The sequence below is a fragment of the Ochotona curzoniae genome, unplaced genomic scaffold (genome assembly GCF_017591425.1).
Source record: "Ochotona curzoniae isolate NIBS_2020 unplaced genomic scaffold, NIBS_Ocur_1.0 contig_430, whole genome shotgun sequence".
NCBI lineage: Eukaryota > Metazoa > Chordata > Mammalia > Lagomorpha > Ochotonidae > Ochotona > Ochotona curzoniae.
In genome coordinates, this window is record NW_024466219.1 from 1,163,273 (window position 1) to 1,229,723 (window position 66,451).

Genomic DNA, 66,451 nt, shown 5'->3' on the forward strand with positions numbered 1-66,451 from the left:
CCGGTGCGGAGAAAGGTGCATGATGCTTGAGTGAAGGGAAAATCTGTGAGTTTCCATTCTTTTTGAGAGCGTTTTATTGGGGATGGGCTGTGGAGGACCAGAGGATGAAGTAATGCCCTGTGGTCAGCAAGGGAGGACGACGAGGATGTATGTGTGAGACGCAGCTCGACCGGGGGCCAGGTGTGGAGGGAGAGGAGGCGGTGCTGCCGTGGCCACGGGTGGAACCGTGCGGCGCCCAGCTGGCTCAGTCCAGGACGGCCTCACGTTCATGAATGTGTGTTGCCAGCTAGTCCCCTGGTCGCCCCTCCCCGTCCTGGGTGGCTTGGGGGGCCGGCTGCCTTGAGTGCCCGAGTGAGGTCCCCCGTCTACTATTTTTCCTCAGAGCTGAGCCCTTTCTGGAGCTCTGCCGTTGGCCCTTGGTCGTTTTCCATGTCTGGTGGAGGAAAGCATAAAGAACTCCCACGTGATGTCTCGGGATGGGGTGAGGGTGCCGGGAGCCCTGGGCAGGTGCCCGGCTGAGCTCGGATCTCAGTCACACCAGGAGCCCCGTCCAGCAGGAAGCAGCTTGGGGCCTGCTGGGTGTGTGGGTGTGGGAGGAGTCCATCCCATTGTCCCTTTTTGTTAACTTGGCCCTGGCTTGGACACTGCGGATAGAGATGGAGCAGCTGCACGATCAATAATTCAGTGGCTTCCCCAGGTCGGCAGCTGCAGACAGGACACGTCACAGACGGAGCTGGGCAGCAGGCTGGCAGCCCTGCACTTGGCACACCGAGGGTCTGCTCGTGTAGAACGGGCACGGGGGTGGGGCTGGCGTGTGGGTCACGGTGGGCAGTGAGCCCCACAGGGGCTGGCTGGTCCCCGGGGCCCGGCTTCTGCTCTGCCACGAGGACTGGCCCTCGCGAGGAGCAAGCCACGCCCAGCAGCAATCGGGGGCGGGGTGTGAAAGCCTCAGGCATGTGCCACGTGAGGGGGGATCAGCCGTGCTCGTGGAGAGCAGCGGGCAGAGAGTACAAGTCAGGAAAATAGATGGCCTTGCATTTTAAAGTAATATCCAGTAAACAGATGGTGAGGTTCCTCCGAAGGATTTACTGTTCTGGTCAGTGGAAGCAGAAGAAGAATGCGTATGCGCTGGTGTCCGAAGAGGAGGCAGTGTCTCAGGATTAAGCCAGTGTCCCCGTGGCTGCCCTGGACTTGGGGAGTGGACCCTAACTTCCGAATGACCTGTACGTCCAGTTCGACCTTGGCTCGGTGGGCGCCGCTGGTCTGTCTCTAGGAGGATGGCGAGGGCTGCCGTGAAGTTCGGCTGGTGAGGGTTACCGATGGCATGTGATGTTATGGGACCAGAACTCACAGTCGAAATCTCTGTGTGTCAGATGGAGTTGTTTGACTCAGATGGTTTTAAAGTCGTACAGGAATAGTGCAGTTGAAATATCTCCAGTGTGGACAGAACGGCTCTGTGTTTAATGCCTTGTTATGTATTTATTTGTCTTTTGTTTTTGCCAAAGATGAATGGAACTTTGTGGGTCATGTGATCAAATGCAAGGATCTCTGAGGCTCCATCTGGGAGCTTGGAAGACTGCTGACAGTTCCAGACTGTTCTACAGGAGGACTGGGGCCTTGGCTGTCTCGCGGGCCGCCTGGCTGCTGGTCAGCTTTGCCAGCTAGTGTCAAGACAGGGCATGGCATGCTGGGGTGACCCCGAGGGGCTGCTCCGTGCAGCCTTGGCCTCATAGGGTGGACGTGGGGCCTGCAGGAGTCCCCTGGGTAGAGCAGCCGTGGTTCTGTGGTGTCTGAATGGGAGCCTGGGGTCATGTGGCCCCTCCTGCCCCATGATGCTCCGGGCTGGTGTTGGCAACTCCCGCGTCGCCACGTACTCCGAGCTCCAAGTCGAGCGGAGGGACTAGGGTTATGAGACAGACAAGACAGACAACACACAACACACAGTGGGTCATTCCTGTGAGGAGAATGCCGATTTATTTGAAGTCAAGCTGCATCTTTTATAGTCTGCTTGGCCCCTCCCAGGATCCTCCCAATGGTTAAGCCACACCTAAGCTCCCCCAAGGACATGCAACAAGGGGAAACAAGAAGGAGGGAACTTGCCAGACAAGCCGGGGGGCTGAGTGCATCAGGCCAAGATTGCCCATTCTGTTACACCTTGATAAAGAAGTTAAGCTGTGGTGTTAACCTTGGGAGACCGGGGCCTACAGGCTGGCATTTGTGCCACCTTTAGAGGCTGCCAGAGGCTGGGCTGTGACCGCCAGGGCCATGACCCTAGCCCTCCTCTGGTGGCAGCTGGCCGTCAGGGATGGTTCAAGCAGTTCTGCGCTGTGGTCACCTTCAGCTAGGCCCAGCCAGGTCACAGTCGGACAACTGCAGCATTTTATGTGCCTGCCAGGCCAAACCCAGGAGCCAGGGTCTCTGTTGTGGCTCCCATGGGAGTAGAGGCCAAGCCTTTGGGCCGTTGTGTGCTTTGCAAGTGCGTCGCGGGGGGCTGGATGCGACAGGCCTGCTTCCTGCCTGTCTTCTGTGTCCTGTGGGGCTCCGCGGGCGAGTTCTTCATTTCCTCCAGCAAGGGATGGTTGGCTGGGGCTTGGTGTGTGCTGTGGTGTGTGTTTTCCTACAGTGCGTGTGTGGGGAGGAGGTGTGTTAGGGAGACTCTCCATGTTTGCTGGAGTTGGAGCAGGTGTCCATGGGGTCCATGGGGTCTCAGGCTGACGGAGCGTCAGTGCCCAGTTCTGCTTCACAAGGCCTGGCAGTGTGTGGGCATCTGCAGGGCTGTCCTCTCTTGTGGCCAGGGAAAGGGTGAGTCCCCAGGGGCGGCACAAGCCACACCTGTGCAGGGAAGCTTGTTTGTGCTCAGTCCGGGGATGGCCATAGTGCTGTGGGGTTCTGGCGGGCAGAGGCAGTGGTACAGTTGGTCAGCTCCACCCTGCCAACCCCAGAGGTTGGAGATAGATGGAGGCCTTGCCGGTGGGGGTGCCATCAGGTGGCCCCCTGCTGGGGTCCAGGAGAGGCCCTGAGGTCATGTTGCACAGCTCAGCATCAGCATGCTGGAATGGTGGCCGTGGCTCAGCGCTGCCCGTTCCCTGGGAGCTGTCTCTCGGCACACAGTTCAGTTCCGTCTCCACCTCCTGGGTATGCCTGTTCCCCAACACGTGTGCTCTTACATGATGTGTGATAGAGTGGTCCTCCTGTGTGCCCAGCTTTGCAGCAGGATGGCACGAGCTGCAGAGTGAGCTCCAGAGCCCAGTGCTGTGCTGGTCAGCCTGCCACAGCCCGTCTTCTGGAACTTTGGCTTTGACAGTGACGAGCAGCACTGTGGTGCCCTGCCTGCCCTTGCCCAGACGTGCTCTGATGGAGCCGAGTGGGGCGGGTGTGTGTGTGTGTGTGTGAGACTCAGTTCCTGTGCCTTGGGGGGGTGTAGCCGTGAGGATGCTCCTTTGAGCACCCATGTCCCACATGGCAGTTCTGGAGCATGAGTTCCACCCTGCCCCTCGCTCTGGATTCCTGCTGCTGCAGACCCCCGGTGGCTCAGGTGGCAGGTCTTCCCTGGGTTGGGTTCCATGCTGTCAGGTGTGCCCTGGCTGTTGTGGCTCTCTGGGGTGTGAACCACCAGAAGGGGACCCTGAGTGCCTCCCCCTGTCTCTCCACCTCTCTAGGACATTTAAAAAGAAAGTGCATGCAGGTGCCAGGGCCCAAGGCCTTGGACCATCTGCCTCTGTTTCCCCAGGCAGGGAGCTGGGTTGGAGCTGCAGAAGCCAGCTGAAATCAGTATCCATATGGGATGCAGGAGCTGCAACTGGACGCGTAACCTGCGCAGGTCCCGTGCAGTGGGGCTTTTAGTTTGGCAGAATTGTATGTGTGTGCGTGCTACTGCTGTGGGGACACCTCAGGGTCTGATGTGGAGCAAGGCCTTCCCATGAGTGCCTTTGGGGTGCACTGTCCCTCTCGCAGCTTTACGCGCCACACCCCAGCAATGCGAGTGAAGACTTTCAGAGGTCATTTGGAAGTTTCATGTTGTTTGTTGTTTCAAGTGGCATACAGCTGTATTCCTTTATACACATGTCCACGTTGAGCACGCTGCCCTCCTGATCACCATGCCGTGGCTGGCTGGGTTCTTGTCACCTGGCATGGTGTTGTGGGACCACTGTCGTAGTTGCTGAAACTGCCTGGGGTGACAAAAAGTGCCATTTGCGGGCATAGAGATGGTGGCACAAGACGGGTGCCCGGGCATAACCTCCGTCATCATGTAGGTGATCCCGGCAGCAGTGGGATGGTTCCCACCAGGTGCTCATCCGTCTCTGCCCCTGTGGCTCAGGACAGGCCAACGGGGTCTTACAGCTACTTACACATGCTAAGATGTCTGCTTCACTCATTTCACTTGTTGTTGCAAGGAACTATGTATCTTAGTATTTGTTTTCAGTGGGTAATTTAAAAAAAAGATTTATTTTTATTGCAAAGTCAGATATACAGAGAGGAGGAGAGACAGAGAGGAAGATCTTCTGCCTGATGATTCACTCCCCAAGTGACCCCAGTGGCTGGAGCTGCACCGATCCAAAGCCAGCAGTCAACAACTTCCTCCTGGTCTCCCACGTGGGTGCAGGGTCGCAAGGCTTTGGGCCATCCTCGACTGCTTTCCCAGGCCACAAGCAGGGAGCTGGATGGGAAGTGGGGCTTCCAGGATTAGAACTGGCACCCAAATCGGATTCTAGTGCGTTCAAGGCAAGGACTTTAGCCACTAGGCCACCACACTGGGCACTACAGTGGGTAATTTTAACGTAAGAAACTGCAGGAGAGAAAGCTCAAAGTGTTGTGAGAATTAAAAAGATGAAAAGTTGGTTACTGCATTAAATAGCTACGTGCACACTCGTGTAGGGGCTCATTGCAGTATGGTACAGATGTGGTCACATGTCAGCTCACCATTGTGAGGATGACTTATGTGCACACTCGTATGCATTCATTGCATTTATGTGAGCACATGTGTGGCAACTCGTCCCTGTGGTGGACGTGCACACTCGTGTGTGTGTCAGCTCGTCCCTGTGATGGACGTGCACACTCGTGTGTGTGAGCTCGTCCCTGTGATGGACGTGCACACTCGTGTGTGTGTCAGCTCGTCCCTTTGATGGACGTGCACACTCGTGTGTGTGAGCTCGTCCCTGTGTGATGGACGTGCACACTCGTGTGTGTGAGCTCGTCCCTTTGATGGATGTGCACACTCGTGTGTGTGAGCTCGTCCCTGTGATGGACGTGCACACTCGTGTGTGTGAGCTCGTTGCTGTGTGATGGACGTGCACACTCGTGTGTGTGAGCTCGTTGCTGTGTGATGGATGTGCACACTCGTGTGTCAGCTCGTCCCTGTGATGGACGTGCACACTCGTGTGTGAGCTCGTCGCTGTGTGATGGATGTGCACACTCGTGTGTCAGCTCGTCCCTGTGATGGACGTGCACACTCGTGTGTCAGCTCGTCCCTGTGATGGACGTGCACACTCGTGTGTGTGAGCTCGTTGCTGTGTGATGGACGTGCACACTCGTGTGTGTGAGCTCGTCCCTGTGATGGACGTGCACACTCGTGTGTGTGAGCTCGTTGCTGTGTGATGGACGTGCACACTCGTGTGTGTGAGCTCGTTGCTGTGTGATGGATGTGCACACTCGTGTGTCAGCTCGTCCCTGTGATGGACGTGCACACTCGTGTGTGAGCTCGTTGCTGTGTGATGGACGTGCACACTTGTGTGTGAGCTCGTCCCTGTGTGATGGATGTGCACACTCGTGTGTGTGAGCTCGTCCCTGTGATGGACGTGCACACTCGTGTGTGTGAGCTCGTCCCTGTGATGGACGTGCACACTCGTGTGTGTGAGCTCGTCCCTGTGATGGATGTGCACACTCGTGTGTGTGAGCTCGTTGCTGTGTGATGGATGTGCACACTCGTGTGTGTGTCTGTGGGAATTCTGGCTTCAATTATGGAGCTTGCTGTCTTTGCCCATGATCCTGTTGTTGCTGTGAAGTGAGCCAGAAGCCTGAGCCACTGCCTGCAGACACTGGGGCACCTGGGCCCTACCCAGTCAGGTTACAGTCCAGAGAGAAAACCAGTTTCCTGGCTTGCTGGTCACAGCTCACTGTTAGCAAGATCAGTGCGTGCCACTCAGCACGGCTGCTCACCCCCTTGGGTCTCACACTCCAGCAGACGCAGTGGCTCTCTCCCTGGCTGCCATGTGGGCAGCAAGGAAGACAAGCCCCACAGAGCTGCACCAGGCTCGTCTCCTGTCCCTGGGACTGTGCTCAGGCCTAATGGTGACACAGGCTGGGTGGCCTCCTCCGGGGTGGACGAGCCATCGGCAGGAGGTCTGGGAAGGGGAGCTTGAGGCCTGATGGGGACTGGAGTGACCCATGTGGGTGGGTGAGTGAGTGTGGCCATACGTGTATGAGAGAGAGGGGATGGAGCCGTGGGTGTGTGTGTGTGAGAGGGAGAGAGAGAGACAGGGGGTTGGGCGGGGAGAGAATGAGAATGAATATAGGCCATGTGTATGTGAGAGAGGGAGAGAGAGTGGATCCTGTGTGTATGTGAGAGAGGGAGAGAGTGGATCCTGTGTGTATGTGAGAGAGAGATCTTCCGTCTGCCTGCCCACCTCCTGATGCCCCAGTTGGCTGCAACAGCCAGGGCTGGGCCAGGCAGAAGCCGGGAGCCTGAAACCCCACCCAGGCCTCCCCTGTGGATGCAGGGGTCCATGCTGCTGGGCCGTCCTCTGCTGCTGCCTCCCCAGGTGTGTGAGCAGGGTGCTGGATGAGAAGTGGAACAGCCGAGACATGCCTCAAATCTTTAGGTGGCACCTGCCGGTCTTTGCCATTGAAGAGCTGAGTCCAATGGGAGTAATGGCAGGCCAGCTCAGTGATGCGGTGTGGTCTGTGTGCAGTCCCTGTGCCCTTGGGGTAGAAATGGGGCAAATGCATCTCACTTGCTCTTGGCGGGGTCTCATGCTGGTGGTGGCACCCAGCACACAGTCAGCTGACTTTGCTGTCTTTGCATGCTGAGCAGCACGCAGGCGCGAGGGTGACTCACTGAAGGAGGAGACTGGGAGACCAGGCTGCAGTGGAGAGGGCCCGGGGCTGCGCCATGTGCTGAGTGTCTGCACCAGACTTGGCAGTCCTCTCGCTTTTCACAACCCGGCCTGGGTGGCCTGGGCCTTCCTGTGAGAGTGGGGCTCACTCCTACAGAGCGGGCGCTCGGCCCCTCCTCAGGCCCAGCTGCCGGTGCCGGACCAGCCATAGGCAGGCAGACCCGAGTGCATCTGCTCGCTGGCGATGGGCAAGCGGCCAGTGTGCTGAGCAGCAGTAGGTTTAGGGGGCAACGAATCTTGGAAAGGACCTGCCTATATGGCTTCACTGTGGGGGAAGCGCCGATGCAGACAGCAGCAGGAGCAGAGGTTGGCGTGGCCGGAGGGGTCCTGAGGGCACTGCTCCGAGATGCCAGGTGGGGAAGGGCAGAGTCACAGCCGATGTGGGTTCTCCCCTGGATCTGGGACACGGGACCTGGCAGGACAGGCAGAGCGAGCAGATTCCATTTGTTCTCCTCCAGGTCTTTGGGGCCAGAAGCTGGTATTTTTATGGTCCAGGTCACCTGTGGTCAGTAGTCCCTGTGGCCTGGGGTTGTGTGACCTTTGGGGCTCAAGGCCCCCCAGGCCCGGTCAGCTTCCTTCAGGGACGACAGCCTGACACCTGGACTGCTGGAGGAGACAGGCGTGGCAGAGAGCCCGTGGGGAGATGACCCAGTGTGGCAGCCTGGTCATATCACGGGCCTTTTCATTTGTAAACTAAATATCTGTTTGTTTATTTGAAGGCAGAGCTGCAGAGAGAAGGAGAGACAGGTCTTCCATCCGTTGGTTTTCCCCTAAATGGCATAGCCGTTGGGGCTCGGTGAGTCCAAAGCCAGGATTTTTCCCAGGTTCCTCATGTGGGTACAAGGATCCAAGCACCTGGGCCTCCTCCTCTGCTTTCCCAGGTGAATTAGCAGGGAGCTGGACGGGAAGTAGAGCTGCCAGGACTCAAAATGGGGCCAACGTGTGCCATAGTGCCGGCCACCAGCTTTCTGTTTGTAGTCAATGGTCAGTGCTTGAAGCCACAGGCTTTCCAGTGCCCTCTGCTCTGAAGAGGCCCCTGGAATGGCTCTTGGTATGAGAACTAAGTTGTAGCCTCCTGGTTGCTGTCACCTCCCGCTCCACCACAGGTGGCCCTGCCACAGGGAAGTCGCTGCTAAGGCTCAGAGATGCACCACTGCCATGCCATCGTCCCTGACCGCTGACCGGCATTGTCGATGACTTGCCCTCGCTCTAGCCTCTACTTCCTTGTTTAGTTAAGTAAGACAATAGCGTTACTGTGAAGAGCCTAGGAGATGAGGCATGTCGGGTTTAATAGAAGGCTTGGTTTACGACAAGCGATAAACACTTCCTCTTATTGTTACTAATGTTCCTGAATGGCCACGGCAGCCCAGGCCTCTGCTCTCGTCCCGGGTATGGGAATAAAGGTTGCTGCCTCAGGCAGCCCCCGCACCGAGGTGTGTGTCCTGTGACCCAGCTGAGATGCCCTGCGGGAGACACGCTGTCAGTGAGCTGGGTGTACACGGTCAGCTTCCGCCTACAGGCCAGGCCCACAGTGGGATCTGAAGAGTGCGTGAGGGTTGTCCTCTGGCAGATGCATGGTACCTAGGGCTGGCCGTGAGAAAGGATGGCGGGCAGATGGGGGCATGCAGGATAGAGGACGGTGGAAGGAAGATGGGGCGGACAGGAAGGGGCCCCGAGGAGGCTAGGACGTGGCCTCTGGCTATGCTCAGGCTGCAGCTTGAGCACCCCTTAGAAGGTGCTGCGGTGGATTTCTCCCCGCTAACTCGTCCTGCGTGACCCTGATCGACCTTCCCAAAGGTGTCACCAACCCACTGCCTGCTGTTAGGACAGGTCCGTCCATCCATCTGCCCATACTTCATCTGTCCATCCTCCTCCACACTGATCCATCCACCCCCTCCCTCCTACAGTCCCACTCCCCTCAGGGTCTGCTTTGCAGGTCTGCGGAGCCTCAGGGGGCGAGAAGCCACATCCAGGCCGTTGGGGACCAGACCCAGGCGGCATGCCTGCAGGGGTGGTGCCAGCTTCCCCACTGGGAACCCCCGGCTCCCTGGTCTTGGCAGACCCACACATCCTTCCTGTGCGTGGAGTGAGCTGCTCTCCACACTCGAGTTTCTGAAACCCCCATGGCGTTTGTCACTTGGTTTCTGTCAAAGGCACTGTTGGTTTTATCCTGTAGTTGGGAGTGGAGTGGTGCTTGGCATGACCTGGTCAAGCCCATGTGGTTGAGAGACTGTCACTGTCCTTAGATGCCAGCCAAGATGACCCAAGCTGACCTTAGCATACATGTGACGCTGAGTAAGACAGTGGGAGGGGGTGCTGCCAGCCATGCCCAGAGCCCTAGCAGCTCCACCCACCCTTGCTGTGCCCATTCCGTTCCATTGCTGTCCCCGTACCTTGCCGTTACCATGCCCACACCGTACCCTTGCCATATCCACACTGTGCCTTTGCCATGCCTGTGCCATTTCTTGGCCATGCCCACACAGTGCCCTTGCCATGCCCATGCCATGTCCTGGCCATATCCTTGCTGTGCCCATGCCATGCCTTTGCTGTCCCCATCTGTGCCCTGGCCATGCCCATACCATGGCCATGCCTTTGCCATGCCCATGCTCTGCCCTGGCCATGCCCACGATGTACCCACACTGTGCCCACACTCTCTTGCACTAGAGTTGCTCCCATCTCTCCCACTGCTCTGCATGCCCGTTAGAGCGGGCAAGGTCACAGCCCAACTTTGAAAGGCTGGCCTATGCATGTCAGCTTGTCTGCCTTGGACACCCCTTCCTCCGGCCCTGTGGGGTCCATCCTTCTCGGGCCCTGGCACTCCACAGCTTTACTGGGTTCCCTCCTGCGCAATCCCCGCCGAGACAAAGCTGGAGATTAGGACAGAGGAAGATTGGGCTGTGTCAGGAAGCTTGTCCCTGTGTCGGGAGACTCTGGGCTCCGTTCCCCTGCATAGATGGGTGTGAGTTCTCACTGGGGTCTTCTGCTATCCGCTCTGCCTGGTTCCATTCCATGTGGCCTCTGACACCCTCATTCCTGCCCTGGGCTGCAGGAGTCCGGGAACCCATGTGCTCCCTGCCTCGGGCTCCTGACCTGATCCTGGGCTGCCGTGTCATTTGCTCACCCAAGTCCTCTCTGTGCCCACTCTCCTAGCATTCACAATCTTCCTCCCTGATGACTGGTACCGCTGCCCGAGACAGGCAGGAGCCTCGGGTAAAGAGGGGATGTGTGATGGGTGCCACCAGCTGGAGTGGCTTTGGGGGAGTACTTGTGTGTGCAGGACAGTGCCTCCCTGCCACATCCCGCTCCTGTAGCCCACAGAACCTGCAGGAGAGCCGCCCAGGGTGGTCCCTTTGACCCCGTCCTCTGTGAGAAGACCCCTTCAGAGTCCTCTTTCCTCTCTGGGCCTTCCGGTCCTCAGAGGCTGAGTCCTTGGGGGACCGACCTGCCTTGGCGGCTTTGCATTTCTGCACCAGCAAGCCAGGGAAACGGGTAGGTCTTTGGATTAGGGTGGGTGATGGGAACCCCCCTTTGCTCTGGGCCCCATCTGGGGGATGGTGGGGCTGAAAGGGGTGTCTCCTCCAGCTCTGGGCCCTGGCTCCAGGGTGGTGGAGGGGCTCCCTGCTCAGTCCTGGGATGGATGGGTCCTGCAGGTGAGCCTGGGGATGCCCATCTGGTTAGGAGAGATGGGCAGGTTAGAGATGAGGCTGTCTGCCCTTGGTCTTGTTGACTCCTGATGCATGGTCTGCCCTCTGCTTCCTGGTTTGGGGGTGTGGTAAGTCACTGTGAGCCAGTGGAGCCAGTGGAGCCAGTCCCCCTTTCCTGCTGCCCTGCAGGCAACCCCAAGCTTTGGGTGGTGTTTGTGTTCAGTGCCTGCCCAGTGCCTGGGCTGCCTGCTGGACACTCACTGATGATGTCATGGTTTTCTTTTTTAAAGACGTGGGGGAGGGGTGCATGTCTGCCTCGCGAGTCTCCAGTCTCGGAATTCTGAGACTGTAGGAAGTCGACTTAATTTAGGAAAGTGGGTGGACGGCGTTTTGAGTGCGTTTCCATGGGCACTGAACGCAGCATTTGGGGGTGCAAAGGAACACAGTCCTAGGGAGGGACCTGGTTTCGGGGTAAGACCTGCTGGAAGTCAGGGCTTTGCACTGCGTGGAGATCCCAGAAACACGCAAACGTCTTTGTCCAGTGACTTCTGGTGCTCACAGCTCCTGCGTGTGGTCAGTACCCCTCGGGGCATCCTCACGTCGAGATGTGAGGTGTCATTCATCAGCAGGTCCTGCACCCACAGTGCCCCGGTGACTGTCTGGGAGTACGGACAGGCCTGGCCCCTGGCCGCCCGTCTGAGGGCTCACCGGCCCGGGTGTCAGCGTCAGCGTGTGAGGCCTGAAGGGAGAGAAGCTCCAAGCACCCGGAGAGGAATCAATGCCTTCTTCCAGCTCCGGAATTCCCTGCCAGGATGCCTCCATTCTGAAAACCAGGCGGCCAGCCCCCAGAGCCCCCTGCTGAGAGCCGGATCTGCCCTGCTGGGCCCTGCTGGGCCTGTGGTGCTCTGGCCTCCTTCTTACCTGACATCCCGGCTCCCGAATGAGCTGGGTTTGCCACCTGTTTGCCGACATCCATCCCCCTCCATCTGGAACCTTCCTGCTCATCGGCTCTGGTTCTCATTAGCCTGGGGATATTTATAATTAGTGGGAGTCTGTCCTTCCTGCTCATGAGGTGTCCTGCTTCTGTGAGAGGGAGAGAGTTTGCTTCTGGCTGCTGGTTCACTCCCCCCTTGCGCCGTCTTCTCTTGTCCCCCAGGAGCGTCAGCGGGCACCTGACCCCCGGCCTGCGCAGTGTGGGGTCCGAGTGTCACAGCTTTGCCCCGCCACCATGCAACAGCCCCCACCCTGGGCTGCGATTTGGTTAGGATGGCAGGGGCCGCTCTAGGGCTGACACAGATAAATGGCCTGGGTCAGGGTTGGAGCAGGGGAGAGGAGGGAGCTGGTTGGATTTAAGATGTTTTTATTGGTAAGGGTTGTGTGTGTGTGCATAGTATATGTGCGTATAAGTGTATATATGTGTGATTATGTGCGTATGTGACTATGGGTGTATATGTGCATATGTTAAAATGTGTCTATGTGAATGTATGCAGAAGTTGCCTCTGGTAGGACACGGTGAGGTAACGTGGACCCCTCCCCTCTTCCCAGCATGCCTTTCTTGCCTCCCACCCCAATTCCTGCTCCCATGGACCCTCCATCCCAGGAGCGGGGCCGGGGCGGCAGCCACCGCTTAAGAAACTGCTAGGCTGAGGTGTCGGGAAGCTGGGACCCTGGACGGCTGTGTGTAGGGGTGCTTTTGAAGTCATTTGGAGGACATGACCTTTGGACTCAGACTGAAGGTCGTTGACCCTGTAGCCCCAGTGGGTGACGGGAGCCCGTGGGTGCCGTGACGCTCTTGTTTCTGCTCAGGAGCTGAAAGGGCCTGAGTCTTGCTGTGGCATCGTCTGTCTCTCACTTCCCCCTTCCTGTCTCAGCACCGGGCCTTTCTGGAAGCCAGCTGGTTCTGCAGGCACAGTGAGGCGGAGGTGGGTGGGTGTGTCTTCCCGCCCAGAGCACCCCGTGAGCTGACCCCACACAGGGCCAAGGCTCTGGTTTCCAGAGAGTCAGCAGTGGCCAAGAGCAAGCAGCCCTGTTGGGTCCCATGGAGCCTGGTGTCATGTCTTGGGTCACAGAGTGAGTGGCGGGGGACCAAGGATGTTCGGTCCTGTGCTTGGCTGGCAGCACAGGCCCGTCCCCTCCTGATGACCAAGCGGACGGCTCCTGCCCATGCTGCTGAACTCGCTGTGGCCTGCAGCCTGGGCAGGAGCTGTGAGCCCGTTGTGCTTCCTCCCCTGAGTTTAATGCCGTAGGCTGAGTAGCAGCCCCACCCTCGCCATGCAGCCCCCATTGCCACAGAAGGGCTTGCAGATGCCCCAGGGTACCGTGACCCTGGGAAGACACATTGGGGAGTTGGGCTGCGAGTACTGACCACAGTCCGGGGCCTGGGTACAGTGTCCTAGGGTGATAGGGGATTTGTGGCCACTCCAAGGCCTGGCCAGCTGTGCCAGCAATCGCCCTGCTGCCCTGGAGGGGCCAGGCTGTGTCTGCGAGGCCCTGGAGAATTCTCAATGGCAGGGATGGAGGCGGCTGTGTAAGCAGGGTGGGTCATGGAGGATGTGCTTGGGGGCAGCGGGAAGAGCTGTGTCTGGCCTGCGTTGGTGCTGCTTTCGGTCCCGGCCCTGTCCCATGGACTGTTTCTGGCCTGCAGTTTGGTCATCGCTGGGCGTGTGGTGTTGCAGGCCTGGTCAGACCCGAAGGTTTGGAAGGCAGCACAGAGTCCACCCCAAGCGTTCCTTGAGGTTTTGTGGAAATACACAGGACAGAAACAGAATCGGGACTCAGCAGCTGGCTGGTGGCCAAGACTGGTGGGTCGGCTGTGGGGTCCGGGAGAGGCTGTGACGAGGTGGTGGGGGAGTGACGGACGGGAGTGGTGGCTGCGCTGCGCTTGAGTGGCAAGCTAACCTGTCGGTTTCTTTTTTGCCACTGGAGGAGCCTGTCTAAATATTGGCCTTGTTGAAGTCTCATGGTTCCGAATGCTTTGCAAGAAGGTTGAGCAGGTTCTCATGCTGGAGAGGGCGAGTTCTCTGTCAGGTGTGTCAAGTGTGGGTTCCGCGCCCAGCAGCTGTGCTGAACGTGTGGGGAGCCTGGCACCTTTGCTGGCTACAGCCACCTGGCAGGATGCCCAGCCGCTGCTGCGGATTCCAGGAAAGCACTGTCACCCCCGGGTGCCGATGCCACGTGGGTGGCGTGCCCCTCCAGCTTAAAGTGCAGGTCCCCTGTGACGTGTCCTCTCGCCCCCGACACCCCAGCCGACTGAAGTCCCGGGGAGGCCACCACTGGTGCTGTGCGCACAGCACTTCCTCTGTGGCTGCTGGAAATTTCCATCCCGGGAACTGCTGGCGTCCTGCGGGTTCCGTGCCGATTATTTTTAGCGAGCTGCCGCTCCTGTCCCGTCCCTCCCTAACGGTGCTTCTCTTCCTGCGGTAATTAATCCTCATGGCGCTTCTCCTGGCTGAAGAGTACTTCACAGGTTTTGGGGTTTTTAAACATTCCTGAGAAAGTGAGAGGAGCCGTCTGACACGCCTGGTCAACGTGACTCAGCAGATCCATCCCAGCGTGCTTCATTCACCAGTCTGTCCCTTCCGGGGGAGGGGGCGGTGGTGGAGTTGTGTGGTTGTCGTCACCGTGAGTGGTGGGCCTGTGCGCTGGGCCACAGGTGATGCCGTGTCGTCATGGCACACAGCAGTGCTGCAGGCTGGTCATTGCCGTCTCGTGCTGTGAGCAGGCTGGCCAGGCTGGCATGCCTCCCTGTCCTCCATCATGCTGCCCGCAGTGGCTGCACGGGGAGGGATGTGTGCGTGGCGCAGGGCAGTAGGGAGCTGGCTGGGAACAGGGCCGTCTCACGCTGCTGTAATCCCAGGGTGCTCCCAGGTGTGGGGTCGGCCCCTGAGGAGTGTGCGGCCAGCAGCACTGTCCTAGCAGCTGCGTCCTCCTGGGCTTGCTGCCCTCCTGCCGTGAGCAGCCAGTGGCCACGCAGAGCAGAGCTCCCGTCCTGCCCCTTCCCCAACCCGTGGCTGACCTGGCCGGCTGCCCTGTCCCGCACACCTGTGGCGTGACATCACGGTGGGTCAGAGGCGTGTCTGGGTTGCCTGGAGCCTTACACGCTGGGACTGCTTGGTAAACCCGTGGTCACTGGTGGGCACCTGAGCAGGGAAGGCTCTTGAGGGCTCGACTGACTCGGAGTGTGGCAGGAGCCTGGTTCAGTCCTCCGACCCCAGCGTTTCCATGTCCCCCCTCGTGTGCATGAGGGAGACAGTGTGGAACGTGGGATTGCAGAGAGGCTTCTGTGGGATGTCATGTCCGCACTGAGTGACCGCCCTCACTGCTTGGTTGACCTCGTGTGGGGACAGCAGCTCTGGGGACCCCAGGTGTTAAGGACCTTGCGTGACTGAGCCGTCTCCAGTCTGGCCGTGGTCTATGACAGGGAGATGTGCTGCCTCCTCGAGGGGCCCGGCTCTGCTGCTTCTCGGGGTGCAGCTCTGTCCTGCTGGGCGGAGCTCTGTCTCAGTCTTTTGGAGGTGGTCTGGGAGGGGCCTGAGTGATGGTTCTGCATCGCGGGCCATGCGGGCCGGGGGCTGTGTGCATCGCTGTGCGGGTGGATGGGATGGGGCTCCTGCCAGCGCTGCCAGACGCAGCCCCGAGAGCCTCTGCGTTTATGTATGCTGATGCTGCTGACGCCTCAGACGTCTGCTTCGTCCTGCCTTCCTTCCTGTTTGCTGGTTATTTATTTGAAAGAAAGAAAGACAGAGCCATCTGCTAAACAGCTGTGGGTGCCAGGGCTGGGCCAGACCGAAGCCAGGGGCCAGGCGCCCTCTTGGCATCCCACGTGGGTGCAGGGACCCAAGGACGTGGGCCATCCTCTGCAGCCTTCCCAGGTGAGTTAGTAGGGAGCTGCCAGGACTTGAACTGACTCTCAAGGGGGATGCTGGCTCCCTGTCCCATGTGAACTCCGGCACCGCCATCTGTAGCTGCCATCTGGGTGGTCGTGGGCGGGAATGCTGAGTAGGCAGCAACATCCAGGGTCTCAGCATGCCCTGTTGCAACAGGAGCCAGGTCACCCCCAGGCTCCTCCCCAAGCCAGGGTCAGGGGGTGCTGCCTTCCTCCTGTGGCCGTCCAGACACAGGTGGCTTGTGCTCCATGGCGGCTGCTGGAGTCATCACCATGAAACTCCATGAACACAGCCCAGCCCAGCCCCTGGGGACCCGCGAGGACAGGTCCTGGTGGAAAGTGTCCCTATGGTGGTACTTCCCAGAGTGGGCAGGGAATGAAAGGGTAAATTTCTCATGGGAAAAAAAAATTTGGAACATAGGGTTTTTTGTGTGTGAATGTACCTTTCCCATGAACCTTCCAGAGACCTCTCGTATATGCAATGTCAATATTTTTGCAACCAAAGTAATCTTTTAATTCCATTTTCCAGGAACTTCCTTGTACAAGAAACACATTTCCTGTAGGTGGCTAGCATGCTGTGCCCTGTGAATGCAGGTGGCTTGGGGAGCAGTGGCAGGGGTGTGCAGCTGCAGGCACTCGTTATTTAAGCCCTGTTGGTCTCCGTGCAGGTGACCGCGGCCAGGGCTCACAGCAGGTGCAGCTTGTCCACCTGGGCTGTGCGCTGTTCTGCGCTCCAGGTTTCCCTGGCAACCACTTGCTTGGCTTGTTTCTCTGGAGCTGAGCTTAGCCCCTTCCCCGAGCCCTGAGGTCTCCACAGCATTCCTTCACTCCCCAACAGCTCTCCTTCCAGAGCCGTGGCGGTGATGAGACGGGGCTAGCATTGTGGTGTAGTGCGCACATGTAATTCACACGCGTGTGCATACACACATGTTCTGTGAGGGTCGTTAGAATAAGTGTTTTCCCAAGTTAGCCACTTTGCCTCCGCTCTCCCGTCCTTTACCTGTGCGCATTAGTGTTCTTGGTGGTATCTGTGTCAATCAAAGCCTTTATAAAGGTCAGGACACAGCCTACCCACCCCCTCTTAGTGACTGGGCTATTCACTAAGAATAACCAAGGATGAGAAAAAAGTGAATTTCCTGCTAGTACACAGCATACTGAAGCATGGGCCCATCAATTAGCTTCATGTCTGCTCTCCACCTGGCACGGTTGGCCTTGGCCTCTTTTGTCCATCAGCAGGGGTCATAGTTACTGCCTGTGGCTGCCAAAAGCCAGGCATGTGTGCGTGCACACCACTGTGCACAGCACACACAGCACATGTGAGCAGACACACATGCGTGTGGCACACTGAGCACACACGTGTGTACCGTGTCCTCTGGAGGAAGGTGTGCACAGCACACACAGCACATGTGAACATGACACATGCGTGTGACACACCAACCACACATGTGTGTACCATGTCCTCTGGAGGTAGGTGTGCACAGCACACACAGCACACGTGAGCAGACACATGTGTGTGGCACACCGAGCACACACGTGCATACTGTGCCCTCTGGAGGAAGGTGTGCACAGCACACACAGCACACGTGAGCAGACACATGCGTGTGGCACACCGAGCACACACGTGCGTACCATGTCCTCTGGAGGAAGGTGTGCACAGCACACGCAGCACACATGAGCAGACACACATGTGTGGCACACAGAGCACACACGTGTGTACCGTGTCCTCTGGAGATGTGCATGGCACACAGCACACGTGAGCAGACACATGTGTGTGGCACACAGAGCTCACACGTGTGTACCGTGTCCTCTGGAGGTGTGCACGGCTGCACGGGACGTTCATAGGACAAATGACATCACTGACTGCAGTCCCACCCTGAGTTCCCAAAGAGGCCGTGTGTGTTTATAAGCCCCACGAGCGAGCGCTCCGAGTGCGAGGGCCTCTGTAAGCAGTGCCGTCCAGGTGGCATCCGCGTTGGCTTGCTGTGGGGGGCGCAGCAGTGCATCCCCACAAGGCTTGGCGCTGGTGTCCCGAGGTCAGGAGCGCTGCCTCCGGGTCCCCTTGACCCCTTGGTCTGCACCTCCTGGCCGGGGCTCTCCGGAGCTCTTAGGGAGCTCAGCCTGCTTTGTCAGGTGCACCGTCTCCCTCTTGCTGACCCTGACTGTGGGCTGAAGGAGCCCTTCTCGGCTGTGCTGTGGTCCCTCCAGGGGTGGGCCCTGCTGCAGGCCTCTCGCTGCTCTGGGTGTCAGGGATATGGTGAGCAGGGGACTTCCAGCCTGCTCCATGTACTCCCAGCTGGCTGGCATGGCCTCTTCTCGCTGCCATGGGGTCTCCCTTCAGCCACTAGCTTCCTGGTTGGTCCCAGCTCTTTGGGGAGGGGTGGGCTCTCTCTGCCACCCCCTGGGTTTTACCGCAGGCCGTGCTGGGTGGCAAGTTTGCAGGCTTTGCCTAAGTTTGCTGTTTGTACTTTTAGCAGCTCTTCTGGTCCTGGCGAGTGGAAGGCTCTCGGCTAGCAGGTGGCCAGCGCTGTGGGCCAGAGGCCCTGCACAGCATTGACCGGCCAGCTCTCAGGAGAGCCAGCAGGTGTGTGGCGACTGTGCCGCTGGCTTCCTTAATGTTTGCTTATTTTGGCTTTGTTTTCATCTATGTGGAGGGCAGAGCCAGAGAGAGAAATGTTCCAGCTGCTGGTCACTCCTGAGATGTGTGTACAATGGCTCAGCTTGGGCCAGGAGGAAGCCCGGAGCCCAGAACGCTCTCTGGGTCCTTCTCTGTGGGCACAGGGGCCCAAGCAAGTGGGCCATCCTCTGCTGCCCCATCAGCAGGGGTCCATCAGCAGGGGACAGCTGATAAGATGTGTGGGAAGGGAGCTAGGTGGGAAGTGGGAGAGCTGGGGCGTGCACACCGCCTCACCTGCCCTGGTAGCACTCGGTCTTCGAGGGCAGAACCCCGCTGGCCACCAGGGGAGCCCGGGCTCCCCGTGTCTCCTGATCTCCACCCTCAGCCTGTGCTGCCGCAGGGCAGGCATGTGCTGGCCGCCTGCGCCCGGCTTTTGTTCCACAGTTCTTACTTGGCTTCTGGAGAGATGTTAGTTTCTCATGCCGGGCAGTCATGGTCATCTTCCTACGTGTGGCTCTGTCCTGGCTAAGCTTGGCCTCGGCTCCCTGGCATGCCCAGGGCCCCTCCGTGCCCGTGAAGCTCCTGTCACTGCCAGTGTGAGGCAGGGACTCTGAGAGCAGGCAGCACACGGAGGCCTTCCCCGCAGCTGCTGGGGAGATGGGTCGGCATTCGCTAACAACTTGAGAAGAAATGAGGTGGTCGGTCACGCAGACGATTCAGCTCCTGCGGGGACCTGAGCACGTGATGGAATGAGGGCCACAGGTGGTGGGTCCAAATGACATGTGGAGGGCAGCTGGAGTGGGGAATTCTGTAGTGCTTGCCCGAGAGCGGGCACCGGGAGTCAGGAAGGGGAGGCATGGGGCAGTCTCCTGTGCTTGGGGTGGCCAAGGGGCTGTTTGCTGTGTGTGGGGAGCCATGATCTGGGTGTGTGGCAGCAGAATCGACTGACCGGAAGGACCCGATGCCCATGCAGAGCCGTGCCCAGACATGCACACTTTGCAGGATTCGGGGAACTGGCAGTGTCTGTCGCATGCTTGGGCCATGCCCAGGTTATCACACTCTGCTTTCACATGCCGGTCAGGCTTTTCCTGGCAGAAGCCAGAGCTTCCTAGAGTTGGGTGTGACATGAGCCTGTGATCACACGGGTCTTCTGATACCAGAACCTGCCCTGGGGACACTTACTGCTCTGTCCCCTTGTCCCCGACTTTCCTGATGGCATGGTAGGAGCCTCGTGTGGACCCAGGGTGGCGCCTCAGTCCCCCGAGTGGCTCTGGACTTTGTGGAGTCCTGCTTAGCCGAGGGTCAGCCGGGACCCGTTCCATCCTGAGGGAGCACACAGCTGGAGCTGTCCAGAGCCGCGGAGTCCTCCCAGGCCGGGGCCAGCCTGCTCTGCGGGCCTCCCGGATGCCAGGAGGGGCTGAGAAGGGCTCGGACACTCCAAGCACACTGTGAACATTCAGCATGCTGGCTTGCAAGCGGAACATACTAGATGGCACTTTGAACCTCGGGCACTCTCGCTGAGGTGGCAGAGGCTGAGCCCAGATGTTCCTTCCTGGAGGTGTGTCTAGTGCCCTCCCCTAGACCTGCCTGGCCTGTGGAAGCTGCCTGCTGTGCCAGTCAGCACCTCTCCTCTCTCACCCCAAGGCATGGCCAGTCGGCCAGCAGCGTTTTCCCTTTGGGGACAGCAATGGGAACGCTCCACCATGGTATGGGGTTGGCACTGTGGTGTAGTGGGTAAAGCTGCTGCCTGGGGCACCGGCTTCCCATATGGACACCAGTTCGTGTTCTGGCTGCTCCACTTGCCATCCAGCTCCCTGCTAATGACCTGGGAAAGCAGCAGAGGGTAACCCAAGTCCCTGGGCTCCTGAGTCCACGCGGGAGACCGGGGAGAAGTTCCTGGCTTCTGACTGGCTCAGCTCCGGCCATTGCTGCCATGTAGGGAGTGAACCAGCCGATGGAGGATCTGTGTGTCTCCCTGGTTTTTTTGTTTTTTTTTTCTCTGTGACTCTGCCTTTCAAACAAAAATAAATCTTTAGAAATAGATTCATGCTATGCCTTTTCAGACAGCCCACAGCCCATGGTGCAGAGTGAATCCTGGCCCATGTGAGCCCTGATGGCGTGCATGTGGCGTTCAGAGCCGGGGTCTCGGAGAACCACGCAGGTTTGGTTTTCACAGCCGGTGTCAGGTGTTCATCCCCAGGAGCACGGGGAGAGGCCCTGCCGTCCTCGCTTGCTGTGCTCATGTATGTGTGTGGCAGCTGGTCCTGTGTAGATTCTTCTCTCTGTGCTTGGCTTGGTGGAGGTGTCTTCATTATGGCTTGGGGCCTGGAGGAGCAGGGGTGGGGCCTGGAGGAGCAGGGGTGGGGCCTGGAGGAGCAGGGGTAGGGCTTGGGGACAAGCCTGATGACCTCAAGCTCTCCCTAACTGGCATGGTTGCATCCCCGGCTTGTCTCCAGGGGCAGCCGTGTCAGTCCCGGTCCTGCCCCGCGCTGCTCTGTTCCCAGGTTCTCTGCCATTTCCTTGCCTTCGCACCGGAGAACCTGTGTCCCCTGCTGTCGCTCACCTCTCGTCATCTCCCCTCTGACAGCTTCCTGTGTCTGTGTGCCGGAGCCCAGGTGACATGTTGGTACCCAGCAGCAGCTGGTGTCGCTGCATGGATTGAGTGCGAGGGACATAGAGCGACAAAGCACAAATGGGGTGGCAGCTTCCAGAAGGCACAGCTGACCCGTCGGCTCGGTGTTAAAATGGCCACGCTGCCTTTGGGTTAAGGTCCTAAATGCTCTGCGAGTCTTAAGTGGTCACTTGACAAGATAATGTGCGGAATGTTCTGTCTTCTTTATTTTAGATTTATTTATTTGGAAGATAGAGTTACAGAGAGGGAGAGTCAGAGAAGGAATCTTCCATCCTCTGGCTTACTGCCCAGATGGCTAGAGACCAGGCTGGGCCAGGCCACTGCCAGGAGCCTGGAGCTTCTTCTGGGCCTCCCACAGGGGTCCAGGGTCCCAAGCACTTGTGGCTTCCTTCACAGCTTTCCCAGGTACGTTAGCAGGGAGCTGGGTCGAAGGTGGACAGCTGGGATATGAACCTGTTTCCATGTATGACGCTGGTGTCACAGGTGGCGGCTTTACAAGCTATGATGCCAGTTCCTGCTGTTTCCTAAATTTAAAAAAACAATTGTTTATTTTTATTGGAGAGTCAGATAGACAGAGAGGAGGAAAGACAGGATGATTCACTCCCCCAGTGACCACAACAGCTGGAGCTGCACTGATCCGAAGCCAGAAGCCAGAAGCCTGCTCTGGGTCTCCCATGTGGGTGCAGGGTCCCAAGGCTTTGGGCCATCCTCGACCACTTTCCCTGGCCACAGCAGGGAGCTGGATGGGAAGTAGGACTGCTGGGATTAGAACCGGCAACAATATGGGATCCCAGTGCATTCAAAGTGAGGACTTTAGCCTAGTCCACCGCGCCGGGTCCATCCTGTTGTCTCTTGAAGGAAGGAGCTTGTTGGGGACATGGAGATACATGGAGTGGCCTCTGTCATCCTGGAAGTCATTTAACAAGGACAGAGTGACCTGTCCTGGTGGCAGCCCCACAGGCTGTGAAAGGCTCACCGGAGCCGAATGGAGGGTAGACAGCTGTATGGAGGGGACTATATCCTGCACATATCCCATCTCTGGCCACACTGGTGCTGACCCCTGCCTGTTCTCAGGACCCCCTGGTGGACGCGACATGGGGGGTCTACTGTCCTCTAGGGCCATTGCCCGGGCCCTGCACCTCCCCTTGCTGGCTGCCTCCATCTCTCCAGGGCAGGCTGGGTGACGTGTGATCCACGGGAGCCCTGCAATGCTGTGTGTGTTTGGGTCATTTCCGGGCAGCTCTGGTGTGACAGAGACCTTGCCCAGGCACTGGACTTTCTGTGCCAGCCCCACCAGCTCCAGGAAGTGACGAGCTTCTGGAGAGCAATTTGTGAATTACTAGGTCATCAATGGGTGGTACTTTGTAGATTGAATAGCCTGATGTTTCAAGCCACCCTTCACGGCATGGCCACTGGCTTAGCTGCGTCTCTCCTCTCTCCAGCAGCTAAGCTGGGCTTGGGGGGTGTGTACCAGCGGCCTCCAGCTACATGTTGGGGCTAATGCCTGGACAGAAGTGAGGCGTCAGGAGAGAGGCTGCGGGCACTGTCCCCCCTGCGTCCTGGGATAACCTGACCCTCCCCTCTGACCGTGCTGTGACCAGGGTAGAGGTCCAGGGCTGCTGGGATCGCCGTGGGCGGCGGCCGGTACAGCTCTGTTTAGGGCATTGTCTGTCACAGAGATGGGTGTGGCAGGTGGGCCAGTGGAGCCCCCACTTTGGTCCCTGCTGGGCTAGGGAGCCACACCCGGAGAGCTGTGAGGCCACCCCATGGCAGGTACTGGACCTGCTGAGAGCCTGGGTGGGGCAGAGAGCTGGGCCTGAAGATCGTGGCGTTGGGAAGCAGGCACCCAGCCGGCCTCCCTCAGCCTGCTCCACCTCTCCAGGCCCCTTCCCTCCCAGGAGAGCAGGGCCAGGCTGGTCTGAAGGAAGCAGTGGGTGCAGCTGGGAGGCAGGAGTGGCTGGATGAAGGCCACGCCAGAGTCCCTCCCAACCCCTGTAGCCCCCCAGTGGGGGAGGAGCAGGTCCCAGCGGGCCTGGACAGACGGCTCCAGCACCCTGTCATCACAGGGGATGCCATGCCCTCTTGTCAGAGCCACTCCGTCCCTTCTTAGCTCCCTGTGTGCCGGGCCCCTGAGCCCTGTGGGTGCTGTGGGCACCGCCATGTTGCTGAACAGGTGCTCTTGTACACAGCCCACCAGGCTTTGCTGTGCCCCATCAGGTGGGCCCCCAACACCAGCCCCAGGGCCCCACGCTCATGTATGATCTTGGTCCTAATCTTGGGGACCAGCTTCGAGGAGGAGGGGAGGGGAACCCTGGAGGCAGGTGCCCAGTCCAGCACTTGGGGGGTCCCTGCTGTGGGGTGCTGTGGCTGGTGGACACTCCTGACCAGGACGTGGCTGAGCAGGGCGCCCGACCGTGAGGCAGCCCATGTCTGATCAGGGTGTGAGAAGGGGCCTTGAACATTTGGGCCCCCACTGTGCATCTGTGTCCTGGCGGGTGGGGAGACCAGTGCCGTGGGCACGAAGGGTTAGCTCCTGGCCCAGCAGCTTGCTTCACTGGGCTGTCACCCTGCAGGAAGTCCTACTTTCTCCAGGACTTCCTAGTAAACAGCCACCTCCCACAGCTTCCCGCTTCCTGTGACTTTGCCACAGTGGCCGAAAGGATCGGTTTTCGGAGACGCATGGTTAGGCAACTCCCTTGGGCCACGACCTTCCTAGCTGGGGAGTCTGCGAAGTGACCCTGACCTGCGTTTGCCTGCCAGAAACCAGAGTTCACAGAGGAGACAAAGGCCATCCAGCAAGGCTACAGAGGAGGGGACAGCGGGGAGGGTCCTGGAGGGGTCCCTTGTCACGGACTCAGTGTCAGCGTGTGCTGTGCCTGTGGGGCGTCCTGGGTGGTGCTGGTCAGCATTACTGATGCTGGCCACTTGGGGTGTTCCCAAGGCCTGGGCCTTGCCCGCAGCTTCCTGACCCCTGGTCCCACATTATCGCCTCCGAGCCGAGGTGCTGGGTGCCCGGCACAGGGGCTCCTGTTCCTTGCACCCCTTTGGCCATGGCAGGTGGCCAGGGCTGGCTCAGGGTGGGCCTCCACGCTAGGACGGTGGGGTCCCAGCTGAGAGGGCTGTGATGCCTCGTTGCTGGGTTACCGAGCCCTTGAGTGGGGTGTTCCCAGGTGTTTGTTAATGGTTGGGCGCAGCTGCGGACACATTGTGGGGGAGAATACGGGGACAGGAAGTAAGTCAGGCTGAACCAGCACCACACAGCACAAAGAGCAAGCAGTGCTGTGTGTGTGGGGAGCCGAGAGGTCACTGGGCTGGGCCGGTGCTGGCCGGGCGGCTGCGGTGGCCACACTGCCAGCCAGCCGGTCCCGACCAGGGCTGGAGGAACCGTGTGCGTGTTCCTCTTCCATTCTTTAATTCTGTCTCCACTGGTTTCTCTTCTCATGATGCATTTTTAAAAATCACACGAACGTTTCTATTTTAAAATAACTTGTCCTCAGGCAGCCGTTTCGCCAGGTCAAGGTTACTTATGCCGTCTACATTTGACCTTTCTCTGGCCTCTGATAATGCGGAATTTCAGCTACACTTTTTGGGTAAAGTTATGGCTTTTTGTAATTGCTGTAGTTTCCACCCGTGCATCAGGTAGCACATGCTGCAGTGTTCACTTTGTGCAGAGGGCAGTGGGACCCCAGGCACCTAAAGCAGGACGCGTGCGGCCGGGCTGCAGCCCCCAGCACAGGAGCTGGCCCCAGGCCCTGTGTGTGCTCACTTCTACTGTGGGAGGCGAATGTTGCTCCACATGGGAAGACGAGAGCTGCAGGCCCGTGGCTGGCACCCACAGGAGCTCCCAGCACAAGAGGGATCTCTGTGGGGCCAAGGTGTCTTAGCCACCGTGAGGACTTCTTCCAGACTTAAGGGGTAGGTGGTCCTGGAGTGACAGGTAGAGACCGACAGGGGGCAAGACTGGGCTGGGGCCTTGGCTGCTGGAGGCTCAGCTGACAGCCGGTCCTGCAGAAGCTCAGGCCGGCCTCGGAGGCTCAGCTGACTCCTTATTGACAGGGCCCTAGTAGGAACTGGGGGTGCAGCAGCAGGAGTCGGAAACAGCGCTGCTGGCCCACCAGACTCTGCAGTGAAGCCCTGGGGGTGCTCATCCTGGGTGCTGGGGGCTTTCAGGAGGGACCCCAGCGGATGGAGACCCCTCTGAGCAGGTGCATGGGAGGGGCTGCAGCCTGGCACTTTGTGATCCTGCAGAGTGGTGAGGGCAGGAGGAGTTAGCCGGTCTGTGAGGCCCCAAGGAAGACACCTTTTTTCCTAGGGTGACAGGAGGCAGCCCCAAGAACCCTCCCTGGGTGGCTGCCTCTGGGGTCCCCACTGAAGCTCCTCCAGGAGGCAGGCAGGAGTGAGGGGCTGGAGCTGTCGGCCCAGCAGAAGCCTTGCTAAGGTCTTGCCGAGGAACGGTGCAGTGCCTAGGGGTTCCTGAGAGAGGAGACTCGGTGATGGGGCTCCATGCCCTATCTGACGCATTGAGAGCTGCTGGTGAACTGAGGTCCTGGTCACTCGGTGGAGTTTCTGCTTTTTGGAAAAGACGAGAAAGAGCTGCTGCTTAGCGAGAGGGGGACCAGAGAGCGACACAGGCCACAGATTTTTGTTGGGACCCTGAGGGTTCTTTATAATGATTCAGGGAGGTCTGCGACTGGAAGGTGACTTTCCCGTTTGCAGGCAGGTCCCTGGAAGAGGAGGGCATTCAGGATAATCCATGTTAGGGGGATGATGGCACGGTGATGGTCCTCCCCAGGCTGGGTAACAGGCCTTCGGCCACATGGAGTGAGCCAGACCGCCCCTCCCAGGGACAGCCAGCCTGAGGAGGGAAGGCACAATGTGGCCAGACCCTCCACAGGATCTAATTCTGCCACTCCTGTGTCCTTCAAGACGTGTGAGCCACACGTCGGCAGGTGCGGGGTGACGTGGGCTTGTGCCAGGCAGCGCACTGCCCCAAGCTTTCGACGTGGGCCACCTGGCCCCAAGCTTGTCTTCCTGTCTGTGACTGGAATTTGCCTCTGGCTGAGGCGGAGCGGCGAGAGCCGTGAGCCTTCCAAGCCCTGTGTAGAGTGAGGCGGAGGTGCCCACTCCTGTGTGGGTTGGTTCGTGTGACGTGGCAGGTCACGGGAGCACAAGGCTTCTGCTGTGAATGCTGATTGGTCGGCTCATTGTCCTTCTGACAGCATCCTGAAATAGTTCTTTGTTGTGGCCGGCTCATCAAGATTTCGGCTTCAGCAGAAACAGAGAGGCTGATCAAACCCCGTGGTTTTGCTGACAGGGGTGCATGCCAGGGGCACTGGCAGCGGGTGCTGAGTGCTGAGTGCCAGGGACGCTGGCAGCGGGTGCTGAGTGCCAGGGGCACTGGCAGCGGGTGCTGAGTGCTGATTGCCAGGGGCGCTGGCAGCGGGTGCTGAGTGCTGCGTGCCAGGGGCGCTGGCAGCGGGTGCTGAGTGCTGTGTGCCAGGGGCGCTGGCAGTGGGTGCTGAGTGCTGAGTGCCAGGGGCACTGGCAGTGGGTGCTGAGTGCTGAGTGCCAGGGGCACTGGCAGTGGGTGCTGAGTGCAGCAGGTAGGCACACTGCAGTCTGACTTACTCTGTCCTGCGACCTCTGCTCCTGAGCAGAAAGTCAAGGACTAACGTCAGGGCCCTGTGATCAAGTGCCACCAGCCCGGCACCTCACTGCAGGTGTGACGTGGCAGCTAGCTTGCCTGCTGTAGGGAGAGGGACGCCACACACGTTATCCTGATGAGAGATTTCCCACTTACCGTGAGAGAGAGTTCTCCCGACCCCCCACCTGTGCCATCCCTCAGCGCCCTGTGATGACCACACGGAGGCCGTGCCCAGCCTGTGCCCTGTGGTGACCACACGGAGGCCGTGCCCAGCCTGTGCCCTGTGGTGACCACACGGAGGCCGTGCCCAGCCTGTGCCCTGTGGTGACCACACGGAGGCCGTGCCCAGCCTGTGCCCTGGCCGGACGCTCTGCAGGTGCATCTTGAGCACCTTCTGTGACCCATGCCCGGGGAAGTGGGGTCGCCTGCTGGCCCTCGCTGCAGTCCTGCCCCAGGCTTGTCCGATGGCAGATGGATAGCTTGAGCTCTGTTTCCTTTTCCCCTCCCCTAATCCTCGATGTCTTGATGCAGGAACCTGCGTGGTAGGTGACACCAGGGCCACCTGGGTGTGCAGACACAGAGCTACGCTCACCGGCTGTGTGTGACCAAGTGAGGGAGGTGAGGAAGAGAGACTTGTGCAGGAAGGGTCCGTTTGCCCTTTGTGGTAAGGGGTCTGTGTGTTTTGCTCGTCCTGGCTCCCAGGCACCTCCTGCCGCAGCTGCAGTGGACAGAGCTTGGGAGATCCAGCAGGACAGGGCAGGTCCTTAGTTAACCCAGGTAACTCGGGCATCCAGGCGCCCTGGCCTGCTTTGCCATGTTTAGCCCTGGGCTTGTGTTCTGAAGGGTGAGGGGTAGGTGCTGCCGTACCCTGCCAGCCCACTCCTTGCCCACCGGGACACAGCCAGAAGGTCTCCCTCTGCCTTCACAGTAAATGAAGGAAACCTGTCAAATGCACTCACAGCTTTCATGGTGTGTATTTCCGTGAGCCTCCTGACACAGGCTGTGTGCCGCGGCTGCAGGGTCCTGACACCAACAGAGCTCCCTGTCGTCCACCCCGGCGCCCGCTGCAGCTGGCCTGCTGGTCCCCAGGTCCCCCACGGTGCTTGGCAGAAGGGACTGCCCCTGGCTGCCCGTGTGTGTGCCAGCCACATTGGAGGAAGTTAGAGTCTGCCGTGCTAGGCATCAGATGAGGGGGCAGGATCTTGCAGCGATGCCAGCAGCTGCTGGGTGCTGGGAAGCTGGAGCTCATCTAACCTGCTCTCCTTGTAGTCTGAGCTCAGCCAGTGCTCCCAGCTCTGCGTCCGCCCGACCCCGGCCAGTGCTCCCAGCTCTGCGTCCGCCCCACCCCGGCCAGTGCTCCCAGCTCTGCGTCCGCCCGACCCCGGCCAGTGCTCCCAGCTCTGCCTCCACCTACAGCAGCGTCAGTCCCGGCGGCAGAGCAGATGGGCACACGGGCTGGCCGGTTATTTGTATGCTTGCTTGTGTCCTGCCTCTGGGAGGCTCGGTGCGGCCCTGCTGCAGTGGATAAAGGCAGCCTTAGCCTCTCTTTGTCTTGGTTCCCGCCAAGCCCGGGCTGTGAGGAGGGTCGTGGCCGCTGCCTGCTCGGCCTCTGCCAGCCTGCATCTGGCCGCCCATGGCAGTGAGCTCTCCAGCCCGTCAGGCTGCAGGCTGTGCGGCCTCGGAGGCCTGCGGGTTACCACTTTGAGAGAGTCTGTCCGACTCTTGACAGAGAAGCAGTCTGCAGTGCTTTTTGCCTTCTCAATCCCCAGGCAGAGTGTCTAATGAAGCAGGTGAAACTGCCCTTAAGATTATGTAAGCGAATATTTTTTGTTGCATTTTAAAGCAAGGTCAGATTTGTTTTTCTTTGTTTCTTGAAGGTAGACTTTGTGTGTTTCCCCCATTTTTAGAAAGGTAGATTTTTCATGGAACAGGGCTGCGCAGCACAAACCCTTCAAGACAAGGGCGAGGCTGGTCCACGCGCTGTGTGACGGGGCTGAGGAGGTCTTGTGGGACACCCTCAGGGGACTGTGCCCAGGGGAGGGGTCAGCGTGCGTCGTTGCACGTGGCATGACAGGCACGTTGGCTGATGCATTCTCTTGGTAGGAGGAGTCCCACGGCAGGGCAGGTGTGGTGGCTCGTGGGTGAACGCTGGCATTCCATGTGGGAGTGCCACTTCAGCCTCGGCTCCTCTGCCTCTGACCCGGCTCCTGTAACTGAGCCCAGGAAAGCGGCAGAAGCCGGCCTTGGATCCCTGCACCCAAGGGAGACCCAGTTGATGTTGTTGGCACCTGGCTTCACCCTGGTCCAGCGGGTAGAAGATTCTCTCTCCCTCTCTTCCTTTTCCTCTCCCTCTATCCCTCCCCCAACTTGGCATGTGCCACTCAGCCTTTTGAATAAGTAGCTGATCATTCGGGACTGTCCTGTGGAGCTGGCTTGAAGCAGGCGCCCATTAGAGCGTGCCCCCAGGACTCACCTGAAGCCATGGCCGGTTACTGGGACCCCGTGTCTTCAGAGGTGCCCATGGTCTCCTTGAGTGGGCTTTTTGGCTTAACGACAGTCATCCTCTTTAGGAGGGTCTATCTAGCATGAGCCAGCTGCTTTGCTGAACATCTCAATCTGTGGTCTGTGGCTTCACCAAGAGCTGCAGTAAGACCACCCCGCTTCCGGACCTGGGGATGTGGCGCCAGCCCTGTGTGAAGCCCTGTGGTCACAGGGTTCTGTCCCCCCGAGTCTCGTCACCTCGCTGCAGCAGGCGGCCGACGAGCCTGCCTTCCTGCAGAAGCCGTGCAAGCTGAGCCCATCCCTCTCAGGTTCACCTTCGTGCTGGGAAATGCGGGCGTGCGCACCTTGAGCCCTGCACCTTCTCTGGGTGGGAGAGAATGTGCCTTCATGACAGGGCTTCTTGGCCACGCGGTCAAGTGGCAGTTGGCTGGGTGACGCTTGGTGCTGGCTGTCGGTCGGAGGCGACGTGCTGATTCAGCACAGCACAGTGTCTTAGGGGAGAGTGGCTTGCACACCAGGCCAGTGCTGCTGTGCTGCAGTGGGTGTCACTTTCTGATCACCCCAGCCCTTCAGCTAGGATGCGCACAGCGACACTGCTTTGAGAACACAGGAAACAGGGTGAGGTGCGTCTTAGGTTGCTGCTTCCTAGTGGCCTTGCCTGGTGTCACTGAGCCCCGGCTGCAAACGGAAGCACGCATCTTGGGGGCGTGCTTGCAGTTGTTCTAGCTTAGTGACAGTGTCACTAACGCCTCCTTCCTAGGGCTGTTTTATTTTTGTTTTTAAAAGATTGATTCTTTGAAAGGTGGAGTTACAGAGAGAGGGGTAGACAGAACACCTGACCTCTGGTCCCCTTGCCAGCGGAGGCAGCGGCTGGGCCGGGCGGAGTCATGGGCCTCTCCCCTGTGGTACAGGGGCCCAGGCATGTGGGTCATCTGCTGTGTGTACACACTCGTACACACACGCACAACTCTTAGCAGCTGCGCTGGGGCAGGCACGTGAGCAGGGCGCTAGATTGGAACCAGCACTCACATGGGATGCAGGGTCCTTGGGTGGTCCCGGAGCCCTCTGGGTAGGGCTGGCTCTTCTCTGAGCTGGGAGAGACTGTCCTGAGAAGGGAGATGGAAGAGGGAGATGAGGGGACTGTCCCAGAGCATCTCCCAGCCCGAGGATGCTGACAGTGTCCCTGGGTGTCCCCATCCTTCCTGAAGAGTGGTGACAGTCAGAGCGAGGAGGTAGCCCCAAGTGTCACTGCCCATGTGCGATGTGCTGGTCCCGACCATTTTTAGATTGCTGGGTGAGTGGGCGTGTCTCCTGAGCCGTGGAGGTGAGTGGGGTGCTGGACATCTTGCTGCCCAGAGTGGATCACCGTGTGTGGTGTGAGAGTGCTCACGCACAGTGTGTGTACTGAGGTGTCGGACTGCCCTGGGAATAGCCACATGACACAGGCTTGCATGTCACACCACACCCCGTGGACACACACAGCTGGCTGTATGCCCTGGGAGCCTCCATCGCAGCACCTGCAGTGTTGGGCTGTGTTTGTTAGCTTCCAGGGCCCCAGCGCAGCCACGGCGTCACAGCTGGGACACTGCTGCAGCTGGTAACAGTTGTGCATATGTACGTGTGTGTGTGCACACCCCTGTCCTCCCTGGCTGTGAACCCGAGGTTTCCAAGAGCAGCAAAGACTTGCATGTGCTGTCGAAGGGGTGCTCTTCCGTGGGCAGTGTAGCAGGCAGGCTGCTCAGAACCCAGGAGAGGGGACGGGCTGGGGGGTGCAGCGGGTTAGGGTCTCCTGGAGAGGGGACAGGTTGACCGGGGGGCCGGGTCAGGGTCTCCTGGAGGAGAGGGACCAGGCTAGGGGTGCAGTGGGTCAGGGTCTCCTGGAGAGGGGACAGGTTGGTCAGGGGGCCGGGTCAGGCTCTCCTGCAGTTTCTGCCTATTTTGCCTTTGTCCCAGGGGGCTGAGTTATGTTTCATATGCTTGAGGGCTTCTCCCGCTGCCTCTGTGCTTTCTGCTATCGGATTTTCCCATCCTGGAATAGCCTGGCAGTGGGACACGTGAGGAGCAGGGGAGCTGTTGACGATTGGAGGGGGCTCTGCCAGGTGGGAGGGGCAGGGATGGGAGCTGAGGGGTGTGGGGAAGTCCCACTCATGAGCCCTAAGTGTTACAGACCCAGGGTGCACCTGTGTGAGGTGGGAGGAGCAGGGGAGGTTAGAGGTGGGAGGGGGCCGTGGAGGATGAGGGAATGGCCAGGGCGTTGAGGATGGGAAGGGGAGTAGGGAATGGGAGAGGTGTTGGGGGGGGGGTGCATGGGGAATGGGGGAGGGGCAGGGGAGGATCTTGGGGGAAGTAGGGCCGATAAGTGGGAGCGGTGTGGGAGCCCAGCCCCGGAGGGTGCAGACCCTGGGCCCACTCCATGCTGTGCTGACAGATCTCAACACCCAGGCTCAGTACTCGAATCAGCGAGCAGGGCTTTCTGGCATCTCCCCCATCCTCACCCTCATCGTGGGGGTGCTCTGTGGGGTTCCCACCCTGCTGTCCCCAGCAGCGCGTCCCGGGAGCGTTGCGCCCCCGTGGCCTCACGCCCTGACTGTGTCCTTGTCCCTGCAGGTGCACCCGGCCCCCGTGACCCACAGCAAGGTGGATCTGCCTCGCGTGCCCAGGGGAGGACGATGTCGGCTTGTCTGTAGAGATGGTCTGCCGTTCCGCCCGGCGGAAGCTGAGCGAATGAGACTATGGGCTGTGCCTCCGCCAAGCATGTCGCCACTGTTCAGAACGAAGAGGAGGCCCAGAAGGGGAAGAGCTTCCAGAATGGAGATGTATTTGGTGGTGAGTGCCCAGCAGGCGGTGGAGAGCAGTGTGGCCAGGCCCAAGGGTGGTGGGACCCTGTGGAGAGCAGTGTGGCCAGGCGCAAGGGCGGTGGGACCCCGTAGGGGGTGGGTGCTGGCTTCCTGCCCTGGTGAGGCGGCGTGCCTGGTGGGGGACACTTCTTGTGCCCATGTCGGTGCCCAGGGTCTGGTTTCTGAGCCCTGCTGCCCACCCATGCTGAACTCGGAAGGCCATGCTGATGGCTGCACGAGTCACTCCCGTGGCAGGACTGGGCAGCTCTGTTCCCAGCTTTGGCCCAGCCTGAGCTTCGTGGACAGTGCTGGCATTAGGGCGCTTGGAATTCTTTTTTTTTCTCTTGCTGTATTTTTCCTGCCTCTTGAATAAGTAAGTTTTGTTTCTTAGATGAGCCAGTGCGGATTCAGTAAGTGTGTGGGACAGCGGTGTCCCAGAGGGAAAGGATAGCTAAAACCACCTCAATGCCGTGGCCGAGGACTGGTGCCTGATGGTCACGGTTGACACAATGACACCCAGAAACAACGCATATAACAGCCACATCGCAGCTTCTTGTTGGTGGTCCACACCCTCCCGCAGCGTCCGGTGCTGGAGAAGACACGGCACGTGTCATGGTGGGAGTCCAGGGCGGCTGGGCTGCCGACCAGGGCATGGCTGGGCCGGTGTGTTGAGCTGGCATGCAGGTCCTTGGGGATGTAGCCCTGTTGGGGTGAGGGAAGACCAGAGGTTGGATGGGACATGACATGAAGGACCAGCCACCAGTCTGCATGCCATGGGAGCGGGGAGAGGAGCGCTGGGCAGGAAGTCAGGCTGCGGTCACCAAGAACCTTGGCTGATGAGGTTGGAGGATGAGCCAAGTCGCAAGAAAGATGATGAGGTTTCTCGGCAGCACACTCGGTTTCCAGGATCGCGGCAAGGCCTTGACACCTGCCTCCTCCTTGGGTTATGGCTGGGGCAACCAGGCAGGGGAAGAGGAATAATTGGCGGCCTTCCCTGACCTCAGGGCCCCTTGGCAGCAAGGGCTTCTCCCTGATCTTCCTGTGGGACAGAGGGCAGGATTTCCGCTGTGAGTGGTGCTGGCACTGGCCCGGTGCCCCCCTCCCTGCCACATGGCTCTGCCCAAAGCAGCCCGGTGCCCTGTCCCCATGTGCCCAGCCGAGGGTGAGAGTGCAGGCCTGCTGGGCCGTCTTTGTGTGTGTCCCTCTGGTGTGGTTTCCAGCCTGCATCCACTAGTCCTCTGCTTCCCCCATGAGCCAGGTCCCTGGCCAGGACATGAAGCCTCCAGGCATCTTCAGACCTGGGCTGGGAAGCCAGCTGTGTCCCCTGGGATCTGTCTGGTGGGTCGGCCCAGGTCCCAAGAACAGCGGTGGGGTAGGGCGGTGGGTGTGGAGATCTGCCACGTGCAGGCATGGCCACCTGGACACGTGGTGGGGACTGCGTGGCTGGGCTGGACACCAGCCTGGCTAAGGCCACTCGCCTTCTCAGACCCTCCTGTTCCTCCTAAGTGAAGTGGCTCTGTGCTCTTCTGCTGTTACCTGTGTTAAAGGGTTTGAAAAACACCATCGCCACCCAGTCTGCCATGGCGTGGAGGCTGGGATCTCCAGGGAGGACTCCAGAGCCTGTGGGGTAGAGCTGGCCCAGCTCCCAGGCTCCCACACCCGTGCTCTGTGCACATCTCACTCGGTCTGTGCTGTGCACACACCAGCCTTTTCCATAAGCGTGTTGATTCAGAAGCCTGGGGCTCCTGTGCAAGCAGGAATGTCTGTCTCTGGCTGTGGAGGAGCTGGGCTGTACGAGTGTGAGGTGGAGCCCTGAGCACTTGGTGGCAGACACATGATGTGGCGGTGGTCATTAGCCTGGGCGCCCACTCTGACTTGCTGCAGAACTCCAACCTGGGCTTCTGCTCTTGCAGAAGCTGGGTCCACAGCAGCCCTCGGTGGCCCTGTTCCTGCAGAAGCAGGGTCCACACCAGCCCTCGGTGGCCCTGTTCCTGCAGAAGCGGGGTACACACCAGCCCTCAGTGGCCCTGCTCCTGCAGAAGCGGGGTCCACACCAGCCCTCGGTGGCCCTGCTCCTGTAGTAGTGGGGCCCGCACCAGCGCTCCACGGTCCTAACAGGTGTGCGTTGTGGTCAGCAGACCTGTTGAAGTCGTGGGGGTGGCAGCCTGTGGCAGGTGGACAAGGCGCAGTTCAGGCTCCCAGGAGCATGTGCGGCCAGTTCTCAGGAGAGCCAGGTGCTTAGGGGACACCCCAGTGGATGCAGGGCACTGAGCCAGGCCCGTCCAGAAGTTAACTGTCACGGCAGCCTCCTGGGCCCAGGGGCTTCCCTCCATTCTTCCTGGAAGGCCGGTCCTTTCCTGTCCCTCTTGTCGGGAGCAAGGAAGGGTGGCTGGTTCTTGGGGCTGCTGCAGTGGGGGCGTCTCCCCCGGAGTGGTTGGGGGTATATTAGCTGGTGGTGCCGCATTTGCATCCCGTGGCAGCACTCCACGTGGGAGAGGGCATTGTAGCACCTGAGGGCTCCTGATAGGTTTCTGGTCAGCCAGCCCTCGGCCTGGGGCGGGATCGTGGTGCAGCCTGGGTGTGCTTCTCAACTGGTGCATGTGGGCGGCAGGTGCAAGAGAATCCAGTGTCTTGCCTGGCTTAGAAGGGACAGCAAGTGGCTCAGAAGCCCTGTCAGTGTCCACTGGGAAGGCCCAGTCCCGTGTGCTCCTGGGTGAGGCTCGTGGCAGGGGTCAGCATGTCTCCGAAAAGAAGCCCAGGGAGCTTCCTCTCCCCCTTCCCCAGGTGGGGTCCCTGTGAGAGCACACAGGCTGACCCCGGCCTGTGCCCTGCACTGTGAGACCTAAGTGGTACCATGGCTGCTGCCACGTTGTGGTAGGTCAGACATGGACAGTGGGAGACATCCACGTGGCCAGCCGCAGGCTTGGGGAGATGGGAAACCCAGAGGGACTCCGGCCACTATTCATAAACTGGCCCTGTTTCGTCACCAGGACCTGCCTGGTGCCTGCGGGCACTGGGGGTCACTGGGGACAATGGCATCAGTCATGGGTGCTGCCCTGAGCACCTGCTGGGACCTGGAGACCCCAGCACCGCCCTGTGTCTGTGCAGGCCGTGGGGCATCCATGCTGGGGTGGTGATCGGCTTGTGCTCCTGACCACAGGCAAAGCGGCACTCACTGCCAGGCGTGGCAGGACCAGGGCCCCTGTGCCAGCACCTTTCGGCTGGACAGAAAGAACCAGTCTGAGTCCCCTCTCTGCCTTGATGGCCCAGTTTCCTGGCCCCTGCTGTGGATGCCCCTACACCAGTGTCACCACAGGGCATCGGGCCTAGGGCTCCGGGAAAGCATGGGCCTGTCGGAGTATGCCGCTTCCTCCTCCATTGCTTCTTCCCCTCTCTCTCTTGTGCCCCAAAGCTGTGCTGCCAGGGCCTGGGGACCACCGGGCTGAACTCCAGCCAGGCCCCAGCACCTGGTCTTGGGGGCTCATGGCTGGAGCCACACCTGCCTGGCCCCAGAGCTCCTGGCACCAAACAGGAACGTCTGGTGTTGGGTGATCAGAGTGCCCATGTGACCGTCAGGTGAGGAATCCACCTGGGGAAACTGCATAGTGTACTGGAGCTGATGCTTCCTGCACTGTTTCTAAATAATAATAATAATAATTTTTTTATTTGAAAGGCACAGTTACAGAGAAGGGGGAAGAAGCGAGCGAGGCAGGTCTTCCACCTGCAGGGTCCGTGGTCTCAGTGCTTGTCCTGTTGTGGCCATACAGTCCGCATCTTTCCTGCGGTTAAACAAGCCTTGCTCAGGGACGCCGAGCTTTCCTGCTGTGAAGATGGGACTGCTCCGTTTGTGCCAGGACTGCAGGCATGCCCCGGTGGGGGCTCACTGTGACATCAGGCACTGCTGAGCGCCAAGCACCATGCTGAGTGTGGTTTTTTTCTTGATTTTTAACATGCGCATACAGGGAACAAGTCGCCTGTATTTCCCGGATGCAGATCAGAGCGCGGTGACGCTCCTACTGCCCCGCTGCTCTCCTCCCGTGGGTTGGACTTTTCACAATGCTGGGACTTTCTCCCATGATCCTGCTGCATCTTCAGCACCATACAAGCTCGGCCTGTTTCACAAGGGAGGGACCTGCCCTATTGATCCCTTAGCTTGCTGCCCTGTCCACAGGTCCTCTCACGGCGTCAGTCCCCCAGCTTCCTGCCCTGTCCATGGGTCCCCTCACAGTGTCAGTCCCCCAGCTTCCTGCCCTGTCCACAGGTCCTCTCACGGCATCAGTCCCCCCAGCTTCCTGCCCTGTCCATGGGTCCCCTCACGGTGTCGGTCCCCCAGCCTGCTGCCCTGTCCACAGGTCCCCTCACAGCGTTGGTCCCCCAGCTTCCTGCCCTGTCCATGGGTCCCCTCACGGCATCGGTCCCCCAGCCTGCTGCCCTGTCCACAGGTCCCCTCACAGCGTTGGTCCCCCAGCCTGCTGTCCTGTCCATGGGTCCCCTCATGGCATCGGTCCCCCAGCTTCCTGCCCTGTCCATGGGTCCCCTCACAGTGTCGGTACCCCAGCCTGCTGCCCTGTCCATGGGTCCCCTTGTGGCGTCGGTTCCCCAGCCTGCTGCCCTGTCCATGGGTCCTCTCACAGTGTCGGTACCCCAGTCTGCTGCCCTGTCCATGGGTCCCCTCACGGTGTCGGCCGCAGGAGGATCAGTGTCTCTCTCTGTGTGTACAGTGTGTGAGCGCCCTGGCATTTGGGAGTGACCAGCCAATGGTGGCTTGTTGTGGTGTGTGCACGTGCTGTTTATGTGTGGTGTGTGAGCGCTCAGCGCCCCAGCTCTCCTCCAGCTGCCTCCTCAGTGCCCTTGCCCTTGGCCTGCTGCCTGGCTGGCCTGGCCCTCACCATCTGTTCTGCTCTTCAGTGAGCACTGCTCCTGGCCACCACACCCTGGGCTGCTCAGCTCTCCCCTAGGCACCGCTTCTCCTCCACAGCAGAGAAGGCCTCCAGCCCACCAGCTGCTGCCCTCCCACAGGTAGTCTGGAGCTAGCAGCTGTCTCCATCCCGCCTTCCGCCAGCCTATTTAGAGGAATTAGAGTGGAGGAGAAGTGGATCTTCTTCCATCTGCTGGTTCCCTGCCTGGATGGCCAAGGCTGGGCCGGGGAAGCCGGGCATGGGAGCAAGTGCGATGCCCGGCGTTGCAGGCAGTTTCTTACCCTGCTGTTCCTCTCACGGGGGGCTTTTCCCGAGTGGAATCCAGGTGTGGATGTCCCATTGGAACCCACAGCTAGGAGCACTGTGTGGGCAGCTGAGATAGTTTCTTCCATCTCATGGGACCGTGGGGGCCTCGGCCGTGTGGAAGCGGGGAGTGCTGGGTGTTCTCTGCCGAGGACTCTGCGGGATCCACCTCTGGCCTTGAGCATCTGCACGTGGGGCCCCGCGGAAGGCTCTGGAATGTTCGGCTCCCATCCTTCCAGCCGCTCCCTATGACCCTGCACGGGGAGGCTGCCCTGCGAGGCTGCTGGGCGTCTGATGCCTGCGTGGAGCACATGGCGAGCGTCTCCTCTCTCTCTGGCCCCCAGATGAGTACAGAGTCAAGCCGGTGGAGGAGGTCAGGTACGTGAAGCCTGGGGCCGAGGACGAGCAGAAGATCATGGCCAGGAACCAGGAGAACCTGGTAAGACTGCCTGCCCCTGCTGGCTGACCCTGCGCCCGCCGGGATGGCCTGCCAGAGCCCCTTCCGGCCACTGCTGCATCCTGCTTGTCGCTGACGAGCCTGCCCTCCCCTTGGTGGAAGGGCCCGCAAAGGGAGAGGTGTGGTGTGGGGCAGAGCTCTGGGAGGGCTTGTGGGGGAAATGACTTCCACTTCTGTCCTGGGCCCCGTGCTCCCACCCTGGGTGGGCGTCCTGGGTGGGATGGGGTGGGCCCAGGGCTCCATGCTCCCACACTGGGTGGGCATCCTGGGTGGGACAGGGTGTGCCCTGGACTCCCACACTGGGTGGGCGTCCTGGGTGGGACGGGGTGTGCCCCGGGCTCCATGCTCCCATACTGGGTGGGCATCCTGGATGGGATGGGGTGTGCCCCGGGTCCCATGCTCCCACACTGGGTGGGCGTCCTGGGTGTGACGGGGTGGGCCCAGGGCTCCCACACTGAGTGGGCATCGTGGGTTGGATGCGGTGTGCCCCATGCTTCCACACTGGGTGGGCATCGTGGGTGGGACGGGGTGTGCCTGAGGCCCTGTGCTCCCACACTGGGTGGGCATCCTTGTAGGGCGGGATGTGCCCCGTGCTCCCACGCTGGGTGGGCGTCCTGGGTGGGATGTGAGGTCTGTTATGTGTTGGGAGTCTCCAGAGACACGCTTTGCTGTGTTGCAGTCCGGGGAGCAGAGAGGTGCATCAGAGTGAAGCGGGTCATGGGCAACCTACAGGCTCTCTGTCTCCTGTCATCTCCAGAGTTGATCCCATGGAAGCCAGGAGCAAAATGGCTGTTCCCAGGGGCTGGAGGGGGCTGGCGAAGGGCTGGCTGCCGGGGCCGGCCGGAGCGGGTGAGGGGCTGGTTGGAAGGAATGGACAAGGGCCTGGCAGTCGGAAGGAATGTCAGGAGGCGGGGAGGGGAAGCTGCCAGGGTGCGTAGCAAGGAAGGCTGTCACACATGGTGCTGACAAGTGGCGCATTTGTTAAGAGTGAGGGGCTTGAATGTCGTCACTGTGAAGAAGCAGGACTCGCCTGCAGCCCTCAGCATGCTCGCGCGGCTGTCCGTCTTCGTGCACGCAGGTAGCTGCGTCACAGGGCACGGTAGGCATGTAGGGTGTCCACGTGTCAACTTGAGTATCTAGACATTTGGAGTCTGCACGCTCGGAGGAGACATGCGTGTGTTCCGTTTGTGTCTGACTTGGTCTCTGCTTCTGGTGCTGCTGGACACTTTGTCAGGCGGGGTAAGGTGTCCCGGGAAATTGGTGCAGCTGTGCCGTGTTTTCAATTACCTTGGCCGCCTTGTCCTGCTCCCTGCTTGGTTCCTGTCCCGTGCTCCCATCCTGCCCTGTGTTTCTGAGTGCAGGAACTTGGCTTGCTGAGGTAGCAGCAGCAAGTTCACATTCCAGGTCATTTCCCTGGAGTTCCACGAGGCAAGACTGAACCCCACGAATGAGAGGCAGAGGTCTGCATGCGGGTCGTCATGGCAAGCCAAGACCCAGGCTGCTTCTGGAGACCAGGAATAGGGTGAGGTCCTGCCTGGAGAACTGGCAGATGGCACAGGGGCTGCTTAGGTGCCACGAGGCTGCAGTCTGTGGTAGGGAATGGGACAAGGTGCCCGTTAGGGAAGCAGCAGTAATCAGAACATGCATGGTGCCCTGGGATCCCCCAAGAGCTCAGATCCAATGCCAAAGGTTGGAGGGAGGCCTCAGGTGTGACGAAGCCAGATTGACAGGGCTGCCTGTCGTGGGCAGCCGGAGCGAGGTGGTGGCCACGGGCTGGCTGTCGTGGGCAGCCGGAGCGAGGCGGGTAGCCACGGGCTGGCTGTCATGGGCAGCTAGAGAGGCGGGTGGTCACAGGTTTTGCAGGGGGTGCTGAAGCTGACAGTGCTGGCAGGAAAAGTAGACACGGTGAGCAAGGTCCATGCCAGCCAGCCGTACTTTCTGTTTCTGTGACAGCATCCGTGGGCAGGAGGCATGGGGGACATGTGTGGATGTGTCCCTGACCACAGCGCCAACAAGGAGCCCTCGCACTCTGATATGTCTCAGGTCAGGGCTGTCGCCTAGGAGAGGCGGGCAGTGGCTCAGGGCTTGAGTCCTTGACACCTGTGTGGGAAACCCTGCTCGGGTTCTGGGCTGCTAACATTGGGCTGACCCAGCGCTGGCCGTTGTGGCCATTCAGAGGCAAACCAACAAATGGAGGATCTCTGTCTCTGCTTTTCGAGTACATGAATTCATGATTAATAATTGGATTGAATAGGCCAAGCGGATTTTTGTCTTTAATATTTTTTTCTTCAGGAAATGGGAGTCTATGATTTGTGATCGCAGCTGCTTTTCTTCTGGGCGATGAGCTTGGCCGAGCTGCCGCCAGACGCCCTGCCGACTGTGCCCTGGGCCCTGTGGCAGCCTGGGTCCCTTAGCCGCCCGCTGGAGTGTCAGATGACTGTCCTAGTGGGAAGGGGTGCCTTGGCCCCCACAGGCCTCACTGTCACTGTGTGCTGGCGTGGTCTGAACGGGCCAGCGTGGGCATTCTTGGCCCTGAAGAGCGGCTCACTGGCTGGTAGGTGCTGTGGGTATTTCCTGTGCTTTGCCGAGACGTGGCTCGCTGTGTCCGAGGGCTCTGTGGAGACGAGAAGCCTCGCCTGCCAGCATGTCGCCTGCTGTGATCTCAAATTTGTCCATTCCGTCCGTAGAAGAGCAAGGTGACTTAAGGCCTCCTTGTTAAAGTCCATGATGGCAGAGTGTGGCTTTATGCGTGAGGACAGTGGAATCCAGTGTTGTGTGTGATGACGCCTCGTGCAGTTGGAGATGTCCTGCCCATGGACTGCGCTGCGCCAGTGGCAGGGCCCTGTCGGGGCTTGTTGTCCAAGCCGTGGCCTGCATGACAGCCCGGGGCAGTGCACTGGGCATGAGCTGTGCTTTGCCACCGTGGAGGTAGTGGACAGCCACCGCTGCCAGGCCAGGCCACTGCTCTGTGTGCCTGGTGGGAGTGAGCCGTGTTGCCATGTCCCCTCGGCTGGTCGGGAGCACTCTCGCCATGGCTGGGTGCCTTTGTGCTCTGCTGTGGGCGCTTGCAGGTGACGGGAACGGGAGGTCGGGAGGGGCCTGGACGGGAAACACGTGGATCTCAGCCACGATCAACCTCGGGGCTTTCATGCTTGCAGGAAAAGCAGCGCAGGGGAGCCTCGTGGCCAGGCAGCAATGGCCTCAACTCCTGTTCCCAGCCTGGCATACGAGGCCACTGTGGCTTTGTCATCCACCCTGGGGGACAGCATGGTCTCCAGCCAGTGACTCTGGGGCACCTGAACAGAGCCCACCCTGGGCCCCAGAGCCACTCTGTCTGTGCAGTGTAGGGGTGGGAGTGGAGCTTAATTCTCCAGGGAGGAAGGCTTTGTGGTACTGGCTTTCTCAGTGTCGAGCACTGAGCGTCCCTAGAGCTCCTGATCCAAGCAGTCATGTGGACAGAACAGGTGATGGCCGGTGCAAGGTGTCAGGAGCGCTGCTGTCGCCGGCATGTTGAGAGTCGTGTCTGGCGGTCGTGTGACAGCACAGACAGTGGCCTGGCTCTGAGTCGCACACAGTCCCTGCTCCCAGGGAGGGAGAGCTGTTGTCACCGGAGGGAGGGGAGGTAGCACTCGAAGTGTGCGTCACTGCTGTGTACACGGGAATTGGGCAGTGGGGTGGATTTTTAAAGGGGACGTTGCTGGGCTGACTGCAACCCTGCATACATTCAAGACTGAGTGTGTGCAGGTGCACGTGGCACCTGGTCCTGCATCGACACAGCTCTTGGGGAGCTCTATGTGGCTGAGGACACAGCCTCACTGCAGGCCGTGACCCTGCAGGAATGGGAGGGTGGCCTGGACCCGGCTGTAGCTCATAGGCTGCAGCTAGAGGCCCCGGTGCAGTGGCCAGGTGGACCCTCACTGACTGGAGGTGGACGAGGACTGGCCCTGCAGCGGGGCCCGGCATCCCAGGACAGCTGGGCCAAAAGTGGGCTGCTGTGGTGTGGGGGGCTGGAGCAGGGTGCTGCGTGGGGTCTGGCTGGCTGGTGCCTGCGCTGTGGTTCAGGTCGGCACGTTAGCTTCTGGTTAACCAAGTCACGTTGTTTGGCCTGTTAGTGGCATTTGTCACTGCAGAGGAACTGGAACCGGCATCTGCTGGTCCTGTGCAGATGGAGGGCATGATAACGAATTCCCCTGTCAGCACTGTGGTGAAATGCAATCGCTGCTCAGCACGCCCACCTGGCCCATGAGTGGGCGCCGTCCCAGCCACTGGCCGGCTGGCACGTCTGCTCGTGATCTCCTGCCCCCGCCCGGAAAGTCCCAGTCTGCCAGCGCGTGGCCTGGTCCACCTTAGGGAACTCTGCCAGCGGAGGCAGGACTCTGACAGGGAGCCCTGGTGTCGAAGCAGAAAATGGAAGCTTCATTCCTTTGGATGCTGACCCACAACGAATTAAAGCACAGCAGCAGCCCCATCACCCCATAGCAGCCCTGGGTGTGCAGCTGCAGCCCCAGCACCCTGTAGGAGCCCCAGCACCCCGTAGGAGCCCCAGCACCCCGTAGGAGCCCTGGGTGAGCAGCTGCAGCCCCAGCACCCCGTAGCAGCTCTGGGTGCACAGCTGCAGCCCCAGCACACTGTAGGAGCTCTGGGTGCGCAGCCCCAGCACCCCATAGCAGCTCTGGGAACGTAGCTGCAGCACCCCGTAGGAGCCCTGGGTGAGCAGCTGCAGCCCCAGCACCCCGTAGCAGCTCTGGGAACGTAGCTGCAGCACCCTGTAGGAGCCCTGGGTGCACAGCAGCAGCCCCAGCACACTGTAGCAGCTCTGGGTGCGCAGCTGCAGCCCCAGCACCCCGTAGGAGCCCTGGATGCGCAGCCCCAGCACTCCATAGCAGCTCTGGGAACGTAGCTGCAGCACCCTGTAGGAGCCCTGGGTGAGCAGCTGCAGCCCCAGCACCCCGTAGCAGCTCTGGGTGCGCAGCTGCAGCCCCAGCACCCCGTAGGAGCCCTGGGTGCTTCCTGTTCGTGCGCCGGAGGAGGCAGCAGGTGAGGGATCCTGCACGCATGTGGGAGACCGGGCGGGGTTCCAGCCTCCTGGTCCTGACTGGGCCTGTCAAGGAAGGCAGAGGACGGACGATCAACCTCCCTCCTTCCCTTCATCTGTTTCTCTGTCTCTGAACTACTTTTCTGTGAAATCAGCACATCTTTTTTGAAAACAGATATTGGACTGGTTTATGTAACTAAAATCTGGCATTTTTTAAAAATATATATTTATTTATTTTTATTTGAAAGGTAGATTTACAGAGAAGAAGAGATAGAGGAGGCCTTCCATCCTCTGATTCATTTCCCAGATGGGTACAATAGCCAAAGCTAAGCTGGTCCAAAGCCAGGAGCCAGGAGCCTCTTCCTGGTCTCCCTCATGGGTGCAGGGCCTAAGCACTTGGGCCATCCTCTGCCATGATGGGGGCTGTGTCAGAAGTGGAGCAGCTGGTGTAAAACCAGCGCCCCTGTGGGATGCCAACTGCACAGATCCGAGCATAGTGCCAGCCTGGGCCTTTTTTATACTTGTGGCTGGCTGGTTGTAGCCCCATGGGGGGTGAGTGCTGAGTGAGAGGCCGCCCGAGTCCCAGCATCCAGAGCAGTGGCTTTTCTGCAGGTGTCTGGCTTTCTCACTCCGCCCCCATATGCCGCTGACAGTAAACCCAGAGCACGTGACGCTCAGCTCTTGGTGCATCCTGCGAGGTGGTGGCAGCTGAAGTGAACAGCCCGCAGCCTGAGGGCGAGGCCTGAGACGAGACTGGGGGCCCGGGGTGTGTCTCTGGGCTTCGTGTAAGTTGGGGTACAGCACTCAGCAACCTGGGGTTCTGAAAACCTGTCTGCCATCTCAGGAAGGATGGAAGTGCCAAGGTCCCCCTGGGCTGGCCTGTCGGTGTGCGGCCGGGACGTGGCGGGCTGCCTGCGTTTCTGAGCAGGGCTGACCCCACTGACCTCCGTGGGCTCTGTGGGCAGCAGATGCCACGTGTGGAAAGTACAGGACTGGTGCCGGGACAGCGCTCCCCAGATGCCAGGGTGCAGCTCAGCTTGGGGTTGGCGTTGGTGTGTGCTGCTGCACCACCATGCTGAAACAGGACTGCCTGGCACTTCCTGGTTGGGCACAGCACCTGCTATGAGGGCACTAGAGCAGGAAGTGGAACAGGAAGCTGGGAATGGGAGGGGAAGGCAAGGGAGGACTGGCATCAGGGACGAAGCGGGTTTACTGTTGGAAGTGGGGGACTTGGGGTGTCGGTGGCGCCTCCAGCTGCTTCCCCCCAGTGCTGTCACACCTGCCGGCTCGGAGCATGGAGCTGGGCGGCTGTGCTGGCAGGGAGCCGCCACTGCGGTGTGAGCGGGATGGGTGTGTACCTGTCCTCGCACAAGCCTCTCCTTTAAAGTTAAGTCCCCTGCTTGCACGCGTGCAGGTGGCTGGAGCTCTACAGAACACACTCTGGAGGAGGCAGGACGAGTGAAGCCACACGCTGTCATAAAGCCCACAGCCTCCACTGGTGCTTGTGCCTAATGTACAGGCAGACACAATTTCTCCTCTACAGAATGAAGCTGGACTTCTGGCAGACACGGGGATGAGGTCACAGAGACAGTGTGAGGTCACACAGTGTGAGCTCACAGACTCAGGGATGAGGTCACAGACACAGTGATGAGGTCACAGACATAGTGATGAGGTCACCAACACACTGTGTGAGGTCACCAACACACTGTGAGCTCACAGACACAGTGATGAGGTCACCAACACACTGTGTGAGGTCACAGACTCAGGAATGAGGTCACAGACACAGTGTGAGCTCACAGACATAGTGATGAGGTCACAGACACAGTGATGAGGTCACCAACACACTGTGTGAGGTCACAGACTCAGGGATGAGGTCACAGACACAGTGATGAGGTCACAGACACAGAGATGAGATCACCGACACACAGGGATAAGTCAGTCTCTCTCTCTCTCTCTCACAAACGCACAAAGGGCTTCCCCCTGTGGGATCTTCCCAGAGCTGTAAACTCTTTATAATTGCAAGAAAACCCTGAGCTAGATCCGAGGTTGGAGTATGTGGGTGTCACACACACTCCTGTGTGAACTGTTGGAGCCACCCGCTCGAGGAACCTCACAGCCCCCAGGAGCCCTGGAGCAGAGCCTGGTGTGGGCACAGAAGGGTGGCCGGTCCCTGCAGCTTCGCTAGCTGTGATGTTGTCTAGGGTAAGCGGAGGGATCGGCCTGGGCTGCCCGCACCGCTGTCCTGGCAGTGGGAAGCATCGTGGGCCCTGGGAATGCCTCTCTGAGTTGCTGGAAGTGTGTGAGCAGCCTCCTGTAGTGCTGTATCTGTTGTCTGAGGATTAACCCAGAGTGGGAACTGTGGAGACAAAGGCAGCTTTGTGGCACTTAGACACAGCAGCCTCACAGCAGCAAGGACAGGTCCCCCTGCTTCCAGCACGTCCCTGTGGGGAATTCTGTCTGTTCTGCCGTTGGTTAGCGACAGTGGTAGGTTGGTGAGCCACGCCTTTCGTGGGAGTGCACAGGATGGGACGTGATGTGGAACCCGATAACGGGCATGTGGTAACAGTGTCTGCTGAGCGACTCACCCTTGCCTGGGCTTCTGAGTATCCCTTTTACTGGAATCTAGAAACAAAAAGCAGGAAAGAGGCAATGATGAATTCTGTTGTTTCGTGTGAATGTGAAGCAATGAGCCACGGATTGCCCCGGTGGACCTCGCTCCCTCAGCGACTTCTCCCTTCCAGGGCTGAGCAGGAGCCTTCGCACTGCGCTCTGAGAAGACGTGGTCATGCGAAGGAGTAGTGACGCCAGCTTGTTCCGTGTCAGCCTTGCTCCCGTCCTTCCCTCCGTCCTTCCCTCCCATCGGGGTTGGAGGCTGGAGAACATTTTCCAGTTGTTTTTGATACACTGCTGAGGGCACGAGGCCAGTGTCGTGGCATATGGGTTAAGCCGATGTCTAACACTGCCCCCCATGCAGACATGGCTTCGAGTCCCAGCTGCCCCGCTTCCTGCCCAGCTCGGTGCTAAGGTACCTGGGAAAGCCATGAACGATGGCCCAGTTGTTTGGATGAAGCTCCTGGCTTCAGTCTGGCCTGGCCCTGGCTGTCACTGCCATCTGGGGAGGGGCCTATAGAATGAGGACTTCTCTGTCCCTCCCTGCCTCCCCTGTGACTGTGCCACTCAAATCAATACATTTTAGAAACAAACTAACAAAACAGCCTTTGAGAAAGAGGCTACTCTTTAAAAAAAAAAAAGTGATCCTTCCTGTTGTCTCCATGTTGTATTTCATGGAAGCTCATCTCCCCGCTGCCCCAGGGCTGGGCACCCCACGGCTCCGTGGCTGCACCTCCCCGCTGCCCCAGGGCTGGGCACCCCACGGCTCCGTGGCTGCACCTCCCCGCTGCCCCAGGGCTGGGCACCCCGCGGCTCCGTGGCTGCACCTCCCCGCTGCCCCAGGGCTGGGCACCCCACGGCTCCGTGGGTGCACCTCCCCGCTGCCCCAGGGCTGGGCACCCCGCGGCTCCGTGACTGCACCTCCCCGCTGCCCCAGGGCTGGGCACCCCGCGGCTCCGTGGGTGCACCTGCCTTGTCTGCCTGCCCTGGAATCCTGGTTACCACAGTGGTTGTTTTCGTGTGATTGGTTTCCATGGAAAATAGACGTCCAGCGGCAGCTCCTAAAATTGTCAGTTTGTCACAGCTCTGCAGCCCCTGCTTGGCTCCAGTTCTGACAGCTGGTGTGAAGTCAGGCCCTTTTCTGACATCTTTGTTTTCTGCCGTTTGGCCTCTGTGTTTGTTTAAAAATCTAGAAATTATCTGTGAAACATTGGGAAGAATTGCCTGGGGTTCCAACTGCCTGAGCAGGTGCCACGGGGGTGTTGTAGGGGGATGAGGAGTGCACACACACACACACTCACACACACTCACACACACACACACTCACACACACACACACACACACACTCACACACACTCACACACACACACTCACACACTCCCTCTCCCTCATGCTTCGCTCCTCTCATGACTGCCTTGACCAAGCTGGGCCTCCATCTGGGCCTCCCACCTGCTCAGACCAGCATCCACTCCTTCATGAGACACACTAGCAGGGACCCGGATTGGAAGGGAGCGCCTGGGGCTGGAAAAATGTTCCCACAGGGATACCAACCTTGCAAGCAGTGACTTAACCCGCAGTCCGCAACAGTGGTCCTACAAGAATGTTTATAAGATTTGTTTATTTGAAAGGGGAATCAAAGAGAAAGAGCTTCCATCTGCCTGTCTGCTGCCCAGATGGCTGCTGAAGCCTGGCCCACGTGCAGTTCCCTCCAGGTCTCCCCAGGGGTGCAGGGACCAAGCACACGGGCCGTGTGAGGCTGCTTTCCCAGGATGGGAACTGGAGCTGGACCAGAAGTGCAGCAACAGGACGTGAACCAATATGGGATGCCGGTGTTGCCAGTGGTCAGGGCCCCCCACTGGGACTGATTCTTATTTTTAATTTTTAATATTTATTTATTTATAATCAGAAAGGCAGATTTACAGAGAGATCTTCCATCCCCTGATTTACTCCCCAGATGGCTGCAACAGCTAGACCTGAGCCAGTCTGTAGCCAGGAGCTCCTTCCAGGTCTCCCACGTGGATGCAGGGCCCAAGGACCTGAGCTGTGTTCTGCCTTCCCAGGCCGCAAGCTGGGAGCTGGATGGGAAGTGGAGCAGCCAGGACATGAACTGACACCCATGGGACGCCAGGGCCAGAGGCAAGGGATTAGCCTACTACGGAGCTGTGTTAACTTCCCATCAGATTTTTTTTTTAATTTTTAAAAGATTTTTATTTTATTTTTATTAGTAAGATATACAAAGAGAAGGAGAGACAGAAAGATCCTCTGTCCAATGATTCACTCCCCAAATGGCTGCAACAGCTGCAGCTGCACTAATCCAAAACCAGGAGCCTGGAGCCTCTTCCAGGTCTCCCACTTGAGTGCAGGGTCCTAAGACTTTGGGCCATCCTCGACTGCTTTCCCAGGCCACAAGCAGGGATTAGACCCGGTGCCTATATATGATCCCGGCGGGTACAAGGCAAGACTTTAGCTGCTAGGCTACTGCACTGGGCCCTCCCGGCAGATTTTTTTTTTTTTTAAATTTTCTCCTCGGTCTAAAGTATTTTCCATCTTGCAGTGAAACACATTACTTTTAAAACTCAGGGTGGGGCCCGGCTCAATGGCCTAGTGGCTACAATCCTTGCCTTGCTTGCATCGGGATCCCATATGGATACCTATTCATGTTCCAGCTGCTCCACTTTCCATCCAGCTTCCTGCTTGTGGCCTCGCACATGGGGGATCCGGAAGAAACTCCTGGCTCCTAGCTTTAGACCAGCTCAGCTCCAGCCCATTGCAGCCACTTCGGGAGTGAACCAGTGGACAGAAGATCTCTCTTCTCTAAAATCTGCTTTTGCAATAAACATAAATATTAAAAACAAACAAAAGAACTCAGGCTGACATGACACCCACGGCGTGTGGGCCGTAGAGAGCTGCGGGGTCTTCGAGGCTGCCTCTGGGGGCTAGCTGCCGAGTTGGCCAGCTCACGTGCCCTGGCCCACACCCCAGGATCTGAGTGGAAGACACCACCTGGAACCAGGGACACTGCCTCCCCACTGTCCCTGCTCAGCCAGGTAGCAGTGGCAGCACGTGGCTGTTGAGGGCTTGCCCGTGGAGAGCCAGTGGACACGTGGCTTTGAGTTTGTATGAGAAGGTCCTGTGGTGAAGTGTTGAGCGAAGTGGCTGTTACAGAGCCGTGTCTCATAAGCGATGGAGACCCTGCCCGGGCACCACCGTCTGGTTGCTGCCGGGCTTTGGCTGGCACTTGGACGTGTCGCGGTCCCCAACCTGCCCGGCTCCGGCGTGGCCGGCGTGGAGCTGGGCCGGCGTGTTTGGGTTGTAGCCCGGACAAGTGTGCCTTGTTTGCCGCCTTCTGGTGAACCGGCTCCAAATGTGTCTGAGTGTTTTATGGAAAACCCACTCTTTCCTGGGCAAAAATAAAAGGTCTCCATGGGAACGCAGCCGCGCGGCGCAGGCATGTCGCTAGGGCCCCGCCTGCCTGCTGCCGGCTGACTGCAGGCCAGCTTGGCGGTCACTCCCGTGAGAGGGTGTGTCAGCCCCCCCAGCCACCAGTCCTCCCCGAGCTGCTAGCTGTGCCCAGCATGGCCCTGGCCATCCCTGCCCCCTCCCCACAGCACACTGCCTGTGACTCTGCCCCCGCCCGGGCGTGGCTGCGGCCAGGCATCTCACACCTGCCCCGGGTGATGGGTGAGCCTGAGACTCAGCAGGGCTGGCCTGGGATGCTGCGAGCACAGTGGGGGTAGGGGGCCTGTGGGCCTTCTCCCCATGGCTGTGGCTGCTCCCTATGCGGGATCTGAGCTTCCCGTGCAGATGGCTTAGGCTCGGAGCACTCCCAGAGCCCGAGGAAGTGCTGTCTGTGGGGCGCCCCTTGAGGAGGTGCTGGCTGTAGGGCACCACCGGAGGAGCTGCGGGGCGTGGGGCGCCACCTGAGGAGCTGCGGGGTATGGTGTGGGGGTGCCACCTGAGGAGCTGGTTGTGGGGCACCACCTGAGGTATTGCGGGGGCATGGGGTATCACCTGAGGAGGTGCTGGCTGTGGGGTGCCACCTGAAGAGCTGTGGGGCGTGGGGCGTCACCTGAGGGGCTGTGGGGCATGGGGTATCACCTGAGGAGGTGCTGGCTGTGGGGTGCCACCTGAGGAGCTGTGGGGCGTGGGGCGCCACCTGAGGAGCTGCGGGGTATGGTGTGGGGGTGCCACCTGAGGAGCTGGCTGTGGGGCACCACCTGAGGTATTGCGGGGGCATGGGGTTAGGGTTATGAGGAGGTGCTGGCTGTGGGGTGCCACCTGAGGAACTGCGGGGCGTGGGGCGTCACCTGAGGGGCTGTGGGGCGTCACCTGAGGGGCTGCGGGGTGCCACCTGAAGAGCTGTGGAGCGTTGGGCATCTCCTGAGGAGCTGCAGGGCGTGGGGGTCACCTGAGGAGCTGCGGGGCATGGGGTATCACCTGAGGAGGTGCTGGCTGTGGGGTGCCACCTGAGGAGCTGTGGGGCATGGGGCGTCACCTGAGGAGCTGCAGGGCGTGGGGCATCACTGAGGAGGTGCTGGCTGTGGGGTGCCACCTGAGGGAGGTGCTGGCTGTGGGGTGCCACCTGAGGAACTGCGGGGCGTGGGGCGTCACCTGAGGGGCTGCGGGGTGCCACCTGAAGAGCTGTGGAGCGTTGGGCATCTCCTGAGGAGCTGCAGGGCGTCGGGTGTCACCTGAGGTGCTGTGGGGTGTCGGCTGGGCAGCAGCTGCTCTGCACCCAGCATGTGAGGAGCCTGTGAGGGCCGCTCTGACCAGGAGCTGATTTCGGCTCCAGGGTGCACATGAAGTCTGAGGTCGGCCCACCCTGGGGACCCCCATGGGTGTCGAGGCCCCATCCATGCCTCAGGAGAAGGGGTTGCATGGGCGTGGTTGCTGACTTCTGTTGGGCTCCCCCTTGTGCGTGCTGGCTCCAGGGGGTCACTAAGGCCTCCGGGAGCCCCCGGGTCAGGCCTCTGGTGTTTTGCGGTAGCCCAGCCATCGCTGTTTCTCAGGTTCCTGCTGAGGAACTTGGGCCTCAGCTCTGTTTCCAGCTGGCGTTAGGTCACACTCCTGGAGCCTCAGGAAGAAGGCAGTCGGGGGAGGCAGTCTCTCCAGGCACCTGCTCTTAGCTCCCCTGCGTGCTGGCAGTGCGTCTGAGCCTGTGGCGGTCGGCTGTTCCCGCTGGGCGCATCTCCAGCAGCCCAGCCCTCCAGTCCTTGTCTGGTTGTGGCCTGCTCCACGGGAGGCCAGAGGGTGTCTGCCCTGTGCCTCCATTGTGTTTCCTCGGAAGGTTTAAGCATGGAGCGTTTCCACTTTTTCAGAAGTAAAACCTCTGGGTGGAGGGCCAGCGTTGTGGCCTGTGACTCCGGCAAGGCGTGCCCTCCATTGCCCGCCTTGGAAAGCAGCAGGTGGCTCTGGCATGTGGGCGCCCGCCCCCCCAGACACCAGGTGCCCTGCTTCCTGCCTGGTGTTGAAGGAAGCCAGGAAGATATGGCCTTCTCTCTAACCCTGTCTCTCCGTCTGTCACTCTGAAGAATAAATAATTCTTTTGAAGAAATCTGTTTTTGTAAGGGGGAAAGCCCCGTGTTTAGAGCTATTAGTGTTTTTTGCTTGTTTGTTCTAGTGTCAGCACCTCTCACCAGCTGTTACTCCAGGCACATCCCGTGTCTCAAGCACCTTAGACTCGTCCATATTGCACCCTGTCAAACAGCCTTGGGAATGACTTCGTGTGTCTGAGGGCCCATGCACAGTGTTACCTGTCAGTCACCAAAGCGGGGTCCTGGCACACAGGGTGTGTACACTCTGGGAGCCAGTGACAGGAGGGCAAGTGCTGGGCCTGCCTCCTGGGGAAGGACACGGCCCCCACAGCTCAAGTAAGCAGCTTAGAAACCTGCACCCTCAGCTCACCCTGAGCACTGTACCTCCCCAGCTGGGCCTGCTGACCCTGGACCTCCCTGGGACTGTGGCCCCGCTGATCCTGGCAGGTGTCTTCAGAGCCTCTGCCTCTCCCAGGATGCTGGGAGCCCGGAGAGCTGGGACCATCTTGCTGCATTGTGCTGCACTGTGCAGGCAGTGGGTGCCTGGCATCCCAACGGCTTGCTAAGGAGCACAGGGCACAGGGGTGGAGCTCCCTGTCGGGGCAGGCTTGGGGAAAGCCTTCCCTGTGGGGGAAGAGGTGGGGAACTGTGCACGGTTGGAAGGGCTGATTGCATCAGGCGGGGAGACCGCTGGAGCCACGACAGGCTGTGTGGTGGCTCTGCAGAAGCAAGTGCTTGCCGGACTGAATGTATCCTGGAAGGAGACCTGCCTGTGCTGCCCAGTGCCAGGCTGCGTGTTTGGTGTAATCCAGGTGTTTAAAGATTTACGTATGGGAGAGGAGGCATGATGGAGATCGCTCTTCCAGCTACGGGTCGCTCTCCTCATGGCTGCAGTGGTCAGAGCTGGCTCGGCTGAGCCCGGGCTCAGGAGCTCCACCCAGGTGCCCACGTGGTGCAGGGGCCTGTGTACTTCCACCATCTTCTGCTGCTCTCCCTGGCACAGTTGGGGGTGAATTGTTGGGGTCCCTTTGGGAGTTCGGGCCCCCGGCCTTGGGTCCCGATAAGGATGGGCTTTAACGCACAGAATGCCTTTCCGGCGGCCTTTTTTTTTTTTAAGATTTATTTTTATTATTTTTTTATTGGAAAGGTGGATATACAGAGGGGAGAGACAGAGAGGAAGATCTTCCGTCCGATGATTCACTCCCCAAGTGAGCGCAATGGCCGATGCTATACCGGTCTGAAGCCAGGAGCCTCTTCCGGATACTATGCCGATCCGAAGCCAGGAGCCTCTTCCGGGTCTCCCACGCGGGTGCAGGGTCCCAAAGCTTTGGGCCGTCCTCGACTGCTTTCCCGGGCCACAGGCAGGGAGCTGGAAGGGAAGCGGGGCTGCCGGGATAGAACCGGCGCCCATATGGGATCCCGGGCGTGCAAGGCGAGGACCTTAACCACTGCGCCACCACGCCGGGCCCGGGCAGCCTTTGTTTTGTTTGAACCTGACCAGCTGGCGCAGGGCCCCCTGAGTGTTGCGAGCACTACCAGAGCAGATGGAGCCGCCCTGTGCAGAGGCGTCCGGGCCCCTCCTGGACAGGGAACCCACACGCCTGGCTCTTCTGGAAGTGTCGGCTCAACCAGGGCTTGAGGACCGGCAAGAGGTGCAGGAGTCCTACAACAAAACCAGGCCAGGCTGTCCCCTCTACTTCTGAGCTGTGGTGATCTGACAGAGCGTCCCCATGCTGTGGGGCCGTCACGGAGCGTCCCCTGCACTCTGGGCAGAATGTCCCCATGCTGTGGGCCGTCACAGAGCATCCACTGTGCCGTGGGATGTTACAGAGTGTCCCCATGCTGTGGGCCGTCACGGAGTATCCCCTGTGGTCTGGACCGTCACAGAGCATCCCCTGTGCTGTGAGTAACCTGTGTCTCTCACATTTTCTCCTTCAAAAAGCAGACAGAGCTAGCTCCCATGCCCTGCTTTCCTCCCTTAGCGCCCAGCAGTGCCAGCTGGCTGGCCAGACCCCCGGCTGGAGCTAGGAGATGGCGGGGGAGGCAGGCCTCGGGCCCTGGCCGTGCCCGGCTGGGCGCATCAGCCAGAAGCTGGGACGGGAAGCACAGCTGTGAACGGGACTGTCGGATGCGCCTTCGCAATGGTGTTTTTACACGATACAACTTTTTTTTTTAAGGTTTATTTATGTTATTTGAAACTCTGTTATAGAGAAGGAGTAAAAGGAAGGAGCAGAGATCTGCTGGTTCACTCCCCAAATGGTTGCAACAGCTGGAGCTGGGCAGAAGCAAAAGTCAGGAGCCGGGTACTTTTTCTGGGTCTCCCATGCCAGTGCAGGGTCCCGAGGTTTAGGGCCATCCTCCACTGCTTTCCCAGGCCACAAACACAGTGCTGGATGAGGAATGGAGCAGCCGGGATTCAAACCAGCACCCATATGGGATGCCACCAGTTCGAGTCCCAGCTACTCCAGTTCTGATCCAGGCCCCCACTAACACAATTGGGAAAGGAAAGGCAGATGACCCAAGGGCTTGGACTCCTGCCAGTCACCTGGGAGAACTCTCACACTGGGGGACTCAAGTTTTCAAAATTCTACTTTTTCTGCTTGAGCTCTGGGGCCACACAGGTTAAGCTGCCACTTGCGTGAGGCGCCAGAGAGGACCAGCGAAGGGCTGCTCCACTCGGACATTGAGAGCGGCCGCCCTCTGTGTTTCACCTGCTGCCCGGGGAGAGACAGGCTCTTGTGAGAACTGTCCTGTTGCATCTGCATGCACGTGGCCAGGGAACATGACAGACCACAGCCTCTGCAAGCGGGGCGTGGGTTGCAGCCGTGTTGCAGGGTGCTTGGGTGCCTGGGGCTTTGGGATTTAAAGATAGTTTCATCTCAGCATGGCAAGGTTTTGAGATCCACATCATGCCGGTGTCTTGTAAGCTTCTGGAAGCCTCCTTGTCTAAGCGCAGTGCGAGGCTTCTGACATTCCCTGTGTGCACTGGCAAAGTCTGTTTCCCTGTGAGCCTCCCGACCGCGCACATGGAGACGTGGCATGCTCACCTTGTCGCACAGTTAGAACCCTGGGGGGAAGAAGGTACTGGCCGAAGGCAGGCAGAGCAGCTCCTACGGCACAGGCCGTGCCAGGCTTTCCCTGGACGTGTCTGGAAGCTGTGGCTGCTGTCCCTGCCACGGCCACGGCAGGCGTGAAGCCGCAGTAAGTGCTGTGTGTTCTATACAGAAAGCTTGGGGAGCGGGCCCCTGACCAGGGACCCAAGGCCGTGGCAGCACTGCTCCCCCTCGGTTCTAGAATTGTCTGTTCGTGAGATGGAGAGTCTAGCATTGGCTGTGCGTCGTCCGCCTGCAGAGTGTACCGGCTGTGAAGGCTGGTTTTCTACCCACAGTGCCAGCCCCGGTCCCGGGGCAGGCGGGGCAAGAGTGGGGAGGGCCGCCGGTCCAGCAGCCCCAGAGGAGAGCTGGCTGTGGTTGAACCAGAGTCCTGACTCGTCTTTTACATGTGTGTTTATATGTTACAGGAGAAAAGTGCGAGCTCCAGTGCAAGACTCAAGACGAGTAAAGAGGTCCCAGGCTTAGTCCACCAACCCCGAGCGAAGTAAGTGCCAGCGCCTGACCTCCGCCTTCCCCCTTGAGGCCAGCATGCCCGTCAGCCTCCTGGGTGGTCAACAGAGGCCCTGAGCTTCAGTGTCCGGGTCAGGTGGTTTGCCAGGTCGGGGCTTGGGTGGAGCCGTACACAGACCCTTGCTCTGTGTTGGAACTGATGCTACAGTGGAGGAAAAGGAGGGTATTGGGTCAGAGCCCGCGCTGCAGTGGGGAGGGGAGAAGGGGGAGGGTCAGAGCCCGCGCTGCAGTGGGGAGGGGAGAAGGGGGAGGGTCAGAGCCCACGCTGCAGTGGGGAGGGGAGAAGGGGGAGGGTCAGAGCCCACGCTGCAGTGGGGAGGGGAGAGGGGGGAGGGTCAGAGCCCGCGCTGCAGTGGGGAGGGGAGAAGGGGGAGGGTCAGAGCCCATGCTGCAGTGGGGAGGGGAGAAGGGGGAGGGTCAGAGCCCGTGCTGCAGTGGGGAGGGGAGAAGGGGGAGGGTCAGAGCCCGCGCTGCAGTGGGGAGGGGAGAAGGGGGAGGGTCAGAGCCCGCGCTGCAGTGGGGAGGGGAGAAGGGGGAGGGTCAGAGCGTGCTGCAGTGGGGAGGGGAGAAGGGGGAGGGTCAGAGCCCGCGCTGCAGTGGGGAGGGGAGAAGGGGGAGGGTCAGAGCCCGCGCTGCAGTGGGGAGGGGAGAAGGGGGAGGGTCAGAGCCCGCGCTGCAGTGGGGAGGGGAGAAGGGGGAGGGTCAGAGCCCATGCTGCAGTGGGGAGGGGAGAAGGGGGAGGGTCAGAGCCCGTGCTGCAGTGGGGAGGGGAGAAGGGGGAGGGTCAGAGCCCGCGCTGCAGTGGGGAGGGGAGAAGGGGGAGGGTCAGAGCCCATGCTGCAGTGGGGAGGGGAGAAGGGGGAGGGTCAGAGCCCGTGCTGCAGTGGGGAGGGGAGAAGGGGGAGGGTCAGAGCCCGTGCTGCAGTGGGGAGGGAGAAGGGGGAGGGTCAGAGCCCGCGCTGCAGTGGGGAGGGGAGAAGGGGGAGGGTCAGAGCCCGCGCTGCAGTGGGGAGGGGAGAAGGGGGAGGGTCAGAGCCCATGCTGCAGTGGGGAGGGGAGAAGGGGGAGGGTCAGAGCCCACGCTGCAGTGGGGAGGGGAGAAGGGGGAGGGTCAGAGCCCAAGCTGCAGTGGGGAGGGAGGGAAGGAGTCTGCCTCTTCCCCTGTAGGTAGGGGCAGACTAGAGACAGACAGGGTGCTCATCTTGGGGACCTTGCGCGCTCCTGCTGCCGCACAAAGGGAGGAGCTGCTGGTTCTGACTGGCTGCAGGTGATGCCACACTGGCAGTTCGTGGGGTTGTCAGGTCTTGGGTCCAGGTCCTCAGTAAGTAGAAGAGAAGGAGGCGGAGGGCCAGGCTCAAGACGTGGCCTGCTAGTGGACTGAGAACAAGCACGCCGTGTATGTGGCATGGCCATGTCGCATGTATGAAAAAGCACCCTTTGGTCCTGCGCGGTGGGGGAAGCTGCAAGCCCAAGTACAGCCAGGGTGGGGGCAGAATGGGAGTGCCTGCCTACTGGGGGACAGCTGGCATGGAGGCTTAGCATCTCCCAAGACTCTGAGCTGAGACACACAGCACACGTCTGTGAGAAGCGTGGCGTTGGGGCACCCCAAGGGTCAGAGGCCAGCCTTTTGCACGTGAGGGTGCTGGCGCAGGAAGCGCCTGCTGGGCTCTGACCTCTGCTTCTGTTGCAGCATGCACATCTCTGAGAGCCAACAGGAATTCTTCAGGATGCTGGATGAAAAAATCGAGAAGGTAAGACTTGGGAAAGGATCTGCTCGCTTGACTTAGCAAGGGATGGGAGAGCAGTGTTTCTGGGTGGAGTGGGTAGAGAGAGGACAGCTGCCAGACAGTCTCCCAAGAGAGCAGCAAAGACGTCAGGCGAGGGACAGGAGACCCAGAGCTGGACCCAGCATCTCGTCGCCAGCACACACTGTTCCTTGTGCCTTTCTCCGTGGCCTGGCTCCCCCTGATGCTGCCCAGGTAACGGCTGGAGGCTGGCAGACACAACCTGTGTGTCACAGAAAAACCTCCCAGTGCTTGGCCTGTGGGGCCGCCTTCCCTGACAGCAAGATTACGGGGGTCCAGTGGGGATTTGATCCCAGCACTGTGGGCCCAGCCAAGCCCCTGATTTGCTGCTCTGGCTAAATGCGGCTCTCTCCCGAGTCAGAGACCAGGCTGTCGGGGCGTGCGCTCTGTCCGGCTTGGATCTCAGCCAGGCACTGGGGTGAGGGACCGAGCAGGGGCTGGGGTGCCTGTGGGCCCCCCACTCGGCTCTGCAGGGGGGAGGCTTCCGAGGTGTGGGTGCCTGTGCACCCAAGCGTTCGCTGTTGATGAGCCTGCACACTGCCGGCCACAGCATGCGCAGCTGCCGCAGGCCGACCTGCCACACGCTGCCTGGCGCTGCCACACGCTGCCTGGCGCTGCCTGACCTTCCCGAGGCCGTCGTCCTGGAGCCTGTCTGCAGTTCCCCAGGTAGGGTCCCTGGGCAGGGCAGGGGACAACTCCTCACACACACACACACACACACACTCCTCTCACACACACACTCCGTACATGCCTTACACACACACACACTCCGTACATGCCTTACACACACACACACTCCGTACATGCCTTACACACACACACACACTCCTCTCACACACACACTCCGTACATGCCTTACACACACACACACACTCCTCTCACACACACACTCCGTACATGCCTTACACACACACACACACACTCCTCTCACACACACACTCCGTACATGCCTTACACACACACACACTCCTCTCACATACACACTCCGTACATGCCTTACACACACACACACTCCCTATTTTGGCAGCAGAATCGTCTAGGAGTTTGAAGTAAATTGTAAAAAGGTGAGGCCTGCATTTGAACTTGCTTTTATAAGCACCACTCCCAGGCCCGACAGGCCCTGACAAGGAGCTAATCTCTAGGCAGCGTTGTCTGTCCTTGAACCTTGCCCTGCCCTCCTGTGCCTCCAGCGGGCAGAGCCGCCTGCTCACTGTAGCACCAGCAGCATTTGCTGTCAGCCATTGACAAAGGAGCAGCTCCAGGCTGGTGTCAGCAGAGTTTCCACACCGAGCACGCACGCTCGCTCGTTCCAGCGAAGGGCATGGGCAAAGGTGGGAGTGGCCATCTCTGGAGGGTTGCCTGTCACGTCCTGAGTGTTCCCATTGTGCTGTCCTTCATGTCAGGACAGGCCTCCGGAAGTGGGCAGCCGGCTGCAGGAGGCTGCTGCGCTGTTGGCCCAAGAGCTGCGTCCTGGTCTCTGAGTGCAGCCGGAGCACCCCGCTCCCGCAGCTCAGCACCCTGCAGCCAGAGCACCCCGCTCCCGCAGCTCAGCACCCTGCAGCCGGAGCACCCCGCTCCCCCAGCTCAGCACCCTGCACACTGTTGCCTGTGGGACCTGGGACCTCACTGGAGGTGTCGGCATTCCCCAGTGTGAGGCTCTAAGAACACAATGCTTTACTGCAAGGCACACTGGTGATTTTTTTTTAAGATTTATTTATTTTTATTGGAAGGGCAGATTTATAGCGAAGGAGAGACAGAAAGAAAGATCTTCCACTGGTTCACTCCCCAAGTGCGTCAGCCGGAGTCAGACCATTCTGAAGCCTGGAGCCTCTTCTGGGTCTCCCACGCGGGTGCAGGTTCCCCAGGCTTTGGGCCGTCCTCGACTGCTTTCCCAGGGCACAGGCAGGGAGCTGGATGGGAAGTGGAGCTGCTGGGATCAGAACCGGCGCTCATATGGGATCCTGGCGCGTTCAAGGAGAGGACTTTAGCCGCCAGGCCACGCCACCACGGCCCCAGAGATTTATTTATTTTCATTGGAAAGCCAGATTTACAGAGAAAAGGAGACAGAGCGGAAGATCTTTGATCCGCTGGTTCACACCCCAGATGGCCACAGCGGCTGGGGCTGAGCCGGTGCGAAGCCAGCGCTTCTTTCAGGTCTCCCACTTAGGTGCTGGGGGTCATTCTCTCTCCCAGGCCGGCACATCAGCAGGAGTCTGATCCTACGTGGAGTGCTGGCCTGGGGAACAGCCCGGGTGCTGAGGCCACAGTGCTTCAGAGGCAGGGTCTCCAGCACAGGTTGGACCCAGGATGCCTGCGGCCTGTGCCAGGTGAGGGGCTGCCAGGCCAGGGCGAGGCACCCCATCAGTGAACACTGGCTTTGTGACCGCTGGCCAGTTGCTAAGGCCTCAGTCTCCCTGCTGTGAGAATGGGATGGCTGGTACCAACTTGTCCAGGGAGACGATTCCAGCCAGTTTTTGCGGCCTGCCTGCTCTATAGCAGCGGCCTTGTTCAGTGGACACAGTCTGAGCCTGCTCCTCGGGAGCCCGTCTGTCCAGGTCGGGCAGGAGACAGCACGTAGCGCTGGCCGGCTTGGGCCACAGTGCCGGTGTGACTCCAGCCGCCTGTGGGAGCTGGCCTGGGACGCCTGCAGAGCCGCCCAGCGACCATGCGTGGTCCTGAGGGCCCGGGAGGTGTGTACCTGTGGGTGTCTCTTGGAAACAGCGTTTTTTCCCCCAGCCTTTCCAAATCCTGGCCAGGGCCCTCCCCCAGGCACTCGGCTCAAGGTCAGAGCTGCCTGCTTGGTGTTGCCAGGATTGCCAGGGCTGTGGCGCCCTTCTGGATCCCCTCTGCAGCCTGGGACGCCTCATCTTGGCAGTGCAGGACCTCGTGCTGGCCTCACACACGGGGTGGGAGTGGGAGAGTCCCTCTGGGCGGTGTGCTGCTGGGGCGTCCCCTGGGGAGCTGTGCCTCCACCACCTGGAAACCCTCACCCAGGACCTGAGACTGTCCCCGTTCATGTGGTGCAAGCCTCGAGCCCCCGGTACATGCACCCCAGACAGGCCCAAGGGGGCAAGGTGTGGGCACAGTGGTGTGGTGGCCCATGAGCTCCAGCGGTACCCTGTGCCCCACAGCCTCGTGGGCACCATGCTCTCGCAGTCCAGAATGCCCACATGTGATCAGTGTGTTGTGGCCCACAGGCTCTCACTGCTTAGGCTTGACACGGAAGGTGGCAGAGATCTCCCAGGGAGGGAAGGACTCGGGGCTGTCCATGCGGTCCCCATGCCCTCCTCCTGCCCTCTGAGCAGGTGACGCGTGCTTGCTGCTTCTCGGTCAGCTCCTGACCATGGACACTGGCCAGTGGGGGAGGCTCACTGGGCACTCTTGGCATCATCAGCCACAGGGCTACCGCCATGCACCAAGTGTCCCTCTCAGGTCAGCGTGGCATGGAGTGTGCCAGCAGGCACTGGCAGGACGGGGACACATGGAACCTTGGGGAAGCGGCTCTGTGCCCTGATGAGCACTGGCCCAAAGGCACAACTGCCATTTGGGTACCTGAGTATAGGGCAGTTACTGCCATCTGCCCCCTGGGGTGCAGGGCGGGTACTGCCATCCACCCCCAGTGTGTAGGGTGGGTATTGCCATCTGCCTGGGTACAGGTACCTGACAAGCAGAGGCTGTAAGCAGCTGGCAGCCCGTGTGGCCGAGTGTACACAGGCGTACCTGGCAGACAGGGCCCCATTGTGCCCGCAGGTGGATAGAGTGCCTGCCCTCATATGCTGTGTTGTGTTCCACAGGTCTTAATGGTTTGTGAGGTTTTTTTTCCTTTTTTAAAAAAATCCATGTCCATCTCATCAAGACAGACCTGCCCGGCGGGAGGCCAGCCCTGCCCGTGCTGGCTGGGGGCACACCGCACCGCGCTCAGCTGGGCCCTGCAGTCACGAGCACCCCCAGCCGCGGCCAGGACACCCTCTCGAGTCACTCCTGGGTCATGTTTCTCTCTCCTGTGCCCACAGGGTCGCGACTACTGTTCGGAAGAGGAGGACGTCTCATAGCGCTGGTGCTGCCCGGCCCAGCAGCGACTGCTGTGTACATAGGTCCCACCCCAGTGCCATCCGAGCAGATGGCAGTCCTCTGGCCAGCGGCAGTCCAGCGAGACAGGCCCGCTCCATGTCGTCTGCCCCGTCTGGTCACCGTGTCTCCGCTCTACACTGAGAACCAAACTGTTAGCTGAGTGTCCTCATAGCTGATTGTCCCAGCTCGTCGCATCCCTCCGCTTCCCACGCACAGGCTGGCTCCAGGACGGCCCGTTTGCTGTCGGAGGAGGGCTCGGTGCACTCCCAGCTCACCTCTGCTGCTCGCTCGCTCGCTCTCCTGGCCCGTGTGCACGGGCGGCTGGAGCCTGCTCTCCCAGGTGGTGTTGCTCTTCAGCAGAGCGTGGCCGCTGTGGCAAGCCTGGAGTTCCTGCCGGTAGAGGTGGCACCTTCTCCAGGCGCTCCTGGAGGGCCTGGCCTTGGCACCCACGGCCGGTGGGCGCAGTCACTTCTTATCCTTTGCCCTCACTTTTTTTTCTAAGGAAATAAACATTTTACTGTTTTTATGTATCCTTGTCTTCTCCCATTCATGGAGCTCGGTGTTGTCCCCGCCCTGATCATTCACCCACCAGGTGGCAGGGCCTGGCGTGGGCAGAAGACGGGGGCACGCCCCACTTCCCTCCGTGAGCAGCGAGCCGTCGCAGTCAGCGTCGTCCCTGTCCGTCCCAGACACCACGCCAGCCTTGCCACTTCCCTTCCTCTTTCCGGCACTGCTGCCTCCAGCAGGCCGCCCCGACTGTCCTGGGAGCCATCACGGCTGGGCCCGGCCGTGGTGCGGAAGTTGACTGTACTCAGTAGAGTTTATTTTTCCATAAGAAGCTAATGATCTCAAAGTCAGAAGCCCTATTTTTAACAAATATTGTCACAAGTAAATAGCGATGAAAGAAGAAAACTTTTGTATTTTTTTTTTTCCACTGTGTGAAAGCTTTGCCGGGGGCTCTTGCTGCTGGGAGGGGCCGGCAGAGGGCTCATCCAGGCATGCGGGGCCCCTGCCAGCAGCTTACTGGTGCGGTCGGGGGAAGGGGCCCACAGGGTCTCGGCAAGCCGAGGGCTGCTGGGCCTCAGGCTCCCTTCAGGCCTGGGACAGCACCGGGAGCCAGGCGGGCCCGGGGCAGCTCCACCCTCGTGCCACTCTCAGCCCATGCCTGCTGGGGTCTTCCTCCCTGGGGCCCGGGGGCTCTGTTGAAAGGACGACACTGCCAGGACCTCTCGTGCTGACCAGCAGGAAGAAGCAAGCCCCGACATCTCCCACCGACTCCTCTGCAGGCTGTCGCACACGGTGGCAGCCCCAGGACCAGGAGCACATGTAGCGTTGTCCCACTGCCACGTCAGCGTGTTGGCGTATCAGGTGCACGCACCACCGTGCGATTCCCCAGGCACCGGACTCCGCGTGTTCTGCCTCGGCCGTGAGCTCGCGGCTCCTTGCCTCCCGCACTTGACGCCTGTGGCCTCCAGCAGCAGACTGGGAAGGGGGTGGTGGAGGGGTCGGCCAGGGGCCTGGCTCTGTCAGCCGCCCTCAAAACTGTGTTTTTCATATGTTGGTTTTAATCATAAAACTGTTAAGTGATCCGTGTTTGCACCTGGTTCTTTTCCCACCTTCTGGGAAGGGTCCAAGGACGCGGCATCTTGGGAGACACTGAGATGCTGTGGGCAGGAGCGTGGTGTCAACCCTGGCGCAGCTGCAGCCTGTGAGGCTCAGAGCTGCCAGGCTGGCAAGTGTGGGGTGCACGGGGGGCAGATGGCAGCGGTAAGGGGGGTGCTGAGGTCAAGGACAGCTGGGCACACACTCCTGGCCTCAAGCCACAGGGTCCAGTGGCATGTGTGTTTCCTTTGGCTTGGCCAAGCCTGAAGACCTGCCATCCTCACCAAGCCTGTGGTGGCCGCTGGCACACACGCTCCGGGCCACCGCGTGAGAGCTCAGAGATGGGAAAAGCGGTCGGCGGTGCTGGGTGGGGCCCGGCTTCCTCTGCTGCAGGGCCAGGCGCGGGGCACACACGGGCCCTGAGACTGCACTGAGTGGTGAGTGGGGCCTGATGCTGCTCACACACAGCAGCTGGGCCAGCGTCTGGCACAGCCCAGGACCCACAGCCTCACCCCACGGGACCACGACTGCTCAGTCTTGTTTTGTTCTCCGTGCCACTCCCTAGGGCTGACCGTCCTGCGAGCCAGCAGGTGCCACCTCAGGAACTTGCCCCCAGTACCTGTACTGCAGATTTGAGTGCCCCACCCATGTCCCACTGGGTACTGGGGCCTCAATCCCACAGCATCCTCTGCCAGTCTGCAAACAGAACCTTTGCTAAATGCGCAGGTTCCTTGGGAAGTAAAATCATGAAATGCCCAGTGCCAGAACACAATGAATTGGGATCCTGGCTCCCGGGATACAGTGCCCTGCCCAAGGGGACAGGAGTCAGAGATGGCCCTGCCGCAGGGAAAGAGGAGCAGGCATGCTGGCAAGGACATGCCGGCCCTGCGAGTACCCATTCAGCATCTTCAGAGAATGCTTCAGGGTCAGCCCATGGACAGCTTTTGCTTATTGTGTTAAACACAGGAAGAAAATTCCACCAAGACAGGCGACCGAAGCCACCATTGTAAGCAGGAGCAGCAAGCTGCACAAGTGACAGGAGATTCCAGCCCCAAGAACAACAGGAGGCAGTCACGCCCAGGAGAGAACACCCAGGAGAGACCCACCCAGCACAGAGCTCAGAGTTCACACCTCAGAGAGCTCACACCAAGAATACACCTCACAGAGCTCACACCTCACACCCAGCACAGACCTCACACTCACTTCAACTGTCATAGCGTTCTCCGTGAGTCAAGTCTAGCTGACCCAGAAGGGGCAATGCCTGCCTTTTCGCAGACCCTGCATGGCACGGAGGAGCTGCAGATGCTCTGGCAGGTTGCACGCATGGTGTCAGGTCCTCCTCCGATCCAGGAAGCTGGGACTGCGCTCTCTGGAGAACCACAGGGACTGAGCTGCCACAGGCCTTGCCCACAGGCCTTGCCCTGCAGTCTCTGCTGGCCAGGCCCTGGAACGGCCCTCTGACTGCGCGAAGACTCAGTCTTGTCCAATATCCCCCCACTCCTGATTCTAAGGGGATCAGGCGAACTGAAATAGACCCCTGCGCCCACAAAGGAGGCCTTGTCCATGGCTCTTGATTTTGTCCCAACACTGGGAAGTGTGGCCACCTGGGAAGCAAACAAGCAGATGGAAGATTCTGCCTCATACACAATCTTTCTCTGTTACTCTAATACATCAACCTGAATGAAAAGAAGTCCTGCATGTGGGCTGCGGGAGCCCAGCCTCCCCTCACGCCCTGCCGCCCATCGCCATGGCCTCACCTCCAGGCTGGCCCCCAGCACCCTGCCACCTCCCCCGAACCTGGCAGCGTCTCCACGAAGGCTCGGTCAGCTCTGTCATCTGGTCCTCTGTGCTGGGCCATTTGGAGCATTTCACTGTTGCCACGACAGCTGAACCCCACGGTCCTCCAGGAGACAGTGGCCATGCAAGTCCAGGCAACCCGTGTGGGCTGTCCCCATCAGTAACAGTCCTGAGGCCTGGAAACCCAGCGCTGACAGCTGCCCTGGCGGCAGTCAGAGCGACACTCCAGTCCTGGGGTCCCAGAGCCTGGCGGGGATGGAGACTGGCCTGGAAGCTCAGGCTCGTCCCAGAGGATCCCCCGTCCCAGAAGGACCTCCCTGGCTAAAGGCTGACGGCTGCTGAGCAGTCATGTCCCCGAGGTGGTTTTAAGCCTTTTGTCATATACACTCTGATTCTCTAAAATATTTGCGTTTAAGATTCAAGTGGTACTTTTGAGGACAATGCCTGATTAGTGCTATAACGAAGCATCCATTTTCCAATTAATCCCTCTAAAGTTCAAGAACCACATTAAAATCCCCTCTGTTCCTTTACAAGATGCATTTCTCGGGGCTGGCACTGTGGCAGAGTAGGCTGCCTCTGCCTACAGCGTTGGCATCCCATAGCGACACCAGTACATGTCCTGGGCGCTCTGCTTCCCACCCAGCTGCTTGCAACACCTGGGGAAGCAGTAGGGAACGGCCCACGAGTTGGGGTCCCTGACCGAGTGGGAGACCAGAAGAAACGCCTGGCTCCTGGTCAGGTCAACTATGGTCACTGAGCCCATTTGGGAAGTTGCCAGCAAATGGAAGCTCTCCATCTCTCTCCTCCTGTGACTTTGCCTTTCAAACAATGAAGACGCCTTCCTGTTCGCTGAGGTGCCTTAGAGGGTGCTTGGTAGAGGCAGACTCAGTCATGCTGTCTGCTCCCCGGTCAGCAGCAGGGTGTGGAGTCGGCTCAGGGACCCAGAACTCTTCCCAATGAAAGCTGCATCCTTACAGCCTCCTGCCCCAAGTCCAGGGGGTGCCGCCAGCAGCTCCCAGGACCACAGCACTGACCCTGCCAGACACTGAAGAATCTAGCTGCTGTTTAAAAGACCACACATGGGCACAATGGCTTAGTTGGCTCATCTTCTACCTGCAAGTACCAGCATCCCATATGGGCACCAGTCCATGTCCCGGCAGCTCCACTTCCCATCCAGCTCCCTGCTTGTGGCCTGGGAAAGCAGTCGAGGTCAGCCCAAAGCTTTGGGACCCTGCACCCACTTGGGAGACCTGGAGGAGGCTCTGGGCTCCTGGCTTCAGAGCTGCTCATCTCCAGCTGTTACTGTATTTGGGGAGTGAACCAGTAGATGGAAAATCTGTCTCATTCTCTCTATAAATCTGCCTTTCAAATAAAAATAAATAAATCTTTTTTTCAAAAGGTCAGACCACACACACCTGACGAGACAGCCCACCATGTAGGAAGTGAGGTTTTGGGGACAGGGTGGCGGCCTTGTCCTCTGGGTCACTGACCACCTCCTAGCCGCCCCTGGACAGCTCCTGGCCTCCCGTCCAGGGGAGTCCCCCAACACCTGGGATCTGACTTCCCTGGGGACACCTCCCAAGGCGGCTGCTGGCTGCTTCTCCCAGCTGCATCCTCACAGATTGGGCAGTCACAGCCCACAGGTCAACACCCTCACCTGGGGGTGTGGGCCCGTGGGCCATGTTCCTCCCCCACGGAGACCCCGGGCCACTCACGGCCTTTCCAAGGACACTCCTGGAAAGAAAGCCCACACTAGCCTTACACCTGACCCCAGTCACACGTTTTGATGACCCCATGCCTGTCCTCTCCCCGAGCAAGCGAGTGAGCCACAGGCAGCCATTCCTGGCCGCGCCAAGCAGCCTTCCCCTGCTGCTCCTGCCCTGAGCCTCACAGAGCGACAGCCAGGGAAGTGCCCGCCTCCAGGTCCTCCACCTCCCGGGACCCAGGATAAACATACCCCCAGTGCCAGCCACTGCTGCGGGCGCTCCATGACAAATGTCTCCAACCTTCAGAGCTGGGCCACTGGCTCCTGGGCACATCTCTGCAGGCAGGCCTCCTGTCTCCATGTCGCCTCATTCAGAGACCACCTCGGTGTGTGTGGGGCCGCCCAGCCTTGGCTGAACCTGGCGTGGCATCTATAAATCCTGTTTCCCCAGAAACTTGTCTGGCCACGTGGCACCCGGCTCACGGCTGCAGCCCCCAGAGGTGCCTGCTGCCCCTCACTTGATTCATAAATGCAAGCATGCGTCTTGAGGACAGCAGCCATGGGAGGTGTCGTCGCTGTGAACTGTCGTCGCCCACCTGCCCTGCCCAGGACCTCGAAGGGCTCCCGGCTACTGTCAGCGGGGGTCCTTGTCTGCTCCCCCCAGCAGGGAAGGCAGAGGTCAGCACTGCAGCCCACATGGCCTGCCACAGCCAGCAGGCGCTCTGCACAGGCCGCGAGCAGTGCCAGTCACCCTGCCCGCGTCACCTGGCTTTCCTACCAAGCTCCCTGCAGCCTGACGCCAACTCCACACTTGGCTTCTCTTCCCGCTCTCACAGACCACCTCGCACACACAGGAAGGCAGCTGCAAACCAAACGCCACTCTGACTCACCAGCAAACCTCTCCCGCCGAGGGCTGGGGATAGATCCAGAGCGTGGGAGCTGTCAGGGCCCCTCCCAGCGCCTCGCTGTGTTTGGTCATGGTGCAGAGCACACAGACCCTAAGCGACCACCTCTGCGCCACCTGAGAACATCCACCCTCCACTCCCCGAGCCTCGCAGTGTCACAAGCCAGGAACCCCACAGACACCTGTGACACTGTCACAGGGTCACCCGAACAAGG

At 59.9% G+C, this 66,451-nt stretch overlaps 1 protein-coding gene across 2 annotated transcripts; it reads left to right on the forward strand.

Moving 5' to 3' along the window:
• The first annotated feature begins 20,360 nt into the window (after positions 1 to 20,360).
• On the forward strand, positions 20,361 to 60,664 carry CUNH1orf21 (chromosome unknown C1orf21 homolog). 2 transcript variants are annotated; one of them, XM_040985362.1, is made up of 6 exons: positions 20,361 to 20,416; positions 31,641 to 31,859; positions 37,437 to 37,531; positions 54,250 to 54,326; positions 56,043 to 56,103; positions 60,171 to 60,664. In XM_040985362.1, exons 2-6 carry the CDS (start codon positions 31,766 to 31,768, stop codon positions 60,207 to 60,209), a joined length of 366 nt encoding a protein of 121 aa, XP_040841296.1. In that variant the 5' UTR covers positions 20,361 to 20,416; positions 31,641 to 31,765; the 3' UTR covers positions 60,210 to 60,664. The 2 variants fall into 2 exon arrangements, with proteins under 2 accessions (XP_040841296.1, XP_040841295.1); XM_040985361.1 differs by lacking the exon at positions 20,361 to 20,416 and having other exon boundaries at positions 31,398 to 31,859.
• The last annotated feature ends 5,787 nt before the right edge of the window (positions 60,665 to 66,451 follow it).

Coding starts and splice junctions, on each gene's coding strand:
- CUNH1orf21 (XM_040985362.1), top strand. CDS start 31,766: ATGGGCTGTGCCTCCGCCAAGCATGTCGCCACTGTTCAGAACGAAGAG. Junction 37,532..54,249: donor CCAGGAACCAGGAGAACCTG/GTAAGACTGCCT, acceptor TATATGTTACAG/GAGAAAAGTGCGAGCTCCAG. Junction 54,327..56,042: donor GTCCACCAACCCCGAGCGAA/GTAAGTGCCAGC, acceptor CTTCTGTTGCAG/CATGCACATCTCTGAGAGCC.